The sequence below is a fragment of the Arachis hypogaea genome, chromosome 18 (assembly GCF_003086295.3).
Source record: "Arachis hypogaea cultivar Tifrunner chromosome 18, arahy.Tifrunner.gnm2.J5K5, whole genome shotgun sequence".
Taxonomy (NCBI): domain Eukaryota; kingdom Viridiplantae; phylum Streptophyta; class Magnoliopsida; order Fabales; family Fabaceae; genus Arachis; species Arachis hypogaea.
In genome coordinates, this window is record NC_092053.1 from 129811315 (window position 1) to 129883403 (window position 72089).

At 29.6% G+C, this 72089-nt stretch overlaps 4 protein-coding genes and 1 pseudogene across 12 annotated transcripts; 4 read left to right on the forward strand and 1 right to left on the reverse strand.

Annotated features, from left to right (window-relative positions):
• Nucleotides 1-7630: 7630 nt before the first annotated feature.
• On the forward strand, nt 7631-8207 carry LOC112770551 (uncharacterized; annotated as a pseudogene).
• Nucleotides 8208-17291: 9084 nt separating this feature from the next.
• On the reverse strand, nt 17292-18831 carry LOC112773245 (ethylene-responsive transcription factor WIN1). Its single transcript, XM_025818320.3, has 2 exons — nt 18411-18831; nt 17292-18184 (listed from the first exon to the last, which is right to left on the reverse strand). The coding sequence occupies exons 1-2, from the start codon at nt 18488-18490 to the stop codon at nt 17503-17505; spliced, it is 762 nt and encodes a 253-aa protein (XP_025674105.1). The 5' UTR covers nt 18491-18831; the 3' UTR covers nt 17292-17502.
• Nucleotides 18832-24446: 5615 nt separating this feature from the next.
• LOC112773014 (phospholipase D alpha 1-like) lies at nt 24447-30595 on the forward strand. The gene is made up of 5 exons (XM_025818053.3): nt 24447-24731; nt 25867-25932; nt 27219-28765; nt 29620-29927; nt 30028-30595. The coding sequence occupies exons 1-5, from the start codon at nt 24633-24635 to the stop codon at nt 30474-30476; spliced, it is 2469 nt and encodes an 822-aa protein (XP_025673838.1). The 5' UTR covers nt 24447-24632; the 3' UTR covers nt 30477-30595.
• A 2177-nt stretch (nt 30596-32772) lies between these two features.
• On the forward strand, nt 32773-39332 carry LOC112772504 (phospholipase D alpha 1). The gene is made up of 6 exons (XM_025817471.3): nt 32773-32842; nt 33793-33882; nt 34387-34461; nt 35048-35327; nt 36349-37923; nt 38675-39332. The coding sequence occupies exons 2-6, from the start codon at nt 33814-33816 to the stop codon at nt 39121-39123; spliced, it is 2448 nt and encodes an 815-aa protein (XP_025673256.1). The 5' UTR covers nt 32773-32842; nt 33793-33813; the 3' UTR covers nt 39124-39332.
• An 899-nt stretch (nt 39333-40231) lies between these two features.
• Nucleotides 40232-45429, forward strand: LOC112772292 (uncharacterized). Of its 9 annotated transcripts, none has more exons than XM_025817203.3 (6): nt 40232-40697; nt 40801-40953; nt 42037-42286; nt 42977-43064; nt 44770-44836; nt 45177-45429. In XM_025817203.3, the coding sequence occupies exons 3-6, from the start codon at nt 42067-42069 to the stop codon at nt 45228-45230; spliced, it is 429 nt and encodes a 142-aa protein (XP_025672988.1). In that variant the 5' UTR covers nt 40232-40697; nt 40801-40953; nt 42037-42066; the 3' UTR covers nt 45231-45429. The 9 variants fall into 9 exon arrangements, 5 of the variants coding, with proteins under 5 accessions (XP_025672988.1, XP_025672990.1, XP_072080633.1 ...); XR_011876023.1 differs by having other exon boundaries at nt 40289-40697; nt 44285-44836; XM_025817205.3 differs by having other exon boundaries at nt 40291-40697; nt 42042-42286.
• Nucleotides 45430-72089: the final 26660 nt, after the last annotated feature.

Sequence of the window (72089 nt, forward strand, 5' to 3'; positions counted from 1 at the left end):
ATATTTTAATTTATTATGATATAAATATTAAAGTTTAATTTTTATCTCTTATTTTTATTGCACAATAATTTTTTAGTTTTAAATATTTAAACCTTGTTGGATTTGGACTGAATTGAGTGTATTTATATTTCACAGCTCTTTATTCAATAAGCAACACTCCCTCTATCTTTGAATTCAAATATAAAAAATTAAGCATTTTTTATTTATGTAATTTAATATTCTTTTATATTTTACTGTTTATTTAATTTAATTTTTTATATGATAAAAAATATTAGAATATTCAATAAGTATTGATATTATTATATTTGTATAAATTGATACAAAATTCAATAAATATTATAAATTTTAATATTTATCATTCTAATTTTTTTTTACATATTTTACAGGATATATATTCAAATTTTTATATAAAATAATCATGAAAAATCAAAGAATTGATGCATTTTTAAGAGGAAGGCTAATATTCAAGAAGGAGAACATATAATTTTTACAATAGGAAAAGTATAGGTAGACAATGAAAATACTAAACAATGTGAACAATGGATAGATCGGATGTTCATTTCACTAGGTGTGCGGATGATTATTCTAATATTAAGATTTAGGTGGTTAATTTGGAGGTGTAGTGTGTTTTAATTTGATTGGTGGTTGTTCATATTGTTTAAAAAAATTATTGGTTACCTAGCATTACCCTTTACAATATCAACACATGTGGATAGTTTTTCTACTTTAATGAATCACGAAGAAAGTGAGATACAACCTTCAAAAGTTCAAAGATCTGATGAGTTTGACCTTAATTCTTTAGAACGAGACAATGAAAAACGGCTTTAAATTTGGCAATATCACCCAAATTAGAGAGATGAGGTTAGGCGAACTTATCTTAAATGGGGTCCATATCAAAAACATCTTAACAATTATCTTTTATCTGGCCCCAATTTTATTTCAAGTTCCGCAACTGCACTGTCCCATGCTCACCTCTTGTCATCTAGTATCCTTTTTCTATATAATATAGGAAGAGTTTCAAGTGTACCGATAACACTGGTGTTTCAGTTATTTTAACCGTTGATCTGAATTATAAAAAATATATATAATATATATTAATTAAAATCAATTGTTAAAACAACTGAAACACCGGTGTTCTCAATACACTTAAAATTTTTTCTATAATATATATAGTTGGTTCAATAATAATACAATAAAAAAATTCAAAATACTCTCTTAAAAAAATCCTCAAATTATTGAGTTTTTTTAGTCCATAAACTTTTAATTGAATCAAATTAATTAGTTTTTATACATTATTAACTTGAACCAAATTAGTTTTTTCTTTAATGGAGTTCGTTATAACATCGTTACACATGAGCTGATCTAGAATATTCAGTGACACGTAAGAATTTGTGCTATAAGAAAATGTTTAAATTAACCTATATATGTAATATGTTTAAGTCATTTTGATTTCTATACCTGAATTGAACTAAATTAGTCTGTGTAAATTATTGTTATTCTATTTAAGGATTTGTCGTTAGTCATTAAGTTGTTGTGTGCAGCACAAAATGGAGTTTAAATTCTCGATACTTATTTAAACAAATGAGTGAGCTAGTCACTCGACTAACCCAAATTGATTCCTTCTCTCTTGAAAGCTAGCAATTATTATGTTGATAATAAATTTTAGGTTATTTTATGTACACACAAATGGTGATGTCAAGTAGGTTTTTATGAAAAAATATCTTCATTCCAAATTAAGTAATGACACTTTATTCGGGGGATCTGAGATTTAGTTTATTTGACAGGACTTGTGATTTAGTTTATTTTAGGATCGGTTTAACTTGAGTCTGAAAAAAATTCATAAAAAATAATCCGAAACTTAAATCATATATTTATAACATAAATTATGTTCATCTAAATTAAAATTCAACTTGACCGGACTTATTTTTATACTACCGATATTACCATTTACAAGCATAAAATAACCCAAAACCCTCCATCAACGCAACAATTGCTAGCTTTTAGGAAGAATAGATGACAAATTTGATTCCAACAGGGATTAATTTGGTTTTAATTAAAAGTACATGAATCAAAATGATTCGGGGCTTGTTTGAGTGAACTTTTAAGAAAATATCTTTTTTCGAGTTATCTTTTTTTAAAAGATCTTATGGAAAAGTAAAAGTAATTTTATGTTTGGGTATTTCATGCAAAAAGATCTTTTTATCTATCAATTATGTTTGGATATAACAATATAAAAATACTTTTTTGTTTATTTATTACATGAAAAACATCTTTTTTTTAAGAAAAAAAGATCTTTTAAAAAAAGATGTAGATTACAGCTTCTAAAAAAAGATGTTTTTTTTTAATTTTCTAGTATTTTTATTTTTACTACTCAAAATTTGCCAACCACGTTAAAAAATTAAAAAAAATATCTTTTTTTAAAAAATTTTTTTTATCAAAATAATGACGCCCAAATAAGCACTCAATCTTATTACATACAAATTAAATTGAGCATTTTTTGTTTAACAGTGACTCCTACATATTACTAAATGTGTCATGTGTCATGTTAACATGCTGTAACAACATGATCACAAATTCAGTTGGAGAGACTGAGTTGCATTAATTAGTAACCTATGAAAGACTAATCTGATTCAATTAAAAGTATAAATACCAAATAAAATCACTCATTCATATAGACTAAATTGAGCATTTACCTAATTTGAAATCAACCTCTTCTCATCTTCTCTTATTTCATGTATTTAAATTTTATTAACCACTTAATTATTCAACATTTTCCTTTAATTTTTTCATAATTTTAAGAAACTCTGTCCTATCATACCCTAAATAAATTGAGAAAAATTGTCACTTGATTAGTGATGACAACACTAGTCAGTAGTCACTATTTTGCTCCTTGATGCATGGAGTACCTAATTAATGAGAATTCAGCTACTTAGTGTTATCTCTTTCTTTATGTCAATTTCTTCTTTATGGTAATGTAGACTTCGTGGCATATCAAATTACATGCTTCCAATGAATGTGGGCCATATATATATATATATATATACACACGGTGAATGTTACGGTCTCAAATGTCTAATTTACTAAAAAGATAAATAAATAATATTTAATAAATTTTAAATATTTTATTTTTTACTTTTAAAATCAAGTTAGACAATTTAGGCAGCATAATAAAAAATACCATAGAACTCAATATATATATATATATGAACTGGTTTCTTCCATTCATTTTTGGCTCACATCTATTCTCTTTTACAGTCACACACGGTCACACCAAGACTTTTTATTTTCTCTTTTTTCCATTTTTTATTTTCTATTTTTTGGATTGAAGTGTAGTCAATAAGAAAAAAATATATCTTTTATTTTTAATGTTTATATATTTTTTAAATATCTCTAACATTTATTTTTATTTAATTTTATCTTTAATATTTTTTATTTTGTATATCAAAATAATAGAGACAAAATAAAAATTATTTAGGAATAATTTTGCACAAATTGAAAATACTAAAGAGGCATTTTATTGTTTTTAAGATTAATCTTAAAAGGCTATTTTAGTAAAAAAAAAATATTATATGTATACAAAAAAATCAATCACCATATACTTATGTATAAATATATATTTTAATTTTTTTTATTATATATTTTATACAAATAACTGATTTAATAGCAAAATATTATTGTACAGATAATATAGTTGAATTTTAATACTTAGAATTTGTTAGTCTTTTTAATATTAAATTCAATTTTGTTAATTTCTAATACAATCCGAGTTTTAATTCAATGCAATTTTAGATATGAAAATTTTAGGATTGGTGTAAGTTGGATGATGGTGGATTTATTGGTGATGAAAATGGTGGTATTTGCTAGAAAATTTTAGAAGAAAAGGAGCTATGAAAAAAAAATGGAAAAGGATGAAGGGAATTAACAATACTTTTAACAAACTTAACATATAGTCAACATTTTATTAGTTTTGTCAGATAGATAGGTTTATCTTTTGTAGGTAAAAAATTAATTTTAATATATTATTTTTAGTTTTATTATTGCTAGTATCTTTTATGGTAAAAAATAATAATTTACTATACTATTTGGTATTTAGAACCTATTATATAAGGAATTTGATTTGCTTAGATCAGTAAATTATATATTATTATTATTGTCCATTTTAGTACGATTTCTTTTATTCCTATTATAAAAAATATTCTATAAAATAAAAAGTCAGTCTTCACACATAATCAAAATAGTTAATTATAAAAAAAACTTTATAATAATATAATCAAATTTTTTTATAATCAAATAATCAAATTTTTAATACAATATCTCAGTTACTGCTATACTCTCATATTTTTATTCATATATTTACTATAAAAGTTAATCTAGTTTAATTATAAATGTAAAATTAATCGAGGTAATTAATAAATATTTCATACTTTAATTAAGACATTTCTAATAACAACTAATTAAAATGTCGCAAAGTAATTTTTTTATTGGCCAAAAAAGACGTATAATAATGCACACATAAAATATAAAAAAGTGTATCATAATTGTATGGCTCATTTCACAAATTGATAGATCCGATTTTGTTTTTTACAACATTAAATCGGACCTTTTGATTTTTATTTTTTCAAATTAAATATTTTTTAAGTTGAAATCGAACTCTCTTATTTTATTACTTTTAAAAAAATTAAAAAGTTCAAATATTGAAATCAGATTCTCTTATTTCTGTTTTTAAAAATTTTAAAAATTAAAATTTAAAATCAGACTTTTAATTTTTGTTTTCAAAAAGTAAAAAATTTAAAATTAAAATCAAACTTTTCAATTTAAAATTTTGCCAAAAGGTCCCATATTTTAGAAAAAAAAAAAGATAATATATTTAAAAATATTACACTTTGGTTTCATATTAAAAAAACTTGCCGTAAAAAGTATTTTTTATATATAGGGTAAATTACCAAAAATACACTCAAATAATTTTTTCACCGACAAAAATACACTTAAATTTTGTTATCAACAAAAATATCCTCAAATAATTTTAAAATGTGACAAAAATATTTAAAAAGAGTATTATTTTTATCATGTTTTTAAATTATTTGAAAATATTTTTGTTGATTATTTTTGACAATGACAAAATTATTCGGGTGCTTTTTGATGGTTTATCCTTATATAATAATAATAATAGAGATTTTAAAAAACATATTTCCCAAATCTTTTTCAATTCCCTGTTGTATATGAATGACAAATTGTATAAATTAACCATGCTATATAGTATAGCATGCATATAACACCTATTATTTATCCAACTCGGTGTTGGTTGTCAGAGAAAGAGACTTTAGGAAAGAATAGAAGAGTGTGCCATGTGATCTTACAGCTGAAAGGAACTTCTCTTATGCCAAGACTTTTTTTTTTCTTTTTTTAGTCAACGCTATAAGAGTCAGTTATTTTATGGTCTTTGTTGAATTTCGTTAGTTGTACATTTCAGTGGTACATAGACTCCTTCAATCGTGCATGTGAATTGTGATTTCTCATCATGTATGTATGAAAATGAGTAAGTTTGAAAAATTTGTGAAAACGTGTAACAAACTGATCAATTATAAAAATACTTCTTTTAAAAAATATTTTAGGTTAATCTTATATAAATATGTGTGGGAATATATATATTGATCGAATGGAGGAGTACAACTTTAAAAATATTTGTGCTATATTTATAAAAATATTTTCAGGACACTAAGCACTATAAAAAAAGTATTAGAATAGCGATTGAAAAAATTGGTTACTAATAGCGATCGATATAGAATTTTTAGAACCAAAAAAATATTAGTCGATAAATCGGTTGCTAAATTACATTCAACGACAGATTTTAGCGACCAACAAAATTGGTAACTAATAATAACAAAATTAGCGACCGATAAAGTTTTAATACAACTAGAATAAAGATAGTTACTAAAATCGGTCGCTATTTTTCATTTAACGACCGAATTAGCAACCAAAACAGAAAGTAATGTCTTTGGGACTGTTGGTCACAAAATCGGTCGTTATTTTTTATTTTAGCGACCGATTTTGTAACTGATAGTGAAATAGGGTGAACAACTATTTGGTCGCTAATTCAGTCGCTAAAATATTTGTCACTAAATTGGTTGCTAATTGTTAAGTTAGCGACTAATTTTAGTGACTAACAGAATCAGTCACTAATAGCCACCGAATTAACGACCGATTAGTTTTATACAACGAATAAAATGGTCGCTAAATCAGTCGCTATTTTTTAATTTAGCAACTAAAACAAAGGAATGAATGTTCTTGGAACTCTTGATCACAAAATCGGTCACTATTTTTTAATTTAGCGACCCATTTTGTAACCAATCGATCGGTAAATAGAATGAAACTTGGTTGGTTGCTAATTCAATTGGTAAAATTGTGGTCATTAAATTAGTTGCTAATTTTTAAGTTAACGGCCAATTTTATAAACTAATCAGTCGCAAAATTTGTTGCTAATTTAAAAAAAAAAAAGATATTATCTGAATTATCCCCACTAACCCTAACTCACTCACACCATTCTCGTCTTCTCCAATCGCCATTGTCATTTTCTTCGCTGCCGTCTTCTGCATCTTGCCGCTATTTCCTAAGGTTCCGTCGACATCGTCTTCAACGGTCTCGAGAAAATTATGAAATGAGCAAACTAAAATGTAAAGTAAACAAGTGTTATGTATATTCCTTATGATGACTGTTATCAATTTTTTAGTTCGAATCATAATGCCTTTTATCTACCCAATAAAATATAATATAAAATAATGAAATCAATATCTTGTTTATAAAGAATAAGAGTCGTATTAGTGTTTTTAGATCTATTTTAAGAAGACTCCTAAGTGCATGTTTGGGCGCTATTATTTTGTTAAAAAAAAGATCTTTTTTCAATGAAAAAAGATCTTTTTTTATTTTTTAACGTGTTTGGCAAATTTCTAGTAGTAAAAGTAAAAGCACTAGTAAAATAAAAAAAGATCTTTTTTGAGAAGCTGTAATTTACATCTTTTTTTAAAAGATCTTTTTTCCTTAAAAAAAAGATATTTTTCATGTAATAAATAAACAAAAAAGTACTTTTATATTGTTATATCCAAACATATTGATTGATAAAAAGACCTTTTTACATGAGATATCCAAACATAAAATTACTTTTACTTTTCTATAAGATCTTTTAAAAAAAGATAACTCGAAAAAAGATCTTTTCTTAGAAGCTCACCCAAACAAGCCCTAAAGCAGTTTGATGTCATTTTTTGAATAGGGATTTTGAAATATACACCAAATTGAAAGGTGGAATCTACATAAAGAAATTGAGTTTATGTTATTGGGTGAAAGCCTTGCTAAGTGAATTTCACTTCTTCCCTAACCAAGTCCTTATGAAACTTAGAAAATAGACTTAGATTTCACCTGAGGGGAAAAATTATTTTTGATTATAAAAGATTCGAGTGTTAATAAATTGATTACGGAAGAATTAAATAAATTTTATATCCATAAAAGATGAATTATGCTCGACAAAAATATTCAATAATTAAATTTTTATTGATATTGTTTAAAAAACACTTTAAATTCCAAAATTAACCTTACTATCAATCATCTTCAACTTTTAACCTCCTGTTATGTCTCCTTTCTCACCTCCTTTTGGGAGGACAATCACGACATTGTTAAGCTTTGGATCCTTGACCGTCCCTCCTCCCTTTGCACCTTCAAGGAACACTCCTATTGCGTTTACTTTGGCGTATAGAACCCCTGCCACACTGACATCTTTGTGTCCGCCTCCAATGATGGCACCTTTTGCGTGTGAGATGTTTATGAACCTTCGTCCACCATGGTGTTCCCTTCTCATAAATTCGAGGTGCTAATTTGTGATTGGAACAAATATGACGACCGCATAATTGTGATTGCTTTGGTGGATAAGAGCATCAAGGTTTGGGATGTGAGAAGCTTTAGGATTCTGATTGCGGTTATGAATGGGCACAGGTATGCAGTGAGAAAGGTGAGATTTTCGCCGCATGTGCGGAATTTGATGATAGAGAATGCGCTTGTGAGTCGGTACTATCATCACACGGAATTCACTGTTGATGTTGATATGAGTGTTAAAGGCCTAATGGCCAGCATTGGTTGGGATGAGCTTGTTTATTTATGTTTGGCAGCATGGCGTTGATAAAATTTTTGTTGGCTCAGAGCAAGGCATAGTAGAAAGTTGAAGATAATTGGTGGTAGGGTTAATTTCAGAATTTTAACGTATTTTTTAAATGAAATCAACAAAAATTTAACTATTGGATATTTTGTAGAACATAATTCATTTTTTATGGGTATAAAATTTATTTAGTTCTTCTATGATCAATTTTATCAGCGCCAAAATCTTTTATGATCACAAATGACTATTTATTCAAAAGAAAAAAATTCTATACTTGGTGACAGTATTAGCTCAAGAGGAGAAGATTATCTTACATTTATAAATTATTTATAAGTCTCAAAAATTTAAGATAAAAAAAATACATATAAATAATTATATCTTTAACACGTATGTTCGATAAGAATCTCATTTTAGGATTTTCATAAACTTTACATAGGAATTCTTTATTTTCTTTTATTTGTTTTTCACTGAAATTTTTAATAAAGATTGAACTCTTGTTTATAAATCATAAAAGTTTAAGCTGAAAAGAGAATACATATAAATAATTATATTTTTAACACGCGTCTCACTTAAAAATTTCTTTTTGATAAGATTTGCAGGAATTTTATATAAAAATTCTTCATTTTTTTTATTTGCGTTATACTAAAATTTTTAACAAAGATCAAACTCTAGTTAAATTTTTTTAAAAATTTAAACTGATATGAGAAAATACATAAATAATTATATTTATTTTAAGAATTTCACTAAGTATTCAATACCCAACCAGCTAACTAACAGCCAACTTTAATGGGCTATTCGAAAAAAAGTCCAAAAAACATCTCAAAACCCTATCTCATTACAATCCTAATTTTACCTTTCACTTTCACACACCGTAACATTCAAAAAACAACTGTACGCTTATTTAGGGATGTTCACGATATGGTTTGGTTCGATCTTTTTACTGAGATCATCCGAACCAAGTCAAATTAATTAAATTCGATTTGATTTGGTTCGACTTGTTCGATTTTTCAATTCAAAAAATGTACTATGCTCTAGTTATTTTTCATGTACTAAAATCCTATCCTATGCTATTTTCATAAAAAAATATATAACAATAACAAATTTAATTTCACAAAGCCAGAAAATAAAGTCATACAAACAATTGAGAAGCATGAAAAGTTCCACGCAACCAAAAAAAAAGTTGTTTCCATTAATTATTCTAGCAAAGCAGTCGCTGAGCTCCATTTTGATATTCTCTAGCAAAATAGAAAAATACTATTCAGCAAACAAAGAACCTAAAATAAAAAACTGAGTTATAACAAACAATTAATACCAAACAATGAAGCTGAGTTATATTGATTTATGTTAAAATCAAACATATGCTAGAGATATGTGATGACCAGACAATAAAACTGAGTTATATTGGATAATCATTATCCTCTTGGCTTAACTAACCTTCAGAATGGAAATCTAAAAAATTTTTAACTTATAACATGTGTAGAAACTTGATTGAAATATAATTAACTTATTTTGATTGGACCCAATCTAGTTATGATATATATGAGGTTGCATATTTAAAAAGAAAATGAATGATAAACAGTGGTATGAATGCTTAATTAAATATGTGCTTCTAAATGTTAAGAATTCTCAATTTTCCATCCTTAAAGTAGGAGAATAGTTCCCGTGCCTCAATTTTTGTATTATTTTTAAAATAAGAACCATAACAACGAATTTCAGCAAATAAACAAAATTTACAAATAAACCTAAAAAAATCCTAAGAAATTAGAACAAAGAATTTACAAATTTGGATTTGGAGTTATTTCTAAGTTAACTCGAAAGAAGTACTTTTTTACTGCGTTAACTGACCTATTGATTGCTCTCGAAGGGAAGTGAGGACATATCTAGTCGATAGGCCTTAATGGTTAAGGAGTGAGTTAATGTATTGACTTATGCCACAAGTAAGGGAAGTCCAAGAAAGAGTGGTAATAGGTTTATGTCACAAGTAGGAAAAGGAAAGAGAGTTCATGGTGTTAGCAGGTAAACACAATTTACAAACAGAATTAAATAAATAAAAATCCTAAGGTTTGAAAATTTTAAAAATCATAATAAACAAGGAATCATAATAAAAATTGAACAAATCATACCTGGGACTCCATTAGAAGATGCAACTACAGAGGCGCAGAGACCGAGAATGACAAAGCATTACGGCCGGCACAGTGCCATGAATGGCGGCGGAGAGACTAAAGACGACGGAGCACAACGCATCTGCCGAGAACGACAATGCTAAGAATGATGGCGCTACTATAGACGACGTTGTTGGATGCCGTGAGGCTTCGACGGATGACGGGACAAAAAGGACAGTTGTTGGACGGCGACGTTAGAGAAGAATGGAGGAATGTGAATCTGTGACTAAGAGAGAGGAGAGTGGAGACTGACACTACGTGAGTAAGAGAGCAGTTTGTGTGTGTGAGTGAGAGTCTGAGAGAGGAGTGTGCGACGCTTCTTCAGAGTGAGAGAGTGAGTGTGAGTGGATTAGGGTTAGGTAGGTCAAGTGGGAATATTTTTGTAAATTAACTTATGTGTAGTTAAATTTATCATTCGGTTTAGTTTGGTTCAAGCTTTTGGTGTTAAAACCGAAAACCGAACAAAAAATGGCAAAATTTTATTTTTTCAATTCTCGGTTTATTCGGTTATTGATTTTTTTTTGTTTGGTTGATCAATTTTATTCGGATTGGATCGGTTTTGAACACCCCTACGCCCATTCACCTTCCTCTACCACTCGCCGTCAAGCTACCACCAACATCCATCGCCACTGCGCCATCTTTGCCCCTCGCGTGCTCTGGTCCACGCGTCCTCCCCAATGCTGCATCAACCCAGCTGCACGCGTACTCGCCAACGCCGCGCCGACCAACCCGCCACCGCCTCGACTCAGTTCCACGCGTCGTCACTGCCAGCGCCTCGATGCGAGTTCAGAGTGACGTCCTTGCCCAGCGTGGTCGCTGCTGCGACCTCAACGTCGATCGTCCTTCCTGCTACGCGTCTTCAACGGCCAAGCCCGATCCAATCCGTCAATGCGCCGCCACCCTCTCCACCGTGAGTCTCCTGTGCCCTGTTTTTATCACGTTTATATCTGTTTCTTTTTTTAAACCATACATTGGAAGGAGAAGAAATTGGGGATTTTCTTTTAATGGTGTTTAATAATGATTAAAGGGATGTTTCTTTTAGTTCAATAGATGTTTATTTATTTTGGGTGGATGTTTCTTTCGAGTTATATGAATATTTATTTTAGGTGGATGTTTCTTCGAGTTATATGGATGTTTTTTATTTTTGCGCAACGATCTGGTGATCTGAAGATGGGGTGGGTCGTGCTCGGGGAGTGATGATGGAAAACACATTCGCGTGAAGAGGAAGGGGGGAAACGCGGTCAATTGGTAATCCTGATTTTTTAAATTTTCATTAATTAGTGATTATTCAAATTTTATTTTTTTAAAATACGAATCAATAATTATTAATTACAGTTGTTTAAAATTGGCTGGTTAAGAGTTGTTTACTTATACTTTTCCTTATTTTAATTAGGAGAATAGATGAAATTAATCATGAGTTTAACATTCTAAAATGTGTTTCTAAACTGAAGCCCCTCACCTATTAGTAGGGGTGAAAACAGGCCAGGCCAGGCTAGTCTTTGCTTTTAATAGGTCTGGCTTGCAGCCTACTATAGGCATTTTTCAAAGTACTATACCTGACCTGTTATTCAATCTGGCCTGACTTCTAGTCTGTTAAAAGGCTTGATAAATTTTTTTTTTTACAAAAATAAAAATATTCTTTCAAAAATTTATTTTTTAATAAAAATATTTATATGCAATATGTCATATTTAATATTTATAAAAAATTTTAAACTTTTAAAATATTTAAAATATACAAAAGTATTTATAATAAAATATAATAAATTTAAAATATCTAATAATTGTGTTAATAATAAAAAATAATTTATATATTTAATTATGTTTTAACAGGTCTAAGCAGGCCTGACAAGCCAATAAGACTAATTAGTGAGCTTGGATTTGGCCTATTAACATATTAAGACTTTTATAAAAGCCTGAACATGTTCCTATTTTACAACAGGTCAAGCCAGGCCAGACCAAATACAGGCCAGATTGCAGACTCCTGACAGGCCACCTGGCCTATTTCCATCCTTACCTATTAGGATGACTTTCTCTTTCCATTGATGAGTCTTGTTCTTAGGGTAATCCCATTTCAGAGTGAGCTTCCACTACAAGAAAAATGTTGAATATCATCGGATTTAGCGTCAAAGGTTAGCAGCAAGTTTATCGGTAGATTTGGTAATAAATTCACTGGGTATACAGGTTACCGTCGGATTTAATTTTTCGATGGTAAATTTGTCAGTAATAATTGGAGGAAAAAAAAGAAAAATTGGCACGATCATTACCGATGATAACATAATTAAATGAAACGCACTGTTTTAGTCGCAAGCTGTGCATTACTAGCATATTTTCCACGGTAAATCCGGCGGTAAAATTGACCATAAATTCAAATTTGCGAACTATTTCTTTCCATTTCTGCAACATCATCAACCTCACTTCTCTCCCTTTTCTCTTTCTCTCTCGCCGTCAGCCCCATCGCCACCATTCGCCGATCACTGCCACCCTCACTCACTCTCATCGTTGGTCACTATCACTCATTCACTGTTGTCGCCTCAACGTTGCCGCATCCTATACCACGCTCGTTCAACAGTGTCAGCACCTCCTGCTCCACGTTTGTTCATCATCGTCGCGGCCTCCTCCAATTGGTCTTCCCTCATTGTCACCACGTCTATCAAAATCGTCAAGATCATTAGTAGCGTCATGGCTGCCTCCAGCAGCATCTTCGTCGGTCATCATTGCTGCCTCCCACAGCTTCGACATTGCCATGTTGCCATTTCTTCCTTCCGTCGTTGTCACCTCTCGTTTGTCGCCACTTTCTGTACTAAATTTCTTTCTCTGTTTAGTTTTTTTTTTTTGAATTTTTTTCAATATTTAAGAGTTTAGGATTTGTTCAGTTGTTTGAAATTTTTTTAAATTGTTAATCTTCTGAGTTTGTATGTCTATTTGTTTAATTATTTGTGTAATTATTGCTAAATTTTTTGTTTGGAGGTTTAGAATTTGTTTAATTGTCAAATATATATGTATATATATGCTACTTGCCTCCTTTGCTTAATGAATCGAATAGGATGAAGATACATTTATTATTATTTTTGTTTTGATTGATCTATTTTATGTCGTATTTAAACCTCTACTTGTTTAAATGTTCTTGAAGTATTTAATAGAATAATGATACATTTGTTATTGTTTGGTGGGTAATTGGGGCTTTTTAGTGCTTTAGATCTTTCCTTATTTTTTTCAGCAGGATTGGTCTGAGTGCGAATCTCTTCTTGATGTTTAACACTATTTAGATTTCCATACATACATGTTCTTATTGCAATTACTCTTGTTAAAGCTCCTTCTTTATTATATATTCCATTAGGTCTGTTTAGTTCTATTAAGCATATACCATAAGCTTCTCTAGGTCTATGTAACAAGCATGTATGTTATATAAGTATTCCTTTTATTATTTCTTCAAATTCCTAGCTAATCAATTGTAATTTTATGTCTAATTATAAATTTAAAAATTTTAATTTCAGTTTTCATCCTATGTCATTATATTCATAAAATTGATTACCACACAAGGAATAAAGAATGATTTTTTTTTAAAATTGAATTTAGTTGATCGAGTTCTCATCAAATTAGGAAAAATATTATTTGAATTCGAAAATGTTTGGTAACCAAAGAAAATCAGCCAAAAACAGCCATAACTTGTCTTATTTAACATTCATTAATTGTTACGATAATCATAAATAAAGCAAGTTCTGGCTGTTTTTTTGTCTACTTAGCATTACTCATTTGAATTTTGGGCACCTTAATATTAAAGAGAAGCAATATGATAACATGTCTAAGAGTGTTGCTCATAATTTTATCATTCTAGTTCCGATTTTGTCTCCAAAAAATGTTTTAAATTTGTGATCCATTCCATAAAATCTATGTACAATGGACTCAAGATTGGGAGACATTGTGTTGTAGTTTCAATATCATATGGATTTTATGCTTTTGTTTCGAGCCTATAAAGTGTATACAATTTACAAATATAGTAGTAATGAACTGTGTGTTGGATTAGTTTTGGGAGTTGTTTAACTGTTTTTTGTAATTTTAAAATCAATAATAGCCTTAGTATCATAAATAGTTTGGTATGATTGATTCTTTATGTAATGTAGTAATATTAGTATAGCCTAATTTCTAATGTTTATCAGTATTGCTCTTTCAATTTTTAGTTTAATTTTGGTTCAATTTTTATAATTAAGAGTTTGGTATATTTTAAATTTAATTTTCCTACTTAATTGAATTTTGTTAATTTAAAAACTATTAAATTTAAATATTTAATATTATATATTAAATTTTCAAACAACTTTTTAAAAAAATTAAAATTTAAGTTTACCGTCAAATTTACCGTCGGTTAAATCTGTTAGTAACTATTAATTTAATATTAATAATAAATAATATATTACTGTCAGATTTATCGAAAAAAAATTCGATGGCAACAAGCTCTAAAATTTACTAACTAAAAATTTATATCCGCTACTAAATCTGTCGATAATTAACACCAAACAAAAAAATCTGCCGATAAAAAATTATCGATAAAATTTATATCGTCAAATTTATTCTGCTGTTAAATTTAACAATAAAAAATTACTAATAAATTTTTTTAATAAATTTGTCAATAAATTCGACGATATTAGGTGACTTTTTTTATAACGTTCCTACAAATAATGAGTTTCATATATATTCGAAACAAGCCTCTTATCCACAATGACTTTTCTTAAAATTTATTACTCATCATGCTCCTTAAGGTTATTATTATCCAATACTAGTTAAACGTACAAGAAGATATAAATGAATAAGGATAAGAGAAAAAAAAAAAAAAGAAACCCAAAATTAAATTTCCCTTTCAATTGTTTGTTTTATGGAAAGGGTGTGTATATGAAATATGTGTGTTATCACTCAATGAAGAGTAGTATTGAATTCTACTTGTCAGAAAGTGTTCATTAGCTTATATATATACGACAAGTTATGTGTCACACCATCACTTCCATATTATACATATATTGATGAAGAAAAGTTTATTGCAAAATAATACTATAGGAAATGAATCTTGAATGTTATTCCCATTCCCATAGCAGATTATTAAAGCGGATATGGTCCACTTCTACTTAATATTTTGGTAAAGTGTTATAAATGCCCTTACCAAAGAGGCAAATTTTTTAGCCCCACATATTAACAACTATGTACTCATAAGATTATAACTAGGAGTTAATTAGTATCGTATACATGAATTTGGAAGTTGGGTAGGGAAGTCTCTTAAAAAGTATCTCAAATTTAGGAATGCCAAAGAAGAAAACTCTAAATTCAGAAAACTTTATTTAGAATTTGATGGGCTAGATATTATTTGACAAGTATATAAATTCCACTTAATATTTGAGGGGCTAGCTAGATATTTCGATTTGTGGTATTTAAAGACTATATTTGATAAATGGGATAGAACATAAATATAGAAATAAAAAAATGTGTCATTTTTATTTTTCTTGTAACGTAAAAGATATATTTTCTTGTATGTTTTTTTACTTTAAATACATTTTGTGTCTTTTTATCTATATTTTTTTTGGTTGACCACGGTATCCTCCAGTCCGACAGGACAAGGATTAATCCGTTGTGGATTGGAGCTCCATTTAAGGGTCTGCCGGCTGGCCAATGGATTGCTGCATGCACAAGGCGAGATTCGAAACCCCAACACTTACTTAAGCGGACGAGTGAGCTGACCACTCGACCAACCCAACTTGGTTTTTTTTTATCTATATATGTGGAACTATTAAGTCTAACCTAATAAAAGCAAACTAAAAAAGGAAAAGTTACATCCTTATTAATTATTGCTATAACTTTTAGCAATGATGTTTGAAAACAATAGAAAATCATCAGTTTAAAATTAAACAATCCAAACTTATTACTTTTTATTTTTTAATTACTACACTTATCTTATTTTTTATTCATTTATTTATTGAGTAACATTTAAGATAATAAATGTATAATTATAAATATTACATATATAAAAGAGTAAAATAATAGTAGATTTTCAAAAATTTTGATTTTGGACTAATTAGACCTAAAAAAAAGTATAAATTAGATTCTCCATTATAAATGGTGGACATATATGTTCTTCCATCAATGAATAATGCGAAACGAAACAGAATTGTCAATATATTTCGTTATCTACAGTAATACATGTTCCGTTGTTGCCACATGAGCATAAAAACGATATAGTTTTGAATAACGAAATATTTATTATTTTTTGAGTTTCCATATAATATTTATTAATTGCTCTCTATTTATTACAAATTCTATCAAATCAGGTAAAGTTTCACTTCAAAAATTATTATTTGTATGATAATTTTTTATAAATAAATACGTCACAGTAGATAATAGTACGTACATATAAGTATTACTATTAAATTTTATCTTGATAAATTAATAAAAAAAATCACATATTTATCATTTATTATCATAAAAAATCAAATTAATATTTTTTTTAGAGACTAATTATAAATATTAAGTTAAATAAAGTAATTTTGAATTATTCTCTAGTTCGGTAATAATGTTTCGTCCAACAAATTAAAGAAATTAGAATTTAGAAGCATGAAGGTACAAGAAAAAGTTAAGCGATGTAAAGTTGGAAGCTTACTTTGCGAATTATTATTTGAGTCAATTACATGGATTTGATAGAGGACCACCAATTGAAAAAAATTTAACCCCTAATTAATGTTTCATTAACAATATTATTGAACCATATATATATATAACATGGTACCTGGTGAAGCAGGTCTCACCGTTTCCCAAGATTTCATCAAAACAATAAATTAAAATTGACAGGTTACTAAATAAATAGTTCTACGAATTTGATCCAAATGTTATCATCATGGTTTCCAACACAAATATTGCATAGTGTGTTAATTAAATATCATTATATTATTATTATTATTATTATTATTATTATTATTATTATTAAGTAACTATCAAATAAAGGACACAATATATAGTTATCCGATATGCCATTATCATCCATCATATTAATCATTTAAAAATAGACACTAATAATACAGCATATATATTATTTTTTTACAAACATACAGAAAACATACAAAATCAAACGACAAAGATTTGAGAAAATGGACATTTATATATATAATTAATATAATAATATATGATGGTATAAATATATATATATATTTAATTAATTAATTAATTTCAAGAACTGTGACATGGAAGGTTCCTTTTCTGATCTTCTTGTTGTTGCTGCTGAGAATTATTATTATTGTTACTTGAAGAACTACCAAATGGATAGTTGTTCCAATTCAGAAGCTCTTCAATCATCTGCATGGCAACCCTGTTCTCTTCTTCAATTCTATTTTCATCATCATTCTCTCCAATAACAACAACATTATTATTATTGTTGTTGTTGTTGCTGCTGCTATTGATGTTGTTATTACTTGGTGAAGATGGGAAAATGACCTTATTACCCTCGTGTTGTTTTTGTTGGTTCTTGCTGCCAAGCTCAACCCTCATGACCCAACTGGAATCGGAGTGTCTTCCGGGGCCCTTTTGCCAGACGCCGATGTGGGAGTTGTCGGCGTCGAGGCGGAGACAAGTGAGGGAAGGAGAAGAAGGATCCTTGCCACAGCACTTCTTGAGCTTTGCACTGAGAAGCTCTGAGAGTGCCTTGGGAGACAAGAAAGAAGAATCATCATTGCAAGAAGAAGAAGAAGTTGTTGTTGTTGCATTGTTATTATGATGATGAGATTGTTGGTTGTTCTTTGTTGAAGGGAAATTGGTCTTGGCATTTTGGCCATTCATCAAAATCGCAGCTTGATCATAAGCCCTTGCTGCTGCTTCTGCTGTCTCAAATGTTCCCAGCCACACCCTTCTCTTCCTAAACAAAATAAAACTCACACAATTATATCATCATTTTAAATAATTTTTCATTGTCGAGACAAGACAAAAGGGGTGTTCAGTACGATAATATTTTGTTTAGAGAAGGAAGAGAGAGTGAGTGAGAATGAATGAAATGTTTTGTAGAGATATATATATATATATATATATATATATATATATATATATATATATATATATATATATATATATAATAAAAGAATTACAGGAGAGGGTGGCGAATCTCTGACACCCAGGAGCCCCACTGGCGCTGCCTCACACCTCTGAACTTCTTTGCCTGTACCATGTTTCAATTCCCTTGATTTTGGTGGAAAAATAAATGAGAGTGAGCTAGAAAGATCGAAATAAATTTATTGAGTATTAAAAAGAAAGAAAGAAAGGAAGAAAGAAGAGAGGAATGGTGGTTGCAGAAGGTAGTGGTGGTAGCTAAAACTATAAAGAAAGAAAGTAAGTACGAATTGAAAAGAGTGGGAGATGAAGGGAGGGAGGGAAGGAAGGGATTGAAGAGAGAGGGGGAATTAAATGCAATGCAAAGTGATGATCGAAATTGTTTATATGGGCTTGTCGGTGGATTGGTCGGAAACAACACTTGCTTTTGAAACAGTCTCACATGCAATTAAGGTTTCACCTGCCTCCCTACTCCTTCACTCATACGTATTAGCTTCTTAATAACTTCACTAAATCACTATTTCAATTTTTTTTATACAAATAAAAAATATTAGTGACAAAATTTAATAAATTAAAAATATTAAGAACAAAAATATATATTATTTTCTGTTTTTATTATTAAGTCTATAAAAGAAATTTTGATTTATTAAGTAGTTTTAGTCTTGAATGGTTACAAACAACATCAACAAAGTTTTTATACCACAACCAAAATTAACTATATGGATAAACAAATCTATTAAACTTGATCACATATTATATTTATTATATTAATTTTTAAACACAGGTTTCTTTTTACTATTTTATATATAATATTTTTGGATTATTTTTTTTTTATTTTTCATTATATATCTATCTTTTATCTGATTCACCGTCTTAATTAAATGTTTTACTGATTTTCACCTCATACATATCAAAATTAACTAAGATAAAATTTTACAATCTTTTCAATAATAAACACTACTCATTTTAAATGATTGACACAGTTAATTCTAGATTAATTGTCTATATAAATAATTTTGGTGGAAGATATTTAAGTATTTTTTATATAAACGTTCAAAGAATTTAAAAATACGATTTAATTCAACTAGGATGATAGCTTTGAAATTATCTAAATTTTAATTTTTTTAAATTGTTGAGTCAATAATTGATTTTGTACTTTATGATAACAAACATAATTAACTATTTTCTATTTTAACTAATCATTACGATGAGCATTATAGGAATTAATAAAAAATGATATCAAGTCAAGTTAGGAAAAACTATTCACAATCAAGACAACAAATAATGCACTCTAAAATCAGATCATATTCATAAGGAGCTACTGCATTCAAACTAGAGGAACAAAGAAGAAAAGATCTTCTCCTTAATGCCAACAACCATAAGCATAATTGGTGCAATAACTAATTTTGTAAAAAAGAAAATTATATCAACCTCGAAGAAGAGTATATCAATATCTATATAAGAAGAACAAAGACAAAGATAAAAAAGAAGGCAACCATTGAAGTAAAATCTCATTTGACATACAAGTCTATTCTTTTATCATATTGAGTGTGTTCTTATTCTCTTGTGTCTAGAATTAAGATCAATTTAAAAGATAAAAAAAAGAGCAAAGAGAAGAGTTCATACAAAAACCAAAATTTAATAAGTGTTTGTGTTCAAAAATGTGTTGGTTAGAGGACACTTGGTTGCGTTAACTAAGTTAGGTTAATACCTAGATGATTTACTAAATTTAAAATAGTTTAAGTGGTTTATAAGAGTGTGAGTCTCTTGACACTAGTGATTTTTATAATTCAATTTGATTATAATAAAAATTCTACTACATTATTGTGGTAGAGATTGAAAATAAATCATTATAATTAAACCAAGATATATCGAGACGTCACTATTTTTTTACTCTCTTTTTTTTCCTGTTTCATTCAATTCTATTTTGTATTTATGAGATAAAACTAGAAATTATCTTCTAAACCAAATTTTTGTATAATTTATTTATTCGAATTTAAAAGCGAATTTTTAATTCAATAATCTCCTCTCCTCAATTTACTTGAGAACTTTCATAAATAAAAATAGAAAGAATGAAACTAGTCTAATTAATCCAATAATACAATCAAATTAATTAATGAGAAATGACAAACACCGAGATATAATTAAACTTCATACATTTTTATTGCAAATCTATTTTATCCAATATTTAAGATTCTGGAAAGTAATTAAATAATAAGTTCGTAACACCATTACTCTTTGTTAGAAACTTTGGCTCAAACTTATCATGTGTTGATGAGTAGGACCAATAATGCTGCCCACAAATAACACAACAACTGTGCCCCAAGATTAAAAAAAAAAGAAAGTATATTGTATGAATTTCTCCCTTAAATTTGCAACCACATGTATGTATATATGTAGAAGCTAGAAATTAAAGTATGTTGTTTGAAAATACGGAAAGTGAAAAAGAGTTTATTTTGAGATCAATAACTTGGAGAATCTACAATCTTACTGGCTGCTTTTTGCTTCCATAATAAATTTAGACCAAAGATGGAGCCATATGAAAATGATAGAAGTCCCTTCCTATCATGTGAGAATTCTAATTAGAAGTGAGAATATTTGCACTTTCTTATCTTGTTAATAAAAGTTGTATTTATGATTTTACCATATCTCTCTCCCTCTCTCTGTCTCTCTCAATATAATATATAAATTAAAGCATTTTATCCTTTTAATTTATATTGTTAGTTGCATGCTTTAATATATCATGTGTAATAATATATATTTAAATAACAAAAAATATAAGAATAATTATTTTCAGTTGGTCAATATTAATTAATTTTTTTTAATTTAAAAAATTATTTTATATGAAGAATTTAAAATTTAAAGTTTATACTTTAAAATTTAAAATTTAAGATAAATAAATAATTTAAAAAGTTACTAATATTGATCGAAGAAATTAGTTCCCTTCCATTACATAAATAACTATCTATAAATTTCATGTGATTAACAAGAAATTGAAATAAAGTTATATTTTGACATAGACGGTTGAATATGTCAAATTAACAATAAATGAATAATGTCAATCAATCTTTTATAAGTGTCATTATTTAACTTAATTACTAATTTTTTAAAGTAAATCAGGTAGTAAAAGTTGTCTAACAAATAAAAATCTCTCTTTTTTGCTTTCTATATCTACCTAATTGCTCTGGCCACTTTTAATTACAAGGTGGGCAATGGATTTTTTTTTTCTTTTTTTAGTTTTTAATTATTAAACAAGCTAATAAGCACATAAGGAAAATTATAGAAAAAGTGAAATATTAAAAATAAATGAGGTTGTGTATCACTTTCACTTAATTAATTATATTATGTCCAACATCATTAGTTAACATGGTCACTTTTTAATTTTTTTCCTCCTCCAAAAAGAAAAAATAATGATGTTTGGTGGTACTTAAAACAGCCTTTAATTTGTTTAACATAATCTTCTTTAATTATCTGTGTGTGACTATGATAATAATAACTTAAAATGCAAATGAAAACAACAAAGAGAGTGAGAGTGTGAGCAATGCATGGAACAAGTCAAGCTAAAAATTCATGGTAGTTGAGTTTTGTTGACTATTTTATTTACACTAATGACAACCACATGTCTCTTATTTATTCAAGGTTTTGCTCTCTCAAATTGATTGGTGGGGCAAAATTATAGACTTTTTTTTTTGGTGTCTAAATTATAGACTTTGATTTAATGTTCATAAATTTTTTAGCCTAGAAGAATTTATTTTGGGAGACAAAGACCCTAATAATATGAATTCATTCTTTACTGTTGTTGAAAATTGAAATAAATTTGATAAAGACGCATGAGACGTAAGGTAGCGTTTGTTTTGAGGTACTGAGACAGAAATTGAGAGGCTGAAATTCAGTATTATAATTGTTGGTTCAGAGATTGGTACTAAAATTTCTGTCTCTGTTTTTAAAATTTCAGTATTTCAGTACTTCCAAAAAATAGGGACACAGATGACTAAAATTTTTAGAGATAGAGACTGAAACTTTAATAACATTTTATACCTAAAATACTCTCATTTCAATTAATTAATTTGAATTTTATTCTTTGTACAAATTAAATTAGAGTTTCATTCTTGTTTTAATTTCTGTCTCCTATTTTGCACCAAACAGAATACTGAGATTTATTTCAATCTCTGTCTTTCAGTCTCTATCTCTCAGTTTCAGTCTTTCCATCTCTGTCTCTCCACCAAACGCTACCTAAAAAAATTGCGTATAGGCAATTATACTAAATAATCTATGTAATAAAAAAAATAAATCGTCTAAATTTCTAAGAGATATGATATTATATTGGTGTGGCTAATGACATTTGTCAAGAATACAAAAATATAAAATATAAAAAACATTTTTATCTTTTCTATAATATTTTCTATTTTATATTCTTAACAAGAGAACACTTAGCAAAATTTGAGTGATTGAGTGTAAGCACATGAATGGAACAATTGACAACAATAGTATATAATGATGATGATGATCATGTTGTTGTTTTAAAATAAATCATAAATTAACAGAGTGCAATTTCGTTAATTGAAATAATGATCATTTATTAACCGCATTAAATTAGTCGAGTGTTAGATAAGTTTGTTGGATTTTAGTAAACTTAAATTTTAGTTTTAGAAATAAAAACGTTTTTGCAAAAAGTGTCAAAGTGATTAACATAATCAAATTCTACGGTATATAATGAGAATTAGAAAGAATTTAGTGTACTTTTTTTAAATGCCTTTTATTATATATATTTATAAAATACGTTTTATTTTTTTTAAATTTAAATTACAGAATTCTTATATTTAATAGTTTAGGAAGAATTTTAATTATTTTAACTTTTAAGAATAACAGTGTTTTAATAGTTTTAGTCGATAATTTTAATTATAATGTATATAATATTAATGAAAATTAATGGTTAAAATAATAAAAACACTAGTATTTTTTTGGGACCTAAAACACCAGTATTTTTATGTATTTGAAAATTTTTTAATAGTTGAATATAATTTGTGGCTAATTTTTTTTATATAGATCAAATATGTGCGTAATATTTTGTTATTAAAAATTTTGGGTGTTCTTTTTATATAGAGTTATTTTTTTAAATTGATATTAATCAAATTTGACTGTTTAATTTGTTTGAGGAGGAAGAATAAATTATAAAGGAGGATCTAATTTTAATTTTTTAATTTTATTTTTAAAAACAGAAGTTGGAGTGCCCGATTTCAATGTTAAAATTTTTTTAATTTTTAAAACAACAATGTTAGGGAATCAAGAGGGTACTAGCAAAAAATTAGCACCTCTATGTGGGTAGTGCTTATACTAGACATTAGGATGTTTCTTTTTTTTGTAAATTGGATGGTTCTGAATTTATTTTTTAATTTATCATGTTTTAGGCATTTGGAGAGGAAAGGAGGATGAAGAGATAGAAGTTAATTGAATCAGTTTTCGTGATTTACGTTGCAATGATACTGAACATATCTTCTCCTAATTTAAATGTGGTAAAATATTTAATAACCAATATTTTAAATCATAAATAAATAAAACTAATTATAATATTTATAATTAATTAAGTTGTTTTATTTTTGGCTGATTTGAAATTAGTTTAATATACTTTTCTTTTTTAAAAATACAGATTAGACGGTCCGATTTGTAATCTTTTATAAAAAATAATTAAAAAATGTAAAAAAATCGGAGGCAACGATTTTTTTTTAATCCACGGCAGTATAAATCACATCTTCTCTCTCATTTTTTTGTGATACATACACTCTTGAAGCATAGAAAAAATAATGAGCGGAAATTTGTGATACAATTATAAAAAAAAAATAAACTTGGATAAGGGATAACCCACATACATACCTTAACAAAATGGGCTCATAGTCCATATTTGAAGTAAGCAAATAATGGTTCGTATAAGCCAAGAAGGGAATCAATTCTGATTTTTTGGTCTCCCAAACACATTTCTCTTTCTTGAAAACAAAACAGTCTTTTGATTCTCTCCTTTATTATTATGTATATGTTCCCCTATATATATGCATCATATTCAACTTATTTCACCTTTTATTTCCATGCCTTTAATTTTACTCAACAAACATTTCCCCACTTTTTCCACCTATTTCCAATAGTCTCATTACACACTTGTTTCAAATATTTTTTTCCCCTTCTTTTCTTCACTTTAATTGCCCTCTATGATTATGATATAGATGATATTATAGATAAAATAGAAGGGGGAAAAGCATAGTGTAAAAATGAAAATGCAGCAGCATCTGCTACATGGGACGCTTAGGGTAACAATATATGAAGCTGATAAGTTGCAAACGGGATGTAATTTGGATTTCTGTGCCAAGGTATCTTCAATTAAACTCTCCAATATATTTAAATAAAAGTTTTGTTTATTAAGGGTGAGAAGGGATTTCGGTCTCCCAAAATTTTAAAAAATTATATTTATATATGAAATATATATTTTGTGATTTAGTGTCTTTATATGTATTATTTTTTATTATAAATTAGATGATCTCAATTGTTTTATTCATTGATATTTTTTATTTAATTAATTTAATATTATATACTCAAATTTTTACACTTTTTAAGTTAGTTTCTACATATTTATCTTTGTATCTATTTTTAAAAAAATTGTTTTCTTTTATAATAATATTAAAATATTAATATGTTTAATATTATTTTATTGTATAAATTATTAATAATGATTTACATCATTATATCTTGATAATTACATTATATATTTTAGATATTTTTTTAAATACATATTATGTCTAAATTAATTTTTGTGTAATGGAAAAATATAATAGAAAAACAATTAAAATATAGTATGAAATTTGGTTCATCTATATTAAAATTTTTGGATTCATCCTTACTTATTAAGGCTATTTCTGATGTAAACTTTTATTTTTCATATAATTTTTTATAATAAATTTATTATAAACCTAAAATTTTTAGTGCAACAATTTTTTTTTACATCTAGCATCTCAGAGAACTTGTTATTGATTAGACCCTTCTAAGAATAAAGTTTTTTAAAATAAAAAGTTGGTAAAATAATAAACTAAGGAGTTATTTATTTTTAAATTAAGATAATAAGACACATATTTTATAAAAATTATAAAATTAATAGTGATTAATTCTTTGTTTTATCACTTTATCAATTTATTCACTTTAGAAAATCTAAATTCATCTTGCTAATAAAAAAAAGGCATTAACTTGATCTTGCAAAAATCTATGTAGTTTTGTTCGCAAAAATTTATGTAATTTCAAGAAGGTTATTAATCAAGGTGAATAGGTGATGTAACATAATTATGATGGAACAATTGCATATAGTTCATATATAATATTTCTCATTTCATAACGTATTATTACATTTTATTATTCACTTATAAACCTATTTAAATCGTAACCCACAATGAAATTTAATCTTGATCCAATATCATAACTCCTGTGATTCTGTTCGAATTTCTTGGTAACAAAAAGGGCACAACACACAAGGGGAAGAGATTCCTAGCCCAAGTCAAAGGATGTCTGCTGTGCAGGCCTGAGGTATATACATCTATCTTACTCATCTTTTTACCTTTGTTTAATGTTTATATACAAGACCAAAGAAAAAAAAATGTTTATATATACATTACATGCATCAATTTTACTATATTATATTTATTTTTGTACTCTACACACACACCAATGACAACATACAATAATAATCGATTGCGTCATTCCATCAATAATTACCTGTATAAAAGTTGTGACGGGAGTGATAGAAGGAGAAACACGATTAATTTGTAATAATTAAAACATCAATTTAATTGATAAAATATTTTTAAAATAAATTTAAAAAATAATTTATTTTTTAGAGGTTAATTTAAATTTTTGTATTCTTGCTACCAATTAAAAAATTCGGGAAAAAAATATAAAATTTCTATTAATAATAAAGTTTAAAATTAAAAATAAAAAGGAAAAATAAGACATATAATGAAGTCTGTAGAAAAGATGGGATGGGAGACTCGAACCCGTAATCTCTTAATTGAATATGGAGAGACTATGCTATTTGAGATATAATTTAATAGAAAATTTGTACCTATAAAAATTTAGGAAAGTATACTATATCTTTAACTTACATTCATGTTGAAATGAATTTTTGTTTTTTTTTTAACTATGTTATATGTTAAAAATAATTATTCACTAAATTAGCTATATGTTGAATATATGTCAAAATAAAAAATATAAATTAAAAAGAATACAAAATAGAAAAAATTTTGGGCCAATACTTTTTAGTACTTTTTATTATTATTTAACTAGCACAAACATTAAATTATCTTTAATAAATAAATTTTATTAATTTATATGTGCAAACTCTAAAAAACATGAATGTAAACGCTATTGATTTATATATGTTAAATTCTAGTAAATATATGGAAAAATTATATATTTTTTATATACAAAATATTTATAAATATGGGTGCAAATTATTATTGAATAAATATTAACAAAAAATAATAATATTTGTTGGTAATGTAATATTATTTTATAAAATAATACATATATTTAATTCTTTATACATATTAGCTAATTTAGTGGGTGGCATATTATTTTAATGGATTATGTTACATGTACCTCAAATCAGTCACCAAAGTTAGTCACTAGTCTAAAATATATACCAGAATATAAATATACGATGAAAATAAATTAAATTACACATGTATAAATACATGTGTGGCTAATTTTAGTAACTGATTTTAGTATACTAATAATATTTTTGTATCTTAATTTTTTATATTTTTGTGATAATTCACTGTCTTGAACATGCACGTGAAATGATGATGAAAAAGATTGTTGGAAGGAGACTATACGCAACAGTTGATCTAGACAAAGCAAGAGTTGGAAGAACAAGAATGATAGGAAACCAACCTTCACACCCTAAATGGAATGAAACATTTCAAATTTACTGCGCTCACACCATCTCTCAAATTGTCTTCACCGTCAAAGATGGCAATCCAATCGGCGCAACTCTCATCGGAAGAGCCTTCATTCACTCCAAAGAACTCCTTCAAGGCCACATTGTTAGCCGATGGCTCGAGATTCTCGACGACCAAGACCGTCTCCCAGTTCACGGCGCTCGAATTCATGTAAGCGTTCAATTCTTCCCTGTAACTGACTACTCCACCGGGATAACGCCGTCGTTTAACGGCGTTCCTAGAACATTCTTCAACATGAGAAAAGGTTGTAAGGTTACACTATACCAAGACGCTCACGTTCTTCGTGGCGCACTACCTTGGATTCCGTTAACCGTAGGGAGATACTATGATGAGCCTCCACGGTGTTGGGAAGATATTTACAATGCTATCAGGAATGCGAATCATTTGATTTACATAACCGGTTGGTCGGTTTATACCGAGATAACGTTGGTTAGGGACAAAACGACAGGACCTAGTGTCGTTACGCTTGGGGAGCTTCTTAAGGACAAAGCGGATGAGGGTGTTCGAGTTCTTATGCTTGTTTGGGACGATAGATCTTCCGTGCCGCAGTTTAAGAAAGATGGGTTAATGGGAACCCATGATCAAGAAACAGAACAGTATTTTAGGAATACTAAGGTGAAATGTTTTCTTTGTCCGCGAAATCCTGATGATGGAAGAACCATTGTTCAGGGGATTCAGACCTCAGCAATGTTCACCCATCATCAGAAAAGCGTGGTTGTTGATGGTAATGTCGAAGGGAATACTAAAAGAGGGATCGTAAGTTTTATTGGCGGGATTGATCTTTGTGATGGAAGATATGATACTCAAGATCACCCTTTGTTTTCGAGTCTAAATACTGTCCACCGTGATGACTTCCATCAACCGAATTTCCCCGGCGCTTCGATCAAGAAAGGCGGCCCGAGGGAGCCGTGGCATGACGTGCATTGCAAGTTAGAAGGACCGGTTGCTTGGGATGTGTTGTACAATTTTGAACAGAGGTGGGAGAAGCAAGTTGGGAAGAATCAAAACCTGTTATTCACACTTGATGAGCTTGATCAAATTGTTGTGCATCCAAGTGAGGCTGCTGCTACATTGGAAGAAGACAGGGATTGTTGGAATGTTCAGTTGTTTAGGTCGATCGATGGCGGCGCAGTTTATGGATTCCCACAAAACCCTGAAGAAGTTGCTGAATTAGGCCTTGTTAGTGGGAAAGACAATGTGATAGATAGAAGCATTCAAGATGCATACATTCATGCGATTCGGCGTGCCAAGGATTTCATCTACATTGAGAATCAGTACTTCCTAGGGAGTTCATATGGTTGGAAATCATCTGATATACGAGTTGAGGATATTAATGCCTTGCATCTTATACCAAAGGAGCTTTCACTCAAGATTTGTAACAGCATTGAAGCAGGACAAAGGTATGTATCAAATATTACCTTCTTAAATTTTGATGACTTTAATTTCTTTTCCTTTTTTTTTATAGTTATAAAATATGAGTAAACATTTACATTATTGGTTTCTAAGAAATTTCATGAGTTCAGACTCTGGTTTTTGAGAATAATAGGTTGTATTAAAAAGGTCAACCTGATTTTAATTGCACCAAGATAATCCTTCATTCTTTTTTCGTTGAGTTATTTCTCACGTCATGAGTAATCTGGCACATTTTTTTCGTGCTGGACTAAACGAAATAATATCGCTTTAGTTTTAACGTTAAATGTTTGAGAAACGATTTTGTTTAATCTTAATGATCATACATTTTTTGGGGAGTATAAGACGTTTTGTGAATCATTAATAATTTATCAAACATTTAGCGTCAAAACTAAAGTAATGTTATTTTATTTAGTCTAATATAAAAAGGATATAGGTCAGGTCATTTATAGTAACTTGATGGAAACGGAGAGGAGCTCAACATGATGCAATTTTTTCAATATCAAAAACTTTTATTGTACAATTGGAATTTTAAAAATTTTTTTTGTACAAATGGTCAATTTTAGAGATCACTTTGGAGTTTAACTTAAAATTTCATATTACATATAAGTGTGTGTTATAGTACTTAAAAGTTATTGTCTAATTACCAAAAAAAATTTAAATAATTAATTTTAAATTTAAAAGTATAAAAATAAAAAATTTTTAAATATTTAAAATTTACGTAAAAAATAAATTAAGTAAAAATTAGACATCAAACAAAAGACAACATCAAACCGGCCTACAAATGTATTTGCATATTGGTATCATATTATAGTATTGATAATTTGTGTAATGATGGACATAGGTTTGTTGTGTATGTTGTGATTCCGATGTGGCCGGAAGGTGTGCCTGAAAGTGCTTCAGTTCAGGCAATTTTGGACTGGCAGAGAAGGACTATGGAGATGATGTATAGTGACATTGCTGAGTCCATAGAGAAGAAGGGGATTGAAGCACATCCTAGGGATTATTTGACATTTTTTTGCCTTGGGAAGAGGGAGCCTAAGATGGAAGGTGAATATGTTCCTACACAACAACCTGAACCTGATAGTGACTATATAAGAGCGCAGAATGCTAGGAGGTTCATGATCTATGTTCATTCCAAGATGATGATAGGTAAGAATTATACATACTCATTCTCACTTATTGTAACACTAAATGTCCAATTTGAAAGCAACGAACATTGATGATGTGTTTTCTTTGTGATTCCTCAAAGTGGATGATGAATACATAATAATTGGTTCAGCCAACATAAACCAAAGATCAATGGATGGGGGAAGAGACACAGAGATAGCAATGGGAGCATTCCAACCACACCAAAGAGTGCCACGTGGCACCAAACCAGAGGGCCACGTGCATGCATTCAGAAGAGCCCTATGGTACGAACACCTAGGGGACCCACTTGCACTGGACGAGGTTTTCAACCGACCAGAGAGTGAGGAGTGTGTGAAGCTTGTGAACCATCTTGCTAAGAAGAATTGGGATTTGTACACTCAAGATGAGTTTGATGTTAACACACCACTTCATCACTTGTTGCAGTACCCTGTACACGTGGCAAGTGATGGTACCATAACAACGTTGCCTGGCTTTGAATGTTTTCCGGATACTAAGGCCCATGTTCTTGGATCAAAATCTGAGTACCTTCCTCCAATACTCACCACCTAGGAGCTAGCAACATTGCTTGCTGGGGACATTATAATGTGTCACATTTTATGTGTATATATAATTTGGCAATGTGTTAATTATTTATATTCATTCTTATTTCAGTATTGAGTTAGCCTGTTATATATGTGTTTTCAATTATGTTAAGCATATATAAAAAGAAGGAAAAGTATATGGAACCAATATATCAGCTAAAAAGTAAACAACTTAATTAATTTATAATTATATTTAATTAATTTTATTTATTTTTAATTTATAATATTTGATATTAATTGCTTCTCACTCCAAATTAAAATTTTGAACGATACGTTGGAGAAATAGGGGCGGGGATCACGGAACTTCTAACAATCCCGATTCTTAGTATATAAAAAAATTTATAAAATATATAAAAGAACATCCATTTAGTATGAAAAAGAAACATTTTGATACCTAGTAAAAGAAACATCCTAATGCCTAACATAAGCATCATTCACATAGAGGTTTTGGATTCACCTAGAAACATTTGGCTGGTTTTTTGCTGGTACCCTCTTGGTTCCCTAGCATTATTGATAAAAAAATATCTATTAACTAAGAAAAAGTATAAGGTACCAATATATTGTTTGTCAACTTATTACCAATAATAATTAATTATTATATTTTAAACACATATATAAAGAGACACATTCAAAAAATATATCTATAAAGACACTTCTATTAAACACAACTATAAAAAAGATATTTTTATTAGACACTTCTACAAAGACATTTCCATTAAATACAGTTATAAATAAGAGTTGGTAGAAGTTGACAAAAATATTGGTAACGTAACGAGATTGATTAATTAATTATTGTGTATAAAAATATATATTTAATATTTTATAAAATTTTATTATGTATCTACTGTAAATAAGTTTTATTATTAGTCTATTATAAGCTTAATTATTTTATTATAATAGATTTAATTATGAGTAGTGTTAGAGACTCCGTATATTTTATGATTTTTAGTCATTTAATTAGTCATTATTTATATTTTTATACATCAATCTAAAGAAAGTCCAATACAATTAGTAGTGTATGATTATATACTTTTTTTTTATTGGTTAAATGCTAGTTAGATTTTGATTAAAATGTTGGCTTTTTGGATTTTTTTTTAATTATTTTAGTGACTAATTAGTACATATGCAATATTTTTATTTTTTTATTATTAGATAAGTTTAAATTTATTATAGGAGAATTTTACATTAACCTCCAATGATAAATAAAATGTGTGAAAAATCGATAGCCAAAAATAAAATTATACAAGATATATTTCTATGTTTCAACAAGGTAGATAGATATTAATATTTTTTTTTGTGACTGGATAGGTATTAATTTGAAACTGTGTTTTATATTTTAAGAAGGGACTAATTTATTTTAGAGTATATTTTTTGAAGACTTAATTATTTTATAATAAAATTAGATTAAAAAGGATAAAAATATCAATTTGTCTAATGGAAATAATTTTTAAAATCTATAAAAAATCATAATATTTTATCTAAAATTCTTTGATAACCAATTTGAATATTTACTCAAAAATTTTTATATGACTACTAATTAAGCCCGCCATAGTTTAATTAGTATAGTTAGTTTTCTATATGTTTTATTTAAGTTGAATATAAAGTAGGAAAAGTATAGGGTACCAATATATTATTTGTCAATTTATTGTCAATAAGAATTAATTATTATATTTTAAACACATATATAAAGAGACACATCCAGAAAATATATCTAAAAAGATACTTCTATTAAATACAGTCATAAAAAATATATTTTTATTACATACATCCACAAAGACACTTTTATTAAACATAATTATAAATAAGAGTTGGCAGAAATGTTGTTGATAACGTAACAGGATTGTATAAAGTATTATTGCTTTCGACTTTTATTCTCTTACCCTACCTACCTCGGTATACCTCCCAGGTATAAACATTTTAAAAGTTTGGGGGATAAATGGTATATAGGAAACAAAGTGTGGATAAATTAAATGAAAAAATAATGCAAAGATTTCTCTTTTCCAAGTAGGCATATCCTTTACCAAAGTTCTACTTCAAAGTTACAACAAAAATCTTCATAACATTGTGGACTTCCTCAAAATTAAAGTGATAGAAGATTCTATAGAAACTTAGGCATCTCCCTTGTAATAGAATACACCTTTCTTGAAATCTAAGGGGAGAATTTATTCAACAACTTGAGTTTTCCATATACACATCCATATATCTCTTACTTGTGAATTAAGACAAAACGTGTATCTGATTCTTCCTCTATACATATAAATATAAATGTACCTATCTAAATTAAACCATGTAGCTTCATCAACATTTCCCCAACATTAGCCTTATCTTCATTCTGTAAGTACTCTCAGCACAAAAATTTTCCTTTTTTATTATCACCACCCCATCATTGATTCTAATTAATTATCTTTTCGATAGGAGGAAGTATGGAGTATATGTATAATGTGTACAATAAGAGTGTAGGAATGTTCAATTCAGTAGGATATCAGATGTTTATTATCCCTGGTATTCGGATGGTTATTCTGAATAGTATGAGTATGTATTGTGTTTGAGAAATTAGTAGTATTTTATCCTGGATATTCATTTTTTAACTCATATTGGGCCAAATAAATAGCCCATTTTACACATTGTACAAATACTCCATTGACTCTCTAGCGAAATTCTTTCGATAATATTAGAAAGACAAAAAAAAAAGAGTTCAATAAATAGTTTAAATTTATCTTATTTAATATTTTTTTATTATAAAATGCATTAAATAAAGTCGAAAATAATAAGTTTTGACAATTTTTGGATAAAAATTTTTGTTTTCTAAAAGTTTTTACTATCTTATTCATATAGCCAACTCTTACCTAGTAGAAAAATTCATAGGAATATTTGTTAATTATTATTTAGTAAAGTTTTACTTTATCTATTTTAGACTATAAGCATGGATTATTATTATTTTTTACCCTTTAAAATGTTCAATTTAGTGTCAGAATTATATGCTATGATTTAATTTAATTACTTTTCAAGATTGTAGTGAGGAACTAAAAAATTAAATCACAAAATGTAACCTCAAAACTAATTAAATTAAATTATACTTATAATCTGAAAAATGAAATTGGACATCTACTGGCATGTGCAGCCAACTTTACCAAAATGAAGAATAATGCAGGACTAGTTGTTATTGTTGTCAAATTATTATCACATGTCATTAATTGATTCCAGTTATTTCATAGTATTATGCTGAGAAAACTCAATATATCTTTGAATCTTTTTATTCATATTCCTCATTTTTTTTTAAACAGCAAAAGCGTGGTAAAAAAAACATGGTGCATTTGCTGCATGGGAAGCTAGATGTGAGTATATATGAGATTGACAAGCTGCAAAATCCTAAGGTGACTCAATTTGTTTCCTTTTTTCTTTCTTTTACTTCTAATCTTAAATCATTCTAACTAGAGATTTTTTTTTTCTTTTCTTTGGATATTTAAATTGATAAACAGTGAACTCTTTAGAATGTATTTGTGTATTATGTATAAATTTATGTGTTGTTTCAAATACTTTTAATGTATATTTTGTATTTCAACGTATATTATACACAGATGATTGATTTAGTGACTAATTTTTTATATATACGTGTGATCTTTAGTAGTGTTACATATATAAAAAATTTGACTTATTTTTTCATATTTGTTTCAATTAGGCTGTTTAGGAATCATAAGTTTTTCTTGTAAAGGAGCATGCTTCTATGATAATTATTACAATGCTTTTCAAAATATAATAATTAATTACCACTAGACACAAGATTTAATTTCCATTCTATAGAAAGTAATTAACATTTCTGAATTCTTCTTATTGTTCTGTTTCTGTTTATTCATGCTTCTAAAAATTTTGGAACCAAGGGCATAAGTGCAAACCTGGGGAAGAAATGTCTTACCCAACTCAGGAACATTTTTCTCTGCCATTGTCAACCAGAGGTATCTTAACATTATTCACTTGTATATCTCTTTTCTTTCAAGATATTTGATATTTCATTTTCATTTGTATGATTTATATATTTGAAAATGAGTATTTATTGACATTCCACCTAATTTAAAGGTGAAAAATGAGAATTTGGATGTTAGAATTGAATTTACCAAAAATCTAACGATGACAAAATGAGTGTTAACACGACATATAAAATGTTCACTACAAGAAAATTTAATTTTACCAACGACCTTACCGATGGTGATTAATGAAGGCGTCGGTAATTGTTGGTAAAAATGTCTGCATAAATCGATGACGGCGTGAACCGTTGGTAATATTAAAATAATTATAATAGTGACAGTATAAACCTTCAGTAATAACAGTGTTATAAAAAAATTAATTTATATGTTTAAAATACTAGACAAACCATAAACATAATAAGTCTTCTAGCTCATATTTATACACATAATAAATATGTTTGTGAATCCACTTTTATTTTTATTTTCCAAGCAACACAGTTCATTTTCTTCATTCATGTGCATTAGAATTCACCTTCAAAAGTTATTGTTCTCAACATGTGAATATATTATCATGCAGGTTCTTCCATTGGGTCTATATGCAACAGTTGATTTAGATAAGGCAAGGGTTGGGAGAACAAGAATGATAGATGATCAACCAACAAATCCACATTGGAATGAGAAGTTTCACATATATTGTGCACACTTGATCTCACACATTATATTCACTGTCAAACAAGATAACCCTATTGGGGCAACCCTAATTGGAAGAGCTTATGTCCCAGTTGAACAACTCATTAATGGCAACATTGTTGATACTTGGGCTGAAATACTTGATGAACAACATCATTCTATACAAGGTTATACATCACTTAGTCTTTGATTTAATTTGTTCTTGGTTTTTTAAAAATTGAATTCTGTTTAGGTTTTGGGTAAACCAATAAAAATGCACTTGAATTTTGTTATCGACAAAAATGCTCTCAGAAAATTTTAAAACACGACAAAAATGTGTTAAATATGTATTCTCAAAAAATGCTTTAAAAATTGAATTTTGATGTTTTTTGCAAGTAGATTAAAAAATGAGATATTTTTATTTTTAAAATTTGGTTAATTTTCGCTAAGTATATATTTTTTGTGGTTTTTTGTCAACAACTAATAATACTTTTAAAAAATAAAAAAAAATTATAAAGATCAAAATTTCATCCGATTTTTTGTGTGTATTTTTTAAATAGTTATCTAAATATTTCTATAAAATTTTGGATCTAATACATAAACGGTTTATCAAATACAAAAGTTGTTTGTCACTTACTTTTTTTGGGTATTTTTCTTGCGTTTTTTAATTTTTTGAGGACATTTTTATCGATAATAAAATTCGAGTGTATTTTTGTCAACAATAAAATTATTCGGCTGCATTTTTTATAGTTTACTCATTAGGATTTGTTCAAAATTAAGGTTGTTCCTGACTTGCTTTTTTAATTAGTACTATCAAATTTAAATTATATCTGTGATTACAATGTGTCTTTATGTAATAAAAAACATAAAATTTTTACTTTTCCAATAATTGATTTTGGAAGACTATATTTAATTCTGACATGAGGCACAGAGGCAGAAGAATTTAAACCAAAGAGATTCGAGAAATCCTATAGAATTGAGTTTGGTTCTTTTGGCACTTCCCTCCTTCTATTCTCTTTAAACTGTTTGCTACATCTTTGAATTGTTACTATATATTAATGTAAATTATATTCAAATGCAGAGATATAATAGTTGAAATGAAGTTATTTTGTTATAACAGAACATTCTTATATATTCTGTAACATAAATGGTAGTTAATACAATTAATGAACTAATTCATTCCTTCAACAAATGCAAATGCAAATGCAGGTGGGTCTAAAATCCATGTTAGAATTCAATACTTTGATGTCAAGAATGATTCAAATTGGTCTCAAGGACTAAAGAGTCCACAGTTTCAAGGAGTTCCACACACCTTCTTCAACCAAAAATCTGGCTGCAAAGTTACTCTCTACCAAGATGCACATGTCCAGGACAATTTTTCGCGGCCGATGGCGCCATCCGAAAGAAAATTCTATGAGCCTGCAAGATGCTGGAAAGATATCTACAATGCAATAATTGATGCTAAGCATTTCATTTACATAACTGGTTGGTCTGTTTACACTGAGATAAGTTTGGTTAGGGATCAAAACCAAAGGAATTCAAGTATCAAACTTGGTGAGCTTCTTAAAAAGAAAGCAAATGAAGGTGTCAAGGTTCTAATGCTTGTTTGGGATGATAGAACTTCTGTTCCGGATTTCAAGAAAGATGGTTTGATGGCAACACATGATCAAGAAACAGAACAGTACTTTAAGGACACAGATGTTCATTGCATCTTGTGTCCGAGGAATCCGGACGATGGAAGAAGCATTGTTCAAGGTTTTGAGATTTCAACAATGTTCACTCATCATCAGAAGAGTGTGATTCTTGATGGCCAAGTTGAGGGAGAATCGAAGAAGCGAAGTGTAGTGAGTTTCATTGGTGGAATTGATCTATGTGATGGAAGATATGATACTCAGGAACATCCTCTGTTTTCCACTTTGAACAATGTCCACCATGATGATTTCCATCAGCCGAATTTCCCCGGCGCTTCCATAAAGAAAGGCGGTCCGAGAGAGCCGTGGCATGACATTCATTGCAAGCTAGAAGGGCCGGTAGCATGGGATGTTATGCACAATTTTCAGCAGAGGTGGGAGAAGCAAGTTGGGAAGATTCTCCTATTCTCTTCTAGCATGCTAGATGATTTTCTTGTGCCTCAAGCAACCTCGGCGAAGTTCAATGATGAAGAGGGTTGGAATGTTCAAGTGTTTAGGTCTATTGATGGTGGTGCTGCTTCAGGATTCCCTGAAGATCCAGAGGAAGCTTGTGAAAGAGGACTTGTTAGTGGAAAAGATAACATCATTGATAGAAGCATTCAAGATGCATACATCAACGCGATTCGTCGAGCGAAGAATTTCATCTACATTGAGAATCAGTACTTTCTAGGGAGTTCATATGGTTGGAAATCATCTGACATAAAAGTTGAGGATATTAATGCTTTGCATCTTATACCAAAAGAACTTTCTCTAAAGATTGTTAGCAAGATTGAAGCAGGGGAGAGGTTTTCAGTCTATGTTGTGATTCCAATGTGGCCGGAAGGAGTGCCGGAGAGTGGCTCGGTTCAAGCAATATTGGATTGGCAGAGGAGGACAATGGAGATGATGTATGCTGATATTGCTGAAGCCATTAGAAGGAAGAGAATTAAAGCACATCCTAGGGACTACTTGACATTCTTCTGCCTTGGAAACCGCGAGGCGAGGCGAGCCGGCGAGTATTCGCCGGCTGAGGCACCTGAGCCTGGCAGTGATTATAGTAGAGCACAAAAGGCCAGGAGATTCATGATCTATGTTCATGCCAAGATGATGATAGGTAACACATTCAAAAATCTCTTTCTATTTGTTTTCCCTCATGTTTTCAAGTGTCTACTATTCCAACTTTTTCTGCCTTTTGCTGATTTATAATGCTCCCTATTTGATTTTGCTCTTTGTTGTTTGCTTTGCTTTTATTTTTTAAATTCACTAATACATGTTGTCCTTTAGACTGCGTTTGTTTTTGAGAACAGGATAAGACAAGACATAAAAGATAGAGACAAAAAATATAATAATAAAAAATTAACAAAAATAACGAAAGAAAAAATAAAAAATAAGTTGTGTCCGTATGTATTAAAAATGAGATTGAATGGATTGGAGCGTGAACGTTTGTATATAGGTAGTCTAACAATATTGAATTGAATATATTCTACTATATTAGAATTGAAATTGAGTAGGTTTAAAAGTTAAAAAGATTTCGCACTTATAAATTATCTAAAAATCTTATCCTTAAGCGATGTGAGAGTATAGCCAGAAATTAAATATTTGAATATTTAATATTATTTTTTAAAAGTAGAGGTATTAGTACACAAAATTCAGATGTGTATAAAAAATAAATACAATCTAGGTATGGAAACTAAGAATTAAGATTTTGAAGTAAAAATCACATCAAAATCTAAGAACAATAAAATTATTGTCCATATGGTGTATGAAGATTTAGGGTACAAAAATAGTTTCTGTTCTCCTATAGTTATATCCTTGTTTTTGTGATAATGATGAGGATTCATTCTTGCAACTTTTGCATGATGCAGTTGATGATGAATACATAATCATTGGTTCAGCAAACATAAACCAAAGATCAATGGATGGTGCAAGAGACAGTGAAATTGCAATGGGTGCATTCCAACCATACCACTTAGCATCAAATAATAAGCAACCAAAGGGTCAAATCTATGGTTTCAGGCTTTCATTATGGCATGAACATCTTGGTGACACAAAAGACAAAAGAATCTTGTTAGACAATCCAGAGAGTTTGGAATGCATCAAGCTTGTGAACAATCTTGCTGACACAAATTGGGACATATATTCAAAGGAGAATTTTGATGAGAAAAGACCCTTTCACCATCTCATGAAGTACCCTATTGAGGTATCCAACAATGGAACCATAACAACACTTCAAGGGTTTGAACATTTTCCTGATACCAATGCTAAGATTCTTGGTACCAAATCAGATTACCTTCCACCAATTCTCACCACCTAACTAGTACTAGTGTCATTACTTATTTTTCTTTAATTAACTAATTATTATCATGGTGTGATTATGTTTAGAAAGTTAAACAATGCAATTAATTACTTGTGTATCTATGTACATACATGATTGATGATTGATTATTTGATTTATTGTTGTATCTTTGTAATGTATTGTGTTGAAACTTGTATATAAGAATCTCTCACTATATTTTTACCAAATGGTAGAAGTTAATTTCTATTCCGAATAACAATATAACACAATTTTAAAATAAAAATTAAGAGTCAAAGTTAAGTGGTAAATCATATTAAAATTATTTAAGAATGATAAAGTGACTATTGAATATAAAAAAAAAAATTGGTGTACAATTTGTTTTTTTTTTTTTTTTAGTTTTTCCATCTTTTGTGCATGGCTTTCCTACACTCCATAATTTCCAAGTATAAAAAAGTTCTGTCATAATAAATTGTTTACAGAAAAAAAAATAAAAAATTAACAAAATTTATTATTTTTGTCCAATATTTTTAAGAGTAGTGCTAGGGAGCCAATGGCTTAAGTGTACAATGTGTACAATGGGCTAAATCTTTGGTTTATGAATCAAATGAATCAAATGAACATCACCTATAGCAGAATAACCATCCGAATACCAGGGATAACTAATAAACATCTCATGTTATAAAAAGCTAATTTTGGGTTCACCAAGGTTCGAACTCTTGACTTTTTGGATCTGGAATTCTTATACCATGTCCTGAAACCACTCATCCTAAAAGTGTAACTTGACAGGACAATGTAACACTAATAATAATATCTCTAATACTTTCCAAACCTTCATTGTACACATTGTACGCTTAGGTCATTGGCTCCCTATACTTTCTCTATTTTTAATCATAAGCTCCATTCATTTAGTTAGCAATTCAACAAAACTAACATTTTAAATATTATTAATTAATTATTAATTAAAAACAAAAAATTTTGCTGGACTGTTAACATTTTTTATTGTTTATTTATTTATTTATACACTCTCCTATACTTTGAAGTTTGAAGGAGTTTTTTATTTTTCATTTTTATTTTTTTTTATCTTGACTAATAGATGATATATCATAATCAAGTAGTTCTCTCAGCCAACTCAGCTAAAGATAAGTCTTAAATCTTAATTAATAGTTTGTTCCAGCAATGCTCTATGAAAATGACAATGAACTTCATATTTGAGGGGAAAAAAGAAGAAAAAATAAAATAAATTTTCAGAAAATGAAATTTTTAATAGTAATCTGCCTTCCAAATAATATACTAGTAACTATTTTCAAGTTTCAATTCAAGCAGTACATGCTTCATTTTGTTTATCCATTTAATTAATTAAAAAAAAAAGACAAAAAAGAAAAAGAAATTAAGTAAAAAAAAAGAAGAAAAAAGGTTATTGGGGTTCTCAATCCAACTTTAATTTCCAACCTTGGGGCACTAAATTTGATTGATCTTATCCAATATCTGTTAACCAAAGAGGATCAAAAATCCTTTGGCTGTTGAGAAAAATGAAAACAAGGCCAAAGGCCAAACCTTTATATAAAACAATTTGGGGAAAGAAGAACAACAGTGTAAGTTCTTACCCAAAAAAAGAAACAATTTTCGCATTTATTTGTTGAATTTTTATTTTATTTTATTTTATTTTATAAACGGTGTTGAATTTTTTGCATGCAGGGTGCTAAATTTTGTTTCTCCATATTAGGGTTTTAGGATCTTAAGGTGACAGATCTCTCTGTCTCTCTCTTTCTGTTTCTGCATTTGGATTTTGTAAATGCAACTCTGTAGATATCTTCCATCTTGGCTTTGTGAATTTCTGGCGTGTATGGGGTGAGTTCTCTGTTTCTCTTTCATTCTTTCTTTGTTTCTTTTGTGGCAGAGAAAAACAAGAAAGAGATTGAGTTTTTGTCATTTTATCAGTTTTGGCTGAAATCATATGTTTCTACCCGATTTGACTAAATCATAAATGAAACCCACTTCAATGGAGAAACTTAAAAAAAAAAAAAAGATTTAATTTTAGTTTGTATCAGTTCAGAAATTGTGCTTTGTAGATCTAGAATTCTCTTATCTTAGAGGGATATAATGGAACTAATTATGTGCTGTTTTTTGTAGTTCTTGATTTTCAGGAGATTAAAAATTTCATGTCCTTGTGTTTGCTTTGCAAATTCTATGCTTTCTTGGATAGTTTAGACTGTAGAACATTCTGGATAGTATTTCAGGGAAATATTTGCTTGTACTTGCTTGCATGCTAAGCAAGCATCAGATCTGATAAATCTGGAAGTTACCTGTTTGAGTGATGGATGGTTTAAAATTGCGATTGCGCAACGATTCAGAAAGTTGCAGGAAAATGCATACATAAAGGCCTCAATTCCTGCTTTGATGCCAATTCAGTGGCACAGCAACATCAGTATTGTGATCACAATTGCCTTTTGGGGTTTGATAAAGTAGGAAAAGACTGAAAAGAGAATAGTAAAACATGCTATATTTAAGCATCTCTTGGGGGTTTGATCAAAAGAAGAAAAAAAACTGAAATTGGCAACATCTTTTATATTGCAATGTAGAAAGACTAAAGTTATAAGAAGTTTGTATCTCTGCAGCATGCTAATTGACCTGAGAAATTCTGCAAATATATATATATATATATATATATATATATATATATTTCAAAGTAACAAATTTCTGAACTTATCCAGAAAGTAGGTATTACATCTCTCGGTTTTATTTTCACTTTACTTTAAATTATAGTAAATGTGTAAGATCTAATGTCAGAATTTATTTTGCACTTGGAATTATGATTTGTGCCTGCAATTCTTGATCATCAACACCTTTTTCTTCTTTTGTTCAAATTAGTAGACAATATATAGTTCATCATTGGTGTTAATCACACTTGTGGATGTATGTCTTTTGTAACAGAACAGAGGTTGCCTTGGACACTTCACAAAAATGCCAGCAATTCTTTTGGTGGACGAGGCATCCGTAGGACTAATACCTCATGACCAAGCTGCAAGGAAAGACAGCAGATCAGAAGATTTCTGGAGCAGCAGCACTATTGACATCGAATATGCACTTCGGTCCCAGAGGAGTGCCTCATCAATTGGCATATCCTTTGATCCTCAAAATAGTGCTGCCCTTGCGAACGATCATCCTGAATTTGTCAATCATGGTATGTTTACTAAGATGTGCCTATATATCAAGCATAAGGTCGTTGTTGCTAATCTAAGTTCTTGGATAGAGGGGGTGTGTGTGTGAAGTGTATGGGTTAAGATGATGAAATTGCTCTACCCTTTCCCCTTGCTATGGTATTCATAGGAGGTGACAGTGTTATTAGTTATTAATGTCGAGCAGATCTTATGACACTGAAGAGAGTATACCTTATGATGTACATGTGGACTAAGGTAAACAGGAGACTAGATGGACTAGTAGCCATTTTCTCTGCTACTGAAACAATCTTGTTCAAATCATAATTCAGTTGAACATTTTTACATATTTTGCCAAGTGCCAAGTTTCTTCATATTTTCATGTAACTTTTAGATCAAACCCCTCTACTTTCGAGTAGTAGGTTTTTTGCTGGGTATTTGATCAAATAGGATCATCCAATTTTTATAAAACCTGTCACTAAAATAGATACCTTTTTATTGCCTCTCCGCACTTCAATGTTTCCAGTAATTTCGCTTATTCACAAGAATTACATCATGCGAAGATGTAATTTCTACTTACGGAATTAGTTTTGAATTTCCTTTTCTTTTTTTTTCATTTTATAGGATGTTGTATTACTTTATTTTATTTGTTTTGCATTTTCCTGCAGATCTATGAAACTGGTTATCTTGTCAATATTAAAGTTTGATGGATGCAGGTCTTATTCTCTGGAACCAGATGAGGCGACATTGGGTTGGAAATCTAAGGCAGCAAAGGCGGAAACAAGTTGGAGAACCCAGATTAAGGTAAATATAAAAATTAACCCTTTTAAAGGAAAGCTTAAGTTCTTAGGCTACAAATAAATGTGTTCAGATCTGGTATCCCATTAGTTAGATAAGGAAGCTAGGACTATATAATAAATAGAAGAAGCATATATCATATTCCCCTATGCAAGAAGCTGATAATATGACTGCATAAATTCTGTTCCAGACATGTGCAGCCTCTGCTTGTTTCTCTCATTTTCCACCACAATATGTTACAAAAATCAAAGAGACCTTCCTCCATTTCTTTTTCTTAAATTTTATTAAAGGGTGGGGATTTTGTTTAGGGAAAAGCTCTACATCCATGTAAAAATTACATGGATGGTATCCAAGTAACTTTCACTCCACGCCCCACACCCCTGTTTGTTTTACACGCGCCTCTTATAACCTATATAACGAATCCTTATTTTGCGTTATCAACTTTTCTCAACGTAAACTTTTTTATACAACGTAAACCTCTTTCGCGTTCTTCTCCTTCTCCCTCTCCCTCTCCCTCTCCCTCTCTCTCTCCTTTCTCCCTTCTCCCTTCTCCCTTCTCCCTCCTCCTCCTCCTTCAACCTAATTAAATTCGTTGTTCTCCTCTTTCGCGTTTTTCTTCTCTGCATTATGGATCTGGATTGATTCAACGCAATTATCTTCATCGTTCATCTTCTTTGTTTTTTTCTTCGATCTGCACTTTTGAATTGAAACAATGAATGAATCAACTTCAAATCAGTTGAATGAGTGCAATTTTGATGATTCTTCTCAAACGCATCAATTTGATGAGGTTTGGATTATTGAATTCTGAATCGAATTTAATGGAATGAAATTTTTAATCTTATTTGAAGTGAATTGAATGGACTGAGGTGATCTACATCTGAATTGAATTCAATTGAATTGATAATATGTAATTGTCAGTAATTGTGAGTAACTCTGAGTAAATGTGAGTAACTTTTCGGTTCGGTAAGTACTAAAGAGGTGGTTCATCACTTTCATGTTTTCGGTTCGGTCCGCAGAAAGGAGTCTAACAAAAATTAGACCAATATGTTCTATTTTCTTCCCTAAGCACTATATAATTGTTTCACCGTAATTAAGATTTCGGTTCACCACAACTAAGATTTCGGTTCACCTTGAGTACTGTATTCGGTTCACCATGAGTACTGTGTTCGGTTCATTCTGCACTATTCAAAACTCTTCTTCCTCACCTTCTACTGCTTCTTCACCAGAGAGAAGGAGGAAAAGACAAAAATACAGCAGCAACAACAACAAAAGAATGACGATAAGAAGAAAACATGTGAAGAAGAAGGAACGCGAAAAAGGAGGAGAAAGAGGAACGCGAAGAAGAAGGCGAAGAAGAAGAAGACGCTCCGTGCGTAAACGAGCGTGAAAAGAAGAAGAAGAAGAAGAAGCGTGGGACGATTTCGTGTGTATTGGGCGGGAGAAGAAGAAGAAGCGTGGGACGATTTCGTGTGTATTGGGCTCCGTTTTGTTTTTGTTACAATAACAATCCTTTGTATAAGTAAAAAGATAAATTAATAGAAACAAAACAAAATGCATGGATGATTGGCTACAACAGCATTGGTGAAGAGGCTTGAAAGTTTGAATTTGTGATTGGTTGTTCGTAGCTATAGAATTCAAATTGAAGTTATTTCGGTTGTATCTTTTAGGATGTTTTGATTATGCTTTAACTCTCAGAATTCATGTTTCACAGTTGGAATGCAACCTATGAGAATCTCCTTGGAACCGACAAGCCTTTCCCCCAACGAATTCCCTTGGGAGTAAGTTCTTGCATACTAGGTTCATTAAATTTTTTGTGTATTTTTACATTTAGACTAAACTACCTAATTGGATCTTCAAAGATACACATAACACCAGTTTAATCTCCAAAAGATTTGTAACATCAACTTACTCAAGAAAAAATAATGCGACAGTAGTTTAGTTCTAGAAGATTTATAACGTCAATTTAGTCTCTGAAATTAAATGTGACGTCAAATAAGCCCATGAAAAAGAAAGGACGAAATAGATGTCGCATGTAGTTTTCAAAAACTAAATTAATGTCACAAATCTTTTAGGGAATGCATTACTTTCCCCTAACTGTTACAGCATTATACTTGGCAGGAAATGGTTGACTTTCTAACTGATATTTGGGAGCTAGAGGGTCTATATGACTGAGCAGGGAAAATATGTTCCTTTGTTGTTATCAGTAGTAGCAGTATTCTGCTAATAGTTTGCAAGATAAAGGTGATTAGGTAGAATTTGTTCATATAAACATTCTGTATAATTGTATCAATTTGTGGTGTTTCTCTTTCTATGTCAGATCACATTATTTGTATAAATTTTTTTAGTTTAGAGAACTATTTTTGAAACACTAGCTTAATATGTCTAACCATGAGATGTCTTTTTTCTTAAGGAACAAAATTGCTCATGTATATATGCACATTGCGCAACCATATACATCACATTCACAAATAGAGCATGAAATTGATACACAAATTACACAATTAGATTAGGATCTTATAGCAAACTCAATTTAGATCGAGTAATAATTCGTCTTAAGCTGCATCTCTACAAGTAATCATGCAAAAATCATTGAGGTAAATTCAGATACAAAGGAAAATTTAATTTAATTACGACGGTATTATTGAAAGATACAAAGCTCGACTTGCAGCGCAAAGATGCTCTCAAATGGTGGAATATAATTATTTTGACATGTTCAGTCCTGTCGTTAAAATGATAATTCTGGAGACTTTTATTCTCTATCACTTAAATGTTAATACTATTTTTTTGCATGGTGAGTTATTAGAAGAGGTTTATATGCGAGTTTCTTAAGGTCTTTAGCTCCGAAAGGTGTATTGTGCAAGTCGGAAAGGTCTCTCTGTATGGTTTGAAGCAAGCGAGTAGACAATGGAATATTAGATTAAGTTTGTTTTTGAAGAAACACAAATACTCTAAATCCAGTTATGATCAAATTAAAGATGTCATTTCCCACTACAAGAAAATAGAGTTATTTTAACACTTTATTTTTTAACACCATAATTAAATGTCAAAACTAAAATATATTTTTGACAAATATCACAAATGTCAAATTTTCTATGTTTTCTTGATGAATAATTTGACCGTAGAAAATTACTCCTCAATTTTGACACTCATTTGTTTTCAATTTACTCCACTATTTTTTTTCTTCTTTGGGCTATGTTAATTTTGATATCATACTGCTCTCAGTTTAAGATTATACTATTCATTCTTTATCTTCAAAATCTCAATTTATTCTTTAATTTTAAGATCTCATCTCATTCTTTGTTATATTTTTTGTTGAAAATATTTTGTAGTCAATAAGTGTCAAAATAAATAGTATTTTTGACAATTAATAAGTAACACAGAAAATATGTTTTCAAAATTTTTTAACAAATTATTTTTGACAGCCAATATTTATCAAAATAAGATTTAAATTTTTTTCACAATCACTTATATGTTAAAAATACTATTTTTAACAAAACTTTTATTAACATATTTGCATAGTTAAAATAGTGTCAAAATTTATTTTTTTGACAAATTTTATTTTTCTTTTACACATTATAACCCTCAAAAATACTCTATATTGTTGTAGTGCCCATAACTAACTAGCACTTGAACAAGAACAAAGGAGAAATGAAGGAATAATAAGGAGATCGGAGAATATAAGAATATACTCAAATAGCTACTTAATAAATTGTGTCGGATATTTTTGTTTTTTAAAAAATTTTATTACATTGAGATTTCTAAATTTTATAAAAGTAAAATATATAAATTTTTATTTTAGTCAAATTCGTTGTTTTTATTTGGATAAATAGGTTCTTAAAAGTATGACAAAATAACTTATATATCTTTATTTTTTAAGGTTTAAAGATTTTAGCCTAATAAAAATTTTTTAAAAGTATGACAAGAGGACTTATATATCTTTATTTTTTTAAAGTTTGGAGACTTCAGCATAATAAAAAAATTTTAAAAACAAAAACGTTGGATGCAAAAATCTTTAGAGATGTATTTGAATATATACTGGAGAATATAATTATAGGCTATTTTACATTGCAAAATGAACATTATTACTACTATTACTATTATTTTATTATTAATTTGGTCAAGTTTGATAAGACATGGGCACCATGGAAATGTTGTATGTAGCCCCCATTAATACCATTATTATTATAATCATTAAGAGAGGTTCATTCAATTTCAACCCATAACTGATGATATGATAAATCACCACATATTATTGTTGCCTTTTCAAAAGGGACACGCCAATAATATTATTATCGAAGGGAAACGAATGTATGGCTTAGCAACCACTACTACAAATAATCTATGGTTCTCATTTAATCCATATCTTTATTGTATCTTTCTTTTTATCATCTCTGTATTTAATTCATCATGCTGCATTATTAATTTTCCTGTGGACAAGACACAAATAAATAAAGCCACAAAGGTCTCTTTATAACTCATTGGTGTTCATAATTTTCTGTGAATCATACCCCATAGCTATGATAGTCCGATCCACTCATATGTCGTTACACTATATATCTTGATGGTTCACAAAAATTTATATAGTGTAACGATCATATATATATATGATGCACGGATATGAATACGGGACATTTACACGGACACGATATAGAACACGTAGACACACGAATATAAAATTTTTATAAGATATAGAAACACAACATATATAAAATATGTTTTTGATAAATTATAATGATATTTTAATATTTTATTAATAGTAAAATATAAATTAATTTTTAATTATTTTTAATATATTTTTTAATTATATAAAGTATTTAAAATATTTTTTGTTTTAATAATTAATAATATATACTATTTCTAAACTCATTTTAAAAATATGTGTTAAGAATAAGGCTGTACACGCTGATATGTGATAGTATTTAGGTGTGTCCAAACACATCCGAAAAAAAGAAGAATTGCTTATTTTTTTTAAGACATAGTTTGACATAAAAGACACGTATGTCAAACAAGTGTCGATAAGTGTCGTATTCGAAATTTGTCCGACATGCGAATATGACAAATCAAACAAGTGTGCGTGCTTCATAGTATGCTATTGTAATCAAATTTCACATACAATATTAATTAAATTTCATATAAAATGTACGTGCTTTTTTGTTTATAGTTATGGTTAAATTTTATATACAATAAATATCACACTAAATTAATATTTATGAGTAAATTTTATAAATAATATAATCAAAAGGGATTTATATTAAAAATTCATAAATATTATTATTAAATTAAATTCAAAATATGAATGAAAATATAAAAATACAATAGTAACTTATTTTTTGTATGTGTTCATTAAAAATGTGATTACTCTGTTGTTAATTTTTTTAATTCTAGTAATTTTCATCATTAATTACTTTGTTAAAAGAATATATAAAATTTGTATTGATATATGTAAATGTATTGTGACTTATTTATTTATTATATAATATTTACAAAACAATTTTTAATTCAAAAATGCTACGTGTATACTAAAATTAATCATTATATATTTGTGTATAAATTAAATATATGTGTTATTTAACTTATTTTTAATGTATATTTTATATTTTAACATATATTTTATATTAGTAACTGATTTTGATAGTTAATTTTAGTGTACACCAAACATAGTTATTTTTAATTTGTTGTTGATTTAAATATATGATTTTAACACACAACTTTCCGTCCATTTTAGCATATAAATCAACTTCTATTTGTACAAAGTGAATCTATAAATATAGAATAATTTAAAAAATTAAAAAGGTTTGAACCTTAGCATTTGTGTAGCTAGCTAGATAGATATGTCAAAATTAATTAGGAAAATTGGCTTCGAGTTTAAGGTGATTATTATTATTAAAACATCGACGTCCAAGCTTTGCGTGAACAATGAAAAATAATTAACATTCTTAACTGAGGCGGGTTCTTATCGAATTAAATATAAGAAAAATGCATGCTACTTGCATTGTCTACTTGCTTATACGAATATGATGCTTCATAAATAATCATGCACGAGCAAATAAATAATAATATAGTATTTCATGTTGTTGCCTTATTAAGACTTAACCTAAAAAGGGGGTGAACTCACGAATAATAAAATATTCACGTTTGAATAACAGAAATATATGTTTTGAGTAATACTTAGGTTATTTTTAGTGTTTTTTTTCATAATAACATTACGAGAATATAAATTTTTTAAAATTATATTAGTTTTATTTTGACATTATAAATAATAAAAAATTAAAAAATTTATAAAATTAAATTTCTTTTACAAAAAAATTATATGGTAAAAAGTCTTTATCAACTAAAATTATGTGTAGGAAAGAAAAAGTTTAGGGACCAGCAATTTTATTGAATTGGGGAATGCTAGGTAGACAAAAAAAATAGTCGGAACTTTCCTTATTTAGCATTCATTAATTGTTGCGACAATTAATAAAAGCTAAATAAGGAAAGTTATGGCTGTTTTTGGCTAATATTTTTTGGTTACCAAACATTTTCCTATTGAATTTTGGCCAGCATGTAACCAGCAGAGAAAGGTGAGTCATTAGATGAAATCTCACACCAATCTCACACCATTAAATCATCATTGATGACTATTTGATGGCTATCAATCACAAAAGTTGCTGGTCCCCTAGCATTACTCATAAATGTTTGAAGAAAGAAAAGTGAAAATATAGATTAGAAAAATAAGCAGTAAAAATTTAAAATTAAACAAAAAAACTATAATAATAATAATAATAATAATAATAATAATAATAATAATAATAATAATAATAATAATAAAATGTACGTACAATATAAGACCCACATATTACATATTAATAATAAAATGTTGTATATTGAAACAAATATACAAGATTAATTAAAATGAGTATAAATAACATATCTAGTTAAATAAACATTTAAAAAATGTGTATATATACTAGGAAACTAAATAAAAATAGTTCATTAGAAAAGCAGGGACGATGATGTGTTTATTTAGAGTTTAGATATTGTCAAATTAATTAATATATATAGAGCAGGTACACACTTCCAAAACATCACATAATAAAGCTAAGAATAATTATATATTAATATTATTGAATCCCAGGTCTAAGGTTAGTTACATCTTCAAGAACAAGAAAAATGGGTTAAGAATTACATCTTCAAGAACAAGAAAATCTTTCTATATATATTTTAACACAAGTGGACGACAAGCTTCAAGGAAAAGGGAAAAAGGGGATCTCTATAATTTTAATTTCCTTTTATATGTTATTATATATTGATCAAAGTACAATGCATGTTCCATAAGGTGAGAGAACGAAGCATATGGTTGAAAATTAAAGAGAAGGATTAATAGCTTCTCATCAGGATCAAAATTAGGTGGTTCGAATGTAACGAACTTAACTTAAAAAAAAAAAAAAAAAAAAAAAAAAAAAAAAAAAAAAACACAAGATCTAGAGTTGGTGATAGTGATCTTTAGCTTGAAGCAATGAACCTGTAAATTTAATGGAAACAAGGAATACGCGTGTGCATATATAGGTTAGGTTAAAATTAAATTAACTTTTATTCTATATTTGTATCATTAATTTGGTCTAAGTATAAATTTACATTTTAAATTTTGTATCATATAGCAACGGTTTTAGACAATTGCAACTTAACTGTCGTAATTAACTATCCTTTTGGGATATATAGTATCAACATGACGCAAGAAAGTTATTAATTTAGGGAGCCACTCAGATAAAGACGCTTAAAACATCTTTTTTTAAAGATGTTTTTTAATAATTAAAATTTAACATATGTAATCGATGAAATCGTATTATTTATATCATAATTATTAGATCGAACAAACCGATTTGACAAAAAAATCGATGAACCAAATTTTAAACCGGTATAAATTAATATTTTTTTTAAAATGACTAGAATACCTCTATTATAGAAAATAATTAAAATACTCATATATATATATATATGTTAATTTTGAATCTTAACTCCATGACGGCACAGAGAGAAGAGAAGGATTAGAATTTAGGATTTTTAAAATAAATAAATAAATAAATATATATATATATATATATATATATATATATATATATATATAAAATAAGAGTATATTGTCATCTTTTATAACAAGGGTATTGTAATTATTTTCTATAAAAAAAATTAATTTAGATCGGTTTAAGATTTAGTTTATCGATTTTTTTGCCAAATTAATTTATCTTATCCAATTTTGACAAAAATAACATAGTTTAATCAGTTATTTATATTAAATTTTAATTACTAAAAAATATCTTTAAAAAAAGACGTTTTAGACATCTTTATCTGAGTGGCTCCCATTAATTTATTATCGACAAAGCTTGAAGCCAAATACTAAACATAAATAAACTTAATTAATTCAAATTTTAAATTTTAAAATTAAAATTAACTTTTTTTTACTTATTATTTAAGTTGTTCAGAAAAAATATTTTCTTTATACTTTTTCATAAACAACTCATATATATAATATATCACTCTTTCACTACACATAATTCTGGACTCCTATATCTTTTTTCATGACTTAATTCAGTTATATTTGGTTGGTGGATAGATTAATTATGTGCTACTTTTAAATAAGGGTGCTGCTAATAAAGGAATGTATTTATTAAGATTACTTATAATACAAATTTGTGAGGTGTTCATTTTTTACATAATAATACATTACAGATCAGAATGTTGAAAATTTAAAAAAATTTAAATTTTTAATAAAATATTTTTATATTAAACATGTTAACCACCGGTGTCTTAGAAAAGAAGAAACTTACATGCATGCATGAGCATGATGTGTATTATACATTTATATACGCTTTCATGGATAAACCGAATCAATATATGCCGACCCAAAAATAGAATAAAAGTGACGTGTAAGTGACAAAGTATGATGACAGAAGTGTCTGTTAAGAACTACGTATGCACTAATTGCTACTTTGTATTTTATGGTGACTACGTTATAATGGTTATACAATTTCAAAAATAATTAAAAAGTGTAGTTTAAATAGAAAATGTTTGACAAATAATAAAAAAATATGTTATTTTAATTTTACGATAAATTACCTAAATAAAATAGTTACAAACACATATTATCATATTACAACTTTTTTAAACCCTAAAAATAATTATAATTTTTATATATCTATGTACTGCCCGGTTTACTAGATATTTATGTAAATCGTTAGCGGATTCTAATTTAATGTAAACCGCTACTGGTAGCCGCAGTTTACGTAAAGAGTGACATATGCAAAAACTGCTATAGACAGCAGCGATTTCTGAAAGAAGACGAAGATGCATAAACTGTTAGTTGTACGTGAATCATGTCTATGTAAACTGTGGCTGCCTCTAGCGATTTATTCTCATCCACAATTTTACATAAACTGCCACTATCTATAGCGATTTATACATCTTCGTCTTTCTTCAGAAACCACTGCTGCCTATAGAAATTTTTGTATATGCCATTCTTCACGTAAACTGCGACTACCAGTAGTGGTTTACGTTAAATTAGAATCTGCTACTACCAGTAATGATTTACATAAATATCTAAAAGTTACAATTGCATTTAGGGTTTGAAAAAATTGCAACCTGATAGTATGTATTTGTAACCATTTTATTTAGATAACTTATCCTTAATTTTAATTATATTTTTTAAAATATACTAAAGTTTTATAATCGTAGAAATTATAATCATAGTTATCCATATAAGTTATCTAAATATATATAGAGTTTTTCTATTTTGTATTTTAAGAACATATGTTAAATTTATAAATTAAAAGTTCTTATTAAAGATTTAAAAATTTAATTTTTAATGTATTTATTTGTCTTCAATAAATAAAAATATTTAAAATATTTTACTAATAATAAATTTATTATGTATTTTTAGGACACATGTTAATTAGACTTTTTTTATATATATAAAACTATTGTCTCTGATATTCTATATGATAATAACATGAAGCTTTATTTACAATGTATATATACTATGTCTTAACATATAGAAAAAATATAAATAAATAATTTATAATCAGTTAACTTTAAATAATTATAATTAATAATTATTAATTTTATATTTAAAAAAATAAAATTTAAATAATAACTAATTAGTTAACATAGAATATAATTAAAAAATATTTGTTGATTTATTGTTACTAAATTTTTGTTAACTATCTAACGGAATTGGTTGTTTATTTATCTCTATGCTAAACTTTAAAAGAAAATGGAATATGGGTGGTAGGTACCACTCCTAAATCCTAATTAAATAGGACCTATTGTTTGGTGATATTATCTTAATCTGTCTTAATTCCTCTTAATTAAGGTGCATGGGCCTAACTTTCGAAGTTCAATGTATCTTTTAATTTTGACCAAGATCTAGATCAGACTTTTCTAATTTAGCTTGTATGCTCTTTTAAAAGCTAATTATTAATTATTTATACATAAAACTTTTGTTAAAGAGATGTGTAGATATATTTGAATGAAAACCATTATTAGGGTAGTGATGATAATCATGATAATAAAGTACAAAGAAATGAGATTCAAGATTCATGAATTATTTTAACGATGGATAAAGTGTATTATCTCTTATTAATTTTTATTAAAAAAAATTAAGATTATTCTTATCATTTAATTGATTCAATTTTATCCTTTAGTTTTGTCTTTATTTTGTTAATTTTTTTATGATCAATTATTAGCTAATTTTTTATTATCAATTTTATCCTTTTATTATATCTAATTTTATGGGTTAAGTATGATTTTGATCCTAATGTAGAGGTCGAAAATTTATTTCATTTTCGGCCTTTTTTTCGCTACAAAATGGTCCCCAAGATTTTAGTTTGTTTTAAAACCGTCCTTAAGACCAAAATGCCCTTTCCCCAACTTTCCCTTCTTCCCTAAAATTATGCAGAAGCACCAGCAGAAGCACAAGCAGAAACAGAACCAGAAGCAACAACAACAATTAATCAAACAGAAGCAGCAACAGGACAACAACAACAACAATGAATCACCAATGAATCAACAATGGAATCAAGTAGAAACAGAAGAAGCAGGAGCAGAAATAGAAACAGAACAACAACAACAATAACAATGAAACAATATAATCAATCAGAAGCAGAATCAACCAGAAACAATAATAATAAAAAATCAACAATATAATAGAAGCAGAATGAAAGAAGAAGAAGAACAAGAAGAAGAAGAAGAAGAAGAAGAATGGAAGCGGAATCCACCGCCATCGAGTACCTCCGCGGAGCCCAGAGGAACAGCGGCGAGATCCAACCACCGAACGACGACGAGCAACGACGGCCCTGATATTTGAAGGCGGAACTGCGACTAATTCTGGTGCTATTGAACGGCGGCGGAAGCGAAGAGCAGCGGTGGCGGCGGCGACAGCGAGGACCCTTCCCCCTCTTCTTCCCGAACCCCCCTTCTCCCTTCGCATAACCCCTTCCCCCTTCCCCCTTCCCCCTTTCCCCTTTACTTTACGCGTTTTCTTTCTTTTTTTATTTTTTTATTAAGGGTAATTTGGTAATCCGGGAGGTTCTACCGTCTGCGGAGGAAATTAGGGAGGCATTTTAAGATTGTGAATCTTCTAAGGCCCCAGGTAGTGATGGATACAATATGAATTTTATCAAGAAATGCTGGGAAGAGATTGGTCAGGAGTTCACTGCAGCGGTGATGGAATTCTTCCAAAGGGCAAAGTTACCATCAGATGTGAATATAACATGGGTGACACTGGCCCCAAAATTTGTGGGTGCTAAGGAGATCAAGGATTTTCGGCCGATTAGTTTGGTGGGATGTGTGTATAAGGTGATTTCGAAGGCACAAGTGAGAAGAATGAGATCGGTTATGCCGGGCTTGGTGGGAGAGACTCAGACTGCATTTGTGAAAGGCAGAAAAATTCATGACGGTGCTCTCATCGCCTGTGAGACGGTCCATTGGCTCAAGGCGCGGAGAAAGAAAGAGGCAATCATTAAACTGGATTTTCATAAAGCTTATGATAGAGTCAGATGGAGTTTTGTGGATATAGTATTACAGAAAATGGGATTTGGACAGTGATGAATCCATATTTGACGATATATTTTGCTTTGATTTGAGTGGATCTTATCATATAAACCCACATTTATTCATCCAAATAGCATGCTTTTGTGTTTTCTCTCTAGATTGTGCCTAAATGTGAAAACATGCATTTTTGTGCTTAAATTAGTTATTTTAATCTCACTTTTATGCCACTCGCTGCCATGATATGTTCGATGAGTGATTTTAGGTCCTAAAGGCAAGTTTGACAAGGCAAAAGTGGAAGGAAGCATGTACAAAGGGAGAAAACATGAAGAAAACAAAGGAGAAGCACACATCGGAGTGTGCGTGTGCACGACCTAGTGTGCGTACGCAAAAAAGCCACAAAACCATGTGTACGTACGCACGACAACCTGTGCGTACGCACAAGAGGAAAATCAGCATGTGTGCGGACGCACACACCTGTGCGTCCGCACACGTCCCAGCGTGTGACTCATTTAATGGAAATCGTTGGGGGCGATTTCTGGGCCTCCAGAGCCCAGTTTTTGGACTTCTAAAGCTGATTCTTCCTATATTAAGCAAGGTCTCACTCCATATGAGGGGGCGAAATTAGGATTTAGTTAGCATAATGTAGGTTGTTCTCTAGAGAGAGAAGCTCCCCCCTCTCTCTAGAATTAGGGTTTGTTAGTTTAATTTCTTGTAATTTCTACTTTTAATTCTTGTTTCTATTTACTTTTTCTTGTCATTTATTGTTATTTCTTCTTGTTCTTCTTCATTTCTCTTGTTATTTTCTTTATTTTGTCATTTTTATACTTATGGATACTCTTTGTTACTTTAATTTTAATTAAGCAAATTTATGTTTCCATGTCATTTATTGCTTTCTCTAGTTGTTATTGTCACTTTCTTGCTTTGGTAGTTTTAGATTTTATTTTATTGCAATTTAATATTATTTTATTTTCATGCACACTAAGTATTTGATAAAATGCTTGGCTTAGTTTTTACTTAGTTTTTTTCCACTCTTGGCTTGAATTTGATGACTTTGGTGATCCTTGAGTCATTGATGTCCATTCTTGTTTGATACATTAGAGTAGTTAGTTGATTTGGTCTCCCTTGACTCTATGTGACCCCTTAGTGTTGACATAGGACTTAGGGATTGAAATTAACTATGCCTATTTGACTTATCTTTGATGTAACGTTGACTAAGTATGATTAACTCTTCATAATCATCATGTGTTTGTGGTCAATGGCTAGGATAGGTAACCTTAGCTCTCAATTACTTGCCAAGAGGTTTTCTTGCATTTGAAGTCTCCTTTCCTTGCATTTAATTGCGTTGACTTTTATTTTTTTGATGTTTAATTTCATGCATGTTTAATTTTCACACTCTTTGTTGAGAAATTGGGTGTTTGGGTGGAATTGAGTTGTGGATGTCCATTCCGCATTGTGTGAGAAAGGTTAATTGGTTTGGTTTCCATTGACGCTAGTCTTTCACTAAGTAATTAGTGAGTTGACTAGGACTTATGGATTGAGATCAATTACGCCTTTGACTAATTCTCAAGGAGGATTGATTGATTTGGATTGCTTCCACACAATTGCCATGTTTGTGGTCCATAACTAGGATAGGAATCCTAAATTCCCCAATTCTTGCCAAGAGTTGCCTTTTACTTCCTTGCATGCTCATTTAATTTCTTGCTATTTACATTTCTTGCTCTCTTGCTATCTTCCAATCCCCATGCTCTCTCCCCTAGCCAATAAATGTACACTTAATTGCAACTCCTGGGGAAGACGACCCGAGGTTTAATTACTCTCAGTTATTTTGTATTAGATTTAATATTTGATTGTGAGAATTCATTGTTGGTTTGGACTATGCCACCAAAGAATTGATTTTTATCTTTTGATTGATTCTAAACCAATGTAAATTCTCATACATCAGACAACATTAGAGGAATTGGGTGAAGGAGTATGTCAGTACGGCTACTATGTCTGTCCTGGTTAATGGGTCACCATCCAAGCCGTTTAACATGGAGAGATGCCTCAGACAAGGGGATCCTCTTTCTCCATTTCTGTTTGTGCTAGTGGTCGATGTGTTGCATCGGATGTCGGGAGAAGCTGTCAGGAACGGGCGCATTGATCCGCTACTGGTCGGAGGAGAGCATATCGAATTGTCACACTTACAATTTGCAGATGATACGATATTGTTTTGTCCCCCGATAACAGAGACAATCGTGAATTATAAGAGACTGTTGCGGTGTTTTGAGTTAATGTCGGGGCTGAGCATCAATTTTGATAAGTCAAATCTGATATCAGTGAATTGTGAGCAGGAATGGATAGATCATGCGTGTGGTCTGCTGGGGTGCAAGCAACCGGTATTACCAGTTAGGTACCTCGGAATTTCCTTGGGTGCGAATCTGCGTATGGTGAAGACTTAGAAACCGATAATAGATAAGGTGGAAGAGAAACTCAGCATGTGGAAAGCAAAGGTCCTAAACAAAGCGGGCAAGCTTGTTCTCATCAAATCAGTGCTGAATAGCCTACCGATATATTACCTAAGTCTGTACAAGATGCCAAAGGCGATTGCGGATAAGCTGATTGCGTTGCAAAGGAGATTTATGTGGTATAAGGGGGATGGTAATGATGGTATCCCGTTAGTTAAGTGGGAGTTGGTTCAGGTACCAAAAAAGGCTGGGGGCTTGGGGATTGGAGATGCAATGCTTCGGAACACAGCGCTCTTGTTTAAGTGGTGGTGGCGGTTTTCAAAAGAGGATTGCCCCTTGTGGAAGAAGATTGTATACTCGTGTAACAACCTGAACCCTGCTGTAATGCTAGTAAATCAGCAGCTACCAGTTAAAGGAGGGCCCTGGAAAGACATCTGCCAATTAAATATAAAAGAGCAGAGGATAAAAGACAAAATGCTTACTGGCCTGGCGATGGAAGTAGGGAATGGAAGGAGAACCCTGTTTTGGGAAGATAACTGGCTACAAGGAGGGCCCCTGAAAGTGACTTTTCCAATACTCTTTTCTATTTCAAACCAACAAGGATCTATGATAGGGGGTTGTGGTTTTTGGGATGGGCTCGAGTGGATATAGAACTTCCAGTGGAGAAGAGAGTTGTTCCAATGGGAGCTGGAACTTGTCCACCAGTTTCATGAGAGGCTAAGGCCGGTGAAGTTGTCAGATGGTAAAAAGGATAATATGGTGTGGAAGTTTGATAGTAAAGGGGTATTTTCTACCAAATCTGTTATGCAGGTCCTACAATCGGAGACTCTGTCAGATGAGATAACGAGTTATAGTTTCACAAGTTCAGTTTGGAGAGGAGTGGTACCTCCGAGAATTGAGCTTTTTGGATGAATTGTGCTTGTTGGTAGAGTTAATACCAAAGAGAGGTTGAGTAGCCTAGGCGTTATTATGCCCAGTGATAATATCTGTGTACTATGTAAGAAGGAGATAGAATCGGTGCAGCATTTATTTCTTCTATGTGAACTAACATGGCAGGTGTGGTGCAGTTGGTTGAGGTCTTTTGGTGAAGTTTTGGCTATTTCTGGAACCATAAAGGAACTGTTTGAGAGTTGGACTGGTAGGCATAAGTGAAAACAAGAGCAGAAGAAGTGGCTGACTGGGTTCTTTGCAGTGATTTGGAACATTTGGGTGAAACGTAATGTTAGGATTTTCAATAATAAGGAAGCAGGTGTTGAGTTCGTAAAAAGGAGGATGTTTCTGAGCTACAAAGAATGGACCGATAGTGATCCTTTTGGTTGTTGATGGCAATGCCGAAAATGACAGGGATTTTATGTATTTCTATGTAGTACTTGTTGTTTGGTTCGTTTGCTCCACTTTACTGTGTTGAATTTTCTTTGGTTAAAAAAAAAGGGTAATTTGGTAATAAAAATAAAAAATTTGAAAAAAAGGACGATTTTAAAACAAACTAAAACCTTAGGAACTATTTTGTAGCGAAAAAAAAGCCGGAAATAAAATAAATTTTTGGCCTCTACGTTAGGAACCAAAATCGTACTTAACTCCTATTTTATTCTGTGGTAATCCTTCATGTGAAAAGAAAAAAATACATCTATCATTTCCATCCATTATTATTATTGCATTAATCTTTTTTAAAAGTTATTTAAAAATTTAGGTCACTCTTCAAATAACGTTACTTAACTTTAAATAACTGCCGACCAATATAGAACAATCTGGATTTTAACTTTTTGATCGGTTGACTGTGATTTACTACCCCAATCAACATTAAACAATGCATGCAAAATAGGAAAAGATAAAAATATAGTAATTAAGAATGATTTAATCGAGAATAAATAATCATTTTGACTTCCAAAATATTTTAATTTTGATACGATATCCATAAAATGATAACGACAAAATATCTCCAAAAAATATAATCTGTTTGACAAAATGACCCAAGTATTTAATTAATTGTTATTTTACTTAGTCAACTGTTAAAACTTTTGCAAAATTATCTGTTTACCTTTACTTTCTCTTATAAAATTATTACTCTATCCCTTTTCTCTCTCTCCAACCCCCTTTTCATCATCATTACCCATCATCAATTTCCTATCTCCCATTTTTTTTATCACCAATACCCACCACCAACCTCCTTCCCCCTCTCCTTTTCATCACCTTCACCCCCAATCCATTCCATTCTACTGCCACCATTCCACTATCGCCGCTTTGCATCTATTACTACTATCCTACAACTCCAACACCGCCATAACTCTTCAATTGCTATCATCACCTTTATTGACTATAACCTCCACTTCTACTATATTGACTTTCACAATCATCCTAACACCGTATTTACCAACAATAACAATAACCTACAAATCCACCACCACCACAACTCCATTTGCTACTACTTCGATGTCATTCTCTTTAGACGCTTTTTCTCTTTGTCATTCTTTCACTCTCAATTTTTAATTTATTTCTTATTCTCAAATTTTATTTTTCAATTTATTATTATTGACGATAATAATTTTGAGTGTATAGGTTTAGTGCTTGATAGTAGAGATTAGAGGTGACGATAGTGGTGAGTGAGAGGCTGCGAAGGTTGGAGTGGGGTGTGATGAGGTGAGGTGGATTGGTGGCAATGGGATGAAGTGTGATGGTATTGACAACAATGATAATGATAATGATAATGATAATGATGGTGATGATGATTCTAACCGTGGGTGAGTAGAGGTAGATGAAGTATGTGTAATGGCAACGAGATTGGATGGAATAGCAGTTGATGATGATGAAAGTGGATGAGGGCAGCAATATAAGACGGCAGTAATGGGATAGAATAGGAGAAGATAAGGGTGATATTGATGATATTTGAGAGAAAAAAAGATGAGAGTAGATTAGGAATATCATAAAAAATTTAACAGTTGACTGAAAAAATTAACCATTAACTAGTGTTTGGATCATTTTGTCAAATAGAACATATTTTTTGGAGGTTATTTTGTCGTTATTATTTTATGGAGATTATTTTGTCAAAATCAAAATCTTTCGGGAGTCAAAATGATTATTTACTCTTTAATGGATATGACTAAAATGAGATGTCATTTTGTCAAAATGATTATTTATTCTTTATTATTATTGACGAAGATGATAATTTTGGGTGTATGGATTTAGTGCTTGATAGTAGGGATTAGAGGAGACGACAGTGGTGGGTGAGAGACTGCAAAAAGTGGAATAGGGTGTGATGAGATGAGGTGGATTGGTGGCTATGGGATGGGATGTGATGGTATTGACAGTAATGATAATAATAATGATAATGATAATGATGGTGATGATGATTTGAATCGTGAGTGAGTGGTGATAGATGGGGTTTGTGTAGTGGCAACGAGATTGGATGGGATAGAAGTTGATGATGATAAAAGTGGGTGAGGACAGCAATATAAAATGACAGTAGTGAGATAGAATAGAAGAGAATAAGGATGATGTTGATGATATTTGAGAGAAAAAAAGACAAAGAGAGATTAAGAATATCATAAAAAATTTAACAATTGACTGAAAAAATTAACCATTGACTAGCGTTTGGATTATTTTATCAAATAGAACATATTTTTTGGAGATTATTTTATCGTTATTATTTTATAGAGATTATTTTATCAAGATCAAAATCTTTCGAAAGTCAAAATGATTATTTACTCTTTAATAGATATGACTAAAATGAGAGGTCAAATTTAAACTAAAAAAAGAGTAAAAAAAAATGTCCCTTACATTTGTCCTAAACCCCCTAAATCTTATAGAATTTTAGCCTTATTAAAATTTTTAAAAAATAAACTTGTTTTCTCTTTTAACCCATATAATAAGGGTATTCTAACTATATTGACAACTTTAGTTGAAAATAAAAGAATTCTTTCTTTTTTTTTTTTCTCTCTTCTAAAAATGCTCTGTTTTAAAGTACCTAGCTAGAGTTGTTGAACTCCAATAATAATTATGGCCTTAGATTTGAAACAATCATAACGATCATTCTCAATACTTTTATCATTAATTAGCCTCTTATATATTATAATAAAATATAATATAATCAAAGATGTCATGAATAAGAATAATATTATAAAAATCAATATTATCATAATTAGAACAATTAATTTGACCAAAAAATATGTAACTGATGGCATATCCTATTCAATTAGTTACAAGGATAAGACTTGCACTCGAAATGGTCAACAACAGTCAAATTAATAGATTTCACAAGTCAATAGCTTGTAATTCTTTTTTACCTCTGCAGGCCCATAATCGAAAGGCATTAAGATAACATTACTTTTGTATTATAAAAATCTCTCTCTTATTTTAAAATCTATTATTTTGTAGATATAATGAGAATATAAAAAAAATAAAATATGTCTTTACTAAGACCTGAATTTAAGACATTTGAATTAGAATATAGAATCTTTATTATTTTGACTCACATCATATTTATTATTTTTACATGTAATTTAAGTTATAAATTGATAGTATAAAAATATTCAAATATATAATATTTTGTTAAAAAGTTTCGGAAAATAATAATACTGTATTAAATTATTTTCTAAGTTCAATGTAAAAATCAGGCTCTAATGCATCTAAAGCCCTATGGGTTTTGTGTGATGATTGAAAGAGTAGTTTGGTGAGTTTGTGAAAAAAAATTAGAACTCACGAGAGTCTTGTATATTATAATAAAAAAGTAGTTTTTTTTTTTTGGAGTGATCTTCTATCAATTCAATAAGATCCTTATAAGATAAGATAAGATCCCTACGCGACTCTCTTCTCTGTTTAAGTAAGAGGAGGTTGAAGCTTATGATAAGTAGCCTAAGCTTTAAGAGCCTCCAATTACGTTACTTCAGCTATACGCTTCACACATGTAAGTCGATTGGTCATTTACTTAAGAACGAGGATAGTAGAGATAGAGAGAGGGTTTTAGCGATGTTCGACTGTGCAGGAGAGGTAGGTAAAGCAGCCTTACCCTGTCAAAGTAAAAACGATTCTCTAACTGATGATTTTTAAGTTTTGGATGCGAAGGTTTAGACTTCCATTTTTGTTTTAGGTTTCATTTCTCCCTTTATTTTAGTGGGCGCTTGGTTCCTTCCCTTTCTTCAGGAAATTCATTAATGCACTACCTTTACTTTTGCACCAGCCTTGTTGAAGTAAAAGCCCAAGTCTACCTTTTCTTCTTTGACACCGAGGCTTATCGAGGCCCTTTTAGTACTTCCATGCTTCCTTTTATATAGTAGTAATAGTCATATGTTAGACAGATTAGGGATTAATGAACGTAGGTCGGTAATAGCCTACTTGAATGGAACCACATTCACATAAAGAGAAAACAAATTCTTAAGAGAAAGAGCGTATCTCAAATTCTAAGAAAAATGATATGCCTTAAAAGTATCAAAGAGTAAATACTATAATTTTTCATCACTTGAACTAATATCTAATAACTCGACTTTATGAGTTTAATGACTTACAGTGTAACTATCATTCCTCTCTTAAAGAGAATATCACGATATTGATTACATATAGATTTAAGAAGGTTAAATCTATAGAGAGGCAATTCATTATCTTAAAATCAACTAAATCTAAGAGATAATTTATGATCTTAGAATCACACAATGAAGAAGAGCTCATAGTGTAACACCCCAATTACCCTAAGCCTTACCTCTAGCCGTAAGACAAAGGTTAATCAGAGGTTACGACAATCCTAAGGCTTATACATATTTATATATAAAAGAAAATAATATAATCTAGAAGCCTGATGAAGGAGTAAGCTCAAAAAATGAATTTCAGAAGCGTGAAACGTTCACACGAAGCTAACGCACAAGATACAGGATATAGATGCAAAAGAATGAAATATATATAGATATGATAGTATAATAATCATAAGAGACTAGTCGCGACTTGCGGAGTTTAAGCCGACTAGTATATACACAGACATACAGAGTTTGGAGTTAAAAACAGCTTATGTAACTATTCTCTCAAATAAGCCTCTAAGTCCATAAAGGTAAATATACAAAGATGTGAGAGCAACCAAAACAAGGAAAAACATAAAATAAACCAAGGAGGAACCATACTCCGCTCTGTCACCATATCCACAATCTCACCGAAGTAGATTACGACCTGCATCTGAAAAACAACAACAAAGTATGGAATGAGAACCGGAGGTTCTCAGTATGGTAACAGTGCCCAATGATGTAAGATGTAAGGCCCCGGGACGCCGAAGGCAATCCTAGAACTTCACATCACATACAGATATTCAAGCTTAGCATCAAAATAAATAAAAGAACTTAAACCATAAACCAGGGTTGTCTAAACTTAGGAAAAATTCTAACTAAACTAGTCACACCGCTGTATCCCACAGCCCTCGCCAACCTAACCTCCGTGCGATCCCATCGCCACCGCCTACCTAACCTCCTCAGCACCAGACAATCACAATTAATACAAACAAGTAAAACACAAATAATATTCATATACAACAAGTAGTTCAAGAAGCAAATAGGCATGTTATGAAATTAGGCAAACTCAAGTAAATAAAGCAAGCAAGCATATAGAAGATGCACATGATGGATGTCTGCCCTATTGGCTGTGATATCACATTGTTGATTCAACTGCCAACCCGACACATCTCCATGGAGACGTCGCCCTTCGGAATCCTCATATAGGAACCCCCGAGATATAGTGCTCGGATCACTGTCCAGGTACATGCGCTTGCATGCTCTATGGATCCGAAGGGATGCGAGCGGGATCTATTGCCACCGACCTCACATCTAAGCGCAAGCGAGACGAACCACCGCCCTTACGCCGCCGCCGCTACCTCGAACAGGCGGGATCCAACCTCAGCCCCTGCCCGGGCGCATAGCGTCTCAAAATCTCAATAAAAGTAGTACAGTGGTTTTTAAAAACATTTTTTAGCATAAGATGGATCCATCACTTCATTCAGAGCCCTTGACTCTTCTCAACCACTGTTCATTCTCATTTCATTTTCGAACTCAACAGTTCCTTAGTTTTCATCTCATTCATCAACCATTCTTCACCAACCATTGGACCACCTTCAGTATGCCAGAAACCTAGGCCTCCGTTTTTTCTAAACTTTTCCAAACAAACATCAACTAAAACCCTTAGCTTATTTCTCATATTCCCATACTCAAAAGTAGGCCCAAAAGCTTTAAAATGGTGTTATAGAAGCTTACAACCTTGTCGGGAAGGTGAAATAGTTGAAAACAAAGTTTAAATTTATGAAACAGGGCGTGTGCGTCCGCACAGGGGTGTGCGTGCGCACGCCCAGGAAGATTTTGAAAGTGTGCGTACGCACAGGTACTAAAATTTATAAAGTCTATTCACTCGCACAAGCTGTGCGAGCGCCCCTAACGGACGTCCCTTCCCGACTTGTGCGTGCGCACAGGGCTGTGCGTCCGCACAGGTCGTAATTCTTCATTGATGTGCGCGCACACAACCTATGCTAGCGCTGCCATCAGAGCCCTTTCCCCTGCCTGTGCGTATGCACAGGTCCGTGCGTCTGCACAGAATAGAATTTTCGCAGGGTTGTGCGTGCGCATATATCAAAAAATCCTGAAATTCTGCAACTTTGCAGAATTTCAGATTTTTAACACCAACTGTGAATGATCATAACTTCCTCTACAAAATTCCAAATTTCACAAACTTTATATCGATTTAAAGGGTTTTCAAAGATCTTTAATTCTAGACAAATTTCATCATATTTTGAAAATCGAGACAAAAGTTATAATCAGACAATTTCACCAAAAATCTATTTTTACCCAAAATCTCAAATACTCAATTTTAACCAACTTTCAAACTAAAATCAAACTAGTCACAACCCAATCAATACCAACACAGCCCAAAACTCATATCAAACACTACTTCAACCATTTCTCAATCACACAACCTTCTAAACCATTCAACCATTCCAATTCCAACCAAATTCACATTTTCCACTTTTCATTAACCTTATTAACACCAACAAACCCCATCAACCATTAACAATCCTCAAAATCATCATTACCCAATTTCCCACATCATACACCAACACCATCATTTACCATAATCAACACCACTCATAAATAATCATCAACAATACCAACAACTCTCAACAACCATAATAAATATCAACACTCATCCTCAATAATTATCAATCCCTCATCAACGACAATAAATCATTAAATACCAACAACATCAATATTCATCATAAATCATTAAATATCAACAACATCAATTCACATATAATTATTCATACACCAATATCATTCAATCCTATCTTAGGGTCAACTAGCCTAAGTGTCCAGAAACATTACATATTACATAAAAAAAAAACTGAAACCATACCTTGACCGATTCCCAAAACGTTCCAAACATAAAAACAAAGCCATTAAGCTTGCTCCAATGCCTCAATCAACTCCAACAAACACCAAAACTCAATCTAATATCACATATATATACCAACATCAAAGCCTAATATACACAAAACAACTAAACACAAGGGTTTAGAGAAACCTTACCTTACCCAACGTGATTATGGATAAAATCTAACATTTACCCGCTACTAGAGATCACCTAAACAAGCAAAACCACAAAATCTACTCATAAACTATACATGAAAATGAACAGAATCTAGGGCTGGAAACTGGGACATGAAGAGAGAGATATTACCAAATTTCTTTAGATAGAAACGTAGAGCTCGACAAGAGCTTCGCGTGGCCGCAAAACGGCTCGTCAATCGGAGCTCCGTAGCTCAAGTTATGGCTTTCAGAAGGTGGAGGTGAATAGTAACCAACACTCACCTCTCCTCTCTTCTCAATCTGCGCCCCTCTCTCTTTGTGAGGAGGAAAATAAGCTGAAAGATCATTAAAGGAGCCTATATATGTTGGACCTTGGGCCCGGTTTGGGTCCGATCCAACCCGTTAGCGTTTTTGGTTCGTTTGGCCCACTTTGAGCCAAAATCTTTAAGATTAGTGTCCGGTCTTCGATTCTAAATTATTTTTCTCCTTTCAAAACAATAAATCACTTTTCAAAATATTATTTTCCAAAATACGTGATACTGGACAGTCTAGAGCCGGTACTGCCAGCTTAAGTGTCAGTACGCATTTTTACAAAAACTTTTTGAAAGAAATACATTTTCTAGTTCAGAAAAATTCACTGAAATCAAATTTCACATTTTTATTTTCAAATTAAAACTTCTAAAATTTTGAACCTATTCCGGAAACTAAGATTATTTTATTAAAACGGTTTTACGTCAAACGCGGGTTCTTACATATAGCATCATAACTTCATGAGATATACACTATTCTAAATACGTGCACTTAGATATAACCTCCAACTTAGTGACTCTCGCTATCTATGCTAACTTGAGCTTCGGACACTCCTCCTATAATTGAGAATGACAAACTTAGAACTATGAAAATTTGGAATAGGAGAATCGTGACAACTTTGTGTCTCTAACCTATCTTTTTGCACAATTTTATTCTTTTTTTGATCGTTTGTAAAACTTTCAACTTTGAAGGGGAGATGAAGTCATCACTCAATGCTTATAAAACTACAAATTAAAATATCATACCAACTCAAACTAGAGAAAAAAAAAAGACAAAACAGAGACTATCACACAAAAATATGGTAGTACAACATTACAATTTGCACAAAAGTAAACACCTACCCCTTACCAAACACAACCAATACCTGACGCTCTTGCAATTCACAGAGAGAAAGACAAAATATGACTACACAACAAGTAAGATACCACCACAATTTCATATAAAGACACTCAAGGGCGGAGCCTCATGTAGTAAAAGGGGGGCAATGGCTCCTCCTAAACTTCAAATTTCTTTATAAATTGTGTATAAATTTTAGTTTAACCACCTTAAAAAATTTATTTTACTCTCTTTCTATTACAACATTAGTTTTTGCCTCTCCCTAAAATTCAACCTAACTCCGCCCCTGAAGACACTACAAGACTTATACCATACTTCTCCCTTGTTAAACATCTTTCTTCTGATTCCTACAGTTGTGTCGCTCTCTTCCTTCTTCTGATCCTTGTGATACTCATATCCCCCATCTCATTTTTCCTATCCAAGTCCTATCTAAGTAATCCACTAGAGTCTCATCATCGCTACAAGTCAGATTAAGTTGTAATCCTATTTTTCATATTTTAGTAGCTTCACTTTCGAGCTTATTATCTTCGCTTGCACTTAAAACCTCTTCTTCAAAGTCCGTCTCGCTTCTCTTGTTACTAGTTTCTTCTCTTAATTCCTGTTTTGCTTTTCTCCCCACTTTTATATTCTTCTTTTTTCTTGTAACTCCACTTCTCATTTGATCCCTATTTTTCAACAACTCCCTTTTCTTATTATATGTTTTTATTTTTCTATCTTTTGATCTTGCTAAGAGAATCTTTTTTTTTTCCTTCATGACACACTTCTCATCTTCACTTGGGTTAGTTTTTTTGTTTCAACTGAGGTAAATTTTTTCTAATAACGTTTTTATAACCCAATAAAATTAAAAGATTCGAGACCAATTTATTTTTTAACTCTTCATGAATATGCTTGTAATTAATATCATCTATCTTTGTTGTATCTTTAAAAATTCTATGTTAGAATTTCAATTGAATTTTTTAAATGACTTCTTCTATATTTTTTTTATCTAAAAAGTACTTTAATAATTTATCAACTTAAAAGATCATAAAATATTTATGAATAAATATATTGATATTACAGCCCAAAATTAGCATTTAGTAATAACCTATTTTTCTATTTATTTTTATTGTGAATGTTGTTAAACATATCAATTATGCCACAAAATTACTTTAGTTTTCTTTAAATAGATCAAGTTATGCATATATATTTTTTTCTTCCAAATTATGTCCGTAACAAAATTATTTGAGTAAAGTATTGTTTTTGTCCCCAACATTTGGGGTAAGTCTTAGAGTTGTCCCTAACGTTTCAATCGTCCTATTTAAGTCCCTAACGTTTCAAAACTGACTCAATGTTGTCCTGCCGTTAGGGATCCGTTAACAGAATTGACGGCGGAATAAAATTGAGACGATTTTGAAACGTTGGGGACTTAAATAGGACGAAAACGTTGGGGACAAAAAACGATACATAGAAATAAATTTTAATTTTATCCTTCAATAATATCATTTTTTTACTATACATAGTATTCAATTATTTTTTAATCACATCTAAGTAAATTACACTTAATCATATTACTTTCATTTTAAATAAATTAATTTTTTTATAATTTTACTCTTAAAGATTTGTAGTTATCAAAAAATATTTGTAGAATGACTAGTATATAAACTTGCAGAAAAGAAAAAAATAATATATATATATATATAAATTATACTTTTTGTCTCTAATGTATTAAAATTCTTTAAAATTATAAAAAAATAAATTTATTTAAAATGAAAGTAACGTGATTAAGTGTAATTTATTTATATGTAATTAAAAAATAATTGAATAATATGTACAGTAAAAAATTAATATTATTGAAAGATAAAATTAAATTAAAATTTATTTTTATGTATCGTTTTTGTCCTTAACGTTTTCGTCCTATTTAAGTTCCTAACGTTTCAAAATTGTCTCAATTTTGTCCTGCCGTCAATTCTGTTAACGGATCCCTAACGGCAGGACAACATTGAGTCAATTTTGAAACATTAGGGACTTAAATAGGACGATTGAAACGTTATGGACAACTTTAGAACTTACCTCAAACGTTAGAGATAAAAACGATACTTTACTCAAATTATTTTTATTCGACATGATACAAGGTAAAGATACTATTAGTGAATTAATATACTTGTTTATAGCATATGCAAGAATGCAACATTTAAAAAGGCAAAAATAAAAACAAAAAACAAAAGCTTAATGACAAGTGGTTGCAATTGTCATAGAAAAATTGACACTATGAGCTGACCCTTCAGAAACAAGAATAATTGAATTCAATATGCTCTTCAACAGCAGGAAATTGCCTCAAAACCGAGTATTATAGCACAACTTGTTTGGATATTTATATTTATTTAATTATTATTATTATTATTATTATTATTATTATTATTATTATTATTATTATTATTATTATTATTATTATTATTATTATTATTATTATTATTATTATTATTATCATCATATAATTAATTATATATAATTATATCACTGTAGAATCCGTCAATAGATTGAAGCGATCTAGTTGGCTTGCGCAAGTTCATAGAAAGTACTTTGTGCTTTATTAACGCTCAAGAAGATCTAAAAATAAAATCAAATACAAAAATATTTAGCATTATCTCAAAATGCTTTCATGTTAGAAGTGTAGAACTATAAACATCTTTTCTCCCATTTTAAATGACTAGCAATCACAATTCAACTAAATTAATGGTGAATTTCTTAATTTTAATATATTATTATTATTATTATTATTATTATTATTATTATTATTATTATTATTATTATTAACTTGAAAAATTTACAAATAAAATTCAGTAATATTTGAAGGGGCACTTTATTAGTTGGACTTTGGTCAACAACAGAACAACTTGTGATTGCTTTGCTGTTTTTGTTGGCATTGTTGTCTCCCCATTTCCCATAAAGAGTTGTTGGCGTTATTTGCATGTTGGGGGGTGGGGCATATATGGTTGAAAATTGTTCAATTTCTTTTTTTTTTTTTTTAAATTAAGAATCCTCTTATATTGAATTAAATTTCCTACAGAATTTATTAGCGAAAAATATTTTTGACTCACCAACATATAAATCATAATATTTAGAACCGATTAATTTGAAAGTGAAATTTTTTTTATATATATAAGAAAGTGAAATTAAAAGACTAAAATGAGATTGAGAGTACTTTAGGGGAAAAAACACAAAAAAAAAAAAGTCATAAATAAGGAGAAGTATTAGCTAAATGGGGCCATAATATTTTCGCCTTATTTTTAAATTTAAAAAGTTTTTATTTTTAAAAATTATTTTTTAAAAGATAATTTTTTAAAAATTATAATATCTATATTTGATAAATTAAATTAAAAATAATTTTTAATAAGTATAAATAAAAATAATTATATTTAGTAAAATAATTTTTAAAATTTACATAAATATAAGAATTAATAAAAAATTTATTAATATATAAAATATATTAGACTTTTTAATTTTAATAAATATAAACTAATTTAAAAATTTTCACTTTAAATTCTTTCAAAAGTACTCACATATCTTTTAAAAATTACAAACATAAATACATGCACGTAATTTTTTTGATTCATTAAATACAAAATAAAAAATATATATTTTTCAAAAATACAAGTATCTTTTAAAAAAAATTTACCAAACTAAATTTAAGTGATATTATCAAAAAGAAAATTTAATTAATGAAAAGAAGGAATAGTAGAATAAATCTGAACAATTTAATAATCATAAAATTAATAACTTAATAATAAATTCGATATAAAAAGTAAAAGTGACAGATATTGTGAAAAACAAATCATACACGCTAAATTAAAAGATTAAAAAGGGTGAATGGGATGAAAAAAATTGTAAAAACTCAGGTGAATATCATAAATCATTTATCATGTGTTTATGATTTTGTATATTTTTTTATAGGTATTTGACATTTTTTTAGTAAAATAATTAATCTCATCTATTAAAATAATCAAACATTTAACAGTCGAATAATAAAATTTTTTGAAGTAAGATAATAAAATTTTTGAATAATTATATTTTTTGTTCTTAAAATTTTAAAAAATTTTAAATATTTAATTTTATTTTTGAAGTTTAAAGTAATTTTTAGAATAAATTATCATTTCTAATTATAAAAAATTTGTGTGTTAATAAAACTAATTACAAAAAAATAAAATTAATATTATACTCATAAAAATGGTTAAATTTAAAGTTTACAATGTTAAAAATTTTTCAAAATTTCAAAATCACTCTTTTTAACATCTTTCACCTTTTAACTTCTGGACCTATGCATTCCAATCCATTCCAACCCTTCAACCTCTTTTATCACCATTACCCAACCATCACCGTTGACTCTTTTGGTCTCAATTGAGTCAATCTTACTCACTCAACTATGAAGTTGTCCCTCAATTTTTAGGGTCACCATGAATACTACTCTTATTCCACTCACCACAAGACAGTCATGTTACGCATCATTGTTTTCAATCACCATTTTCTTTTTATCATTACTATCTTCTCCTCCATAATTATTTCAAGTTTCAACTTTTGTTTCTCGTTCTCTACTAATTTTCGGTTAAGATTATCCTTTAAGCTCTCTTACTCTTTTATTACCACAATTTTTCTCCCATTCTCTCTTTTTTCTAAAATTCAGGTTAGGACTCATGTAGAGTTCTCACTAGTTATCTCTTATATTTTTTAGGGTTAAATATGATTTTGGTTTTTAATGCATAAGTCAAAAAAAATTTTTTGTCTTTAATCTTTTTTTTTGCATACAAAATCGTCCCTAAAATTCGAGTTGATTTTAAAATCATCATTTGGATAATTATACCCTTCTCTTTTTTCACCAAAATACGTAGCAACAATAATAA

Coding starts and splice junctions, on each gene's coding strand:
- LOC112772504 (XM_025817471.3), top strand. CDS start 33,814: ATGGTGCATTTGCTGCATGGGAAGCTAGATGTGAGTATATATGAGATT. Junction 33,883..34,386: donor ACAAGCTGCAAAATCCTAAG/GTGACTCAATTT, acceptor TTTGGAACCAAG/GGCATAAGTGCAAACCTGGG. Junction 35,328..36,348: donor ACAACATCATTCTATACAAG/GTTATACATCAC, acceptor ATGCAAATGCAG/GTGGGTCTAAAATCCATGTT.
- LOC112772292 (XM_025817198.3), top strand. CDS start 40,898: ATGCAACTCTGTAGATATCTTCCATCTTGGCTTTGTGAATTTCTGGCG. Junction 40,954..42,041: donor GAATTTCTGGCGTGTATGGG/GTGAGTTCTCTG, acceptor GTAACAGAACAG/AGGTTGCCTTGGACACTTCA. Junction 42,287..42,976: donor TCCTGAATTTGTCAATCATG/GTATGTTTACTA, acceptor TGATGGATGCAG/GTCTTATTCTCTGGAACCAG.
- LOC112773014 (XM_025818053.3), top strand. CDS start 24,633: ATGAAAATGCAGCAGCATCTGCTACATGGGACGCTTAGGGTAACAATA. Junction 24,732..25,866: donor ATTTGGATTTCTGTGCCAAG/GTATCTTCAATT, acceptor GGTAACAAAAAG/GGCACAACACACAAGGGGAA. Junction 28,766..29,619: donor AGCATTGAAGCAGGACAAAG/GTATGTATCAAA, acceptor TGATGGACATAG/GTTTGTTGTGTATGTTGTGA.
- LOC112773245 (XM_025818320.3), bottom strand. CDS start 18,490: ATGGTACAGGCAAAGAAGTTCAGAGGTGTGAGGCAGCGCCAGTGGGGC. Junction 18,185..18,410: donor GAGATTCGCCACCCTCTCCT/GTAATTCTTTTA, acceptor TATTTTGTTTAG/GAAGAGAAGGGTGTGGCTGG.